The 69003-nt window shown below is 51.4% G+C and overlaps 4 protein-coding genes across 5 annotated transcripts in view; 3 read left to right on the top strand and 1 right to left on the bottom strand.

The window, feature by feature from the left end:
• Positions 1-8546, top strand: part of Rnf19b (ring finger protein 19B) — a 25630-nt gene extending 17084 nt beyond the window's left edge. The window contains exons 6-9 of the mRNA XM_041652820.1: positions 1610-1750; positions 4180-4387; positions 6918-7049; positions 7743-8546. Coding sequence (XP_041508754.1) covers positions 1610-1750; positions 4180-4387; positions 6918-7049; positions 7743-8208 — 947 coding nt within the window. The 3' untranslated portion in view covers positions 8209-8546. The remainder of the gene's footprint in view (positions 1-1609; positions 1751-4179; positions 4388-6917; positions 7050-7742) is intronic.
• A 20618-nt stretch (positions 8547-29164) lies between these two features.
• Tmem54 (transmembrane protein 54) lies at positions 29165-35361 on the top strand. Its single transcript, XM_041652604.1, has 6 exons — positions 29165-29338; positions 31854-32047; positions 34151-34210; positions 34297-34485; positions 34580-34714; positions 35093-35361. The coding sequence occupies exons 1-6, from the start codon at positions 29323-29325 to the stop codon at positions 35165-35167; spliced, it is 669 nt and encodes a 222-aa protein (XP_041508538.1). The 5' UTR covers positions 29165-29322; the 3' UTR covers positions 35168-35361.
• A 4-nt stretch (positions 35362-35365) lies between these two features.
• Hpca (hippocalcin) lies at positions 35366-44977 on the bottom strand. 2 transcript variants are annotated; one of them, XM_041652606.1, is made up of 4 exons: positions 44834-44977; positions 41779-42177; positions 36417-36522; positions 35366-36302 (listed from the first exon to the last, which is right to left on the bottom strand). In XM_041652606.1, the coding sequence occupies exons 2-4, from the start codon at positions 42154-42156 to the stop codon at positions 36205-36207; spliced, it is 582 nt and encodes a 193-aa protein (XP_041508540.1). In that variant the 5' UTR covers positions 42157-42177; positions 44834-44977; the 3' UTR covers positions 35366-36204. The 2 variants fall into 2 exon arrangements, with proteins under 2 accessions (XP_041508540.1, XP_041508539.1); XM_041652605.1 differs by lacking the exon at positions 44834-44977 and adding an exon at positions 44463-44574.
• Positions 44978-58892: 13915 nt separating this feature from the next.
• On the top strand, positions 58893-66697 carry Fndc5 (fibronectin type III domain containing 5). Its single transcript, XM_041652902.1, has 6 exons — positions 58893-59333; positions 60807-60922; positions 61498-61696; positions 62003-62092; positions 64221-64354; positions 64680-66697. The coding sequence occupies exons 1-6, from the start codon at positions 59153-59155 to the stop codon at positions 64683-64685; spliced, it is 726 nt and encodes a 241-aa protein (XP_041508836.1). The 5' UTR covers positions 58893-59152; the 3' UTR covers positions 64686-66697.
• The last annotated feature ends 2306 nt before the right edge of the window (positions 66698-69003 follow it).

Genomic DNA, 69003 nt, shown 5'->3' with positions numbered 1-69003 from the left:
CCCGAAATAACCACACAGAAACTGTAGTAATCAAATCACTGCTTGACCCATTAGCTCTAGCTTCTTATTGGCTAGCTCTTACATCTTAATTTAGCCCATTTCTATTAATCTGTGTATTGCCATGTGGCTGTGGCTTACTGGCAAGGTTCTGTCTGGTGTCTGTCTCTGGTGGGACTACGTGGCTTCTCCTGACTCTACCTTCTTTCTCCTAGCATTAAGTTTAGTGTCCATCCGTCCCACTTCCATTGCCCCCTCCCCCGCACCTACCTCTAGTCTGCCCTGCACAGGCACAAGACAACTTCTTTATTAACCAATGGTATTCACAGCATACAGAGGGGAATCTCACATTTCCTTCCCTTTTCTGTCTAAATAAAAAGGGAGGTTTTAACTTTAACATAGTAAAATTACATATAGCAAAACAGGTATCAAGCAAGAATTACAGTTAGAATATTTATATCCACTTCATCTTTTATCATAACTAAGGAAAACTATAACTATCTATTCTAAAACTCCATCAAAGACTCCTGAAGGATATATTACCTAAGAAAACAGGAAGTACATTGTAAGCAACTTTAAAAACTCTAGAAATGACAGAGACAGTTTCGTGTCTGGACAGTCACCCGAAGTTTTTCTGTACCATTGGGGGGGCATCCATCTTCAGCCTATAGACCCATAGTGTCCAGCAGATTTTTCCACGAAGCAGGAAATTTTAAAGACAGTTCCGCCTATATTGGCAGTTTGTCAGTCACTTTCTTCTGTATCCTGCAGAATGTCTTGCAGATTCTTTCATGAAGCAGGAACCCCGAAGAACTGTCTCCCTTTCTTTATGCAACTTCAGCAGCCATTTTTCTGTGGGTCCTGCATGTTCAGTTCATACAGCATAATATCAAGCAGTCCAGGCAAGAACAGTTTCTTGCCCAAATGGCCAGCTTCTTCTTGAAGTTATTGGTGCTGCCAGGAGCAGATGTGTCTCATTGTCATGCAAAGTCTAAATTATTAAAACATTTTAAATGCCTTATTCTGTAGTCTTTGAGAGGTTTGAAGAATAATTATGCATCTAAAATAACCTCTGTACATCTAGAAAATCTAACTAACATGACTACAAGCTTGACTATTATAGATGATTATCTATTAACCTATATTTCTTAATTATACATTATACATTTTTAAATGAGCTGTGCAAGCACAATACCTTAATCAAGAGCAGAAATATACATGTAACAAAATTGATGTTAAATTTGTATCAGCAAACCAAGATCCATACCAATGTAAAGCACTCATCTCTGTATCAGACTTGATTCTTGATTGGTTCTCAGTTTAGCACTTCAGCAATGAAGGGGGTAGTATAAAAGCAACATGACACTTCACATGCTGGATTTTACATGTATATTCTCTTTATTCCTGGGTGGGTTCTATGGACAGACAGCCAAAGAATTGAAGCCAAGACATCCAGACTTTGTGACTCTACATCTGCTCGTGTGTTATACCAAGATGCCCATTCTGTTTGTCTTTTCTCTTTATAGATGTTTGCTTGTGCCCAGTTGGGGAGGGAGAATCAGGGCAATTGCAGCCTACTGACCTGCTGACATGTTTCCATCTCTTTTCCCAGGTATTGGTGTCCCCATTATGCTGGCATATGTTTATGGGGTTGTACCCATTTCTCTCTGTCGTGGAGGTGGCTGTGGAGTTAGCACAGCCAATGGAAAGGGGGTGAAAATTGAGTTTGATGAAGATGATGGTCCAATCACAGGTAAAGGAAGGAATTTTGTTTCCATTTGAATTTATGGAACGAAAGATAAAAGTCTGTAGAATTTAGTACATTTTTACAGGAAGATTATCTTGGATTTCTTTAGATAATGAGCCTTGTAGGGAGTAAACTATTTTTAGCCTTTCATTTCTTGGTTCCAGAATTATTAATTCCTCTGGTAGCTGCCTGTTGACTGAGGTTTCTGTCCTACCCGGTTCCCACAGTCGTTAAATCCCAAAGAATCACACAGAGGTCTATATTAGTTATAAACTGATTGGCCTAGTATCTCAGGCTTCTTATTAACTCTTATAACTTATATTAGCCCATGATTCTTGTCTGTGTTAACGACATGGCTTGGTACCTTTTTTGACAAGGCAGTCACATCTTGCTTGCTCTGTGTCTGGTTTCCTCTGCCTCTGGGTGACGACTGCAGACTGAAACTTTCCTCCTCCCATAATTCTTGTTGCCATGCCTCTACTTCCTTCCTGGTCACCATTGCCCCACCTTACTTCCTGCCTGGCTACTGGCCAATCAGCATTTTATTAAAAATAATACAAGTGGGCTGGAGAGATGGCTCAGAGGTTAAGAGCATTGCCTGCTTTTCCAAAGGTCCTGAGTTCAATTCCCAGCAACCACATGGTGGCTCACAACCATCTGTAATGGGGTCTGGTGCCCTCTTCTGGCCTGCAGGCATACAGACAGAATATTGTATACATAATAAATAAATATTTAAAAAAAAATAATACAAGTGACAGGATAAAAGATGATTGTCCCACAGTAGTTGCCTATGTGTGGCAAGGATGAAGCAATAGGACACCCAATAACTGAGTGTGCTGGTGGCGATAAGAAAGCCTTGCATCTGAAGTGCACTGTCATCTTCCAAAGACTTTGCACAGTTATTATCTTGCTGCTTTTTACAACAGCACTGTGAAGAGGGAGCCAGGGCTGTCAGCCATTTCACTAGGAACTTCTTTAAGCTTGTGTTTGTAAACAAGAACTTCTGCAGGCCTGAGGTAAGGACTGGTCTTCTGAGTCCTACTTGAAGTTTCTTCACTTACAGAGATGGCCAGAGGTCTCTGAAGCTTCATAGTAAGAGCACACATGAACTAATCGTATTTTAAAAGGGCCTGGAAACACTTCTTAAAATCTTAGCACTGAAGAAGCTGAGGCAGAGGAGGTCATGAGTTCAAGGCCAGTCTGGGCCACAGGAGACCCTGTCTCAAATGAGAAAGAAAAACAAGTATGGTATAGCAGTTTGCACCTGCAATCCTAGCACTTGGGAGACTAAGATTCAAGACTAGCCTAGACTAAATAGTAAGTTCCAGGATAGCCTGAGCAATGGAATGAGACCATATCTCAAAAATACAAAAACAGTGAAGCAGAACTAAGTTAGATAAAAGTAGCTACAGTGTCATGGAAATAGTAATGGGGTTGCAGTTAAAGTTTGGTATGACTTTAGTGATTTTGAACAGTCATTTAATTTTAAAAAAAAAAAACTTTTTTTTATTTATTATGCATACAATATTCTGTGTGTATGCCTGCAGGCCAGAAGAGGGCATCAGACCCCATTACAGATGGTTATGAGCCACCATGTGGTTGCCGGGAATTGAACGCAGGACCTTTGGAAGAGCAGGCCATGCTCTTAACCTCTGAGCCATGTCTCCAGTCCCTAAAAAAAACTTTTTAAATTGGTTTTTCAAGATAGGATTTCTCTGGCTGTCCTGGAACTCACTCTGTAGCCCAGACTGGCCTCAAACTCACAGACATCCACCTCCCTCTGCTTCCCAAATTCTGGGATTAAGGGTGTGTGCCACTACTGCCTCGCTAATTTCTTACTATTTCCCTATCTTAAAATTCTTATTTCAGCCGGGCGATGGTGGCGCACGCCTTTAATCCCAGCACTCGGGAGGCAGAGGCACGCGGATCTCTGTGAGTTCGAGACCAGCCTGGTCTACAGAGCTAGTTCCAGGACAGGCTCCAAAGCCACAGAGAAACCCTGTCTCGAAAAACCAAAAAAAAAAAAAAAATTCTTATTTCAGCATCTAAAATAAGGGCTGCTAATCCTTAGTTATTGAAAGGGTTGAATACAAATGTAAACAGTCTGATGTGTAGTATCTCCTTGTTGTTTAAGTGAATAATGTAGTACTTTTCCACGTGAAAATCCTCCACTCTGAAGAGTCATTGCAGGAAAATGCCTACCAGACTGTTCTGATGCTGTGTTTCTCTTTTTCTTTTTTTCTTAGATTTTTCGAGACAGGGTTTCTCTGTAGCTTTGGAGCCTGTCTTGGAACTCCCTTTGTAGACCAGGCTGGACTTGAGCTCACAGAGATCCGCCTGCCTCTGCCTCCCGAGTGCTGGCATTAAAGGCGTGTGCCACCACCGCCCGACTGATGCTGTGTTTCTCAAATGGACATGTTTGGTTCTCCCCACAGTGGCAGATGCCTGGCGGGCCCTCAAGAACCCCAGCATTGGAGAGAGCAGTATTGAAGGCCTGACTAGTGTGCTGAGCACCAGTGGGAGCCCTACAGATGGACTCAGTGTTATGCAAGGCCCTTATAGTGAAACAGCCAGCTTTGCTGCCCTTTCCGGAGGCACCCTGAGTGGTGGTATTCTCTCCAGTGGCAAGGGAAAATACAGCAGGTAAGTAAATAGTGGTCTGTAACAAGCAGTTGGAATTTCTTAAAAGAAGAGCACACTGAGCCATTTCTAAGTCCCACTTTGCTTTAATCACCAGTGATATTTTTCTTCTACAAAGGTCACAGTTCTTTGTATCACAGTGGCGTCCATTTCAAGAATGATCGTTGACTGCTTCATTAGGCTGCCTGCTCTAGGATGCAGGAAGAGCGAAGGCACTCTCAGGCTTGTTGCTGGTTTTATGTTATATCACATTGATTCCTTGTACTGTACTCTATTTGACCCTCCTATTTCCATTGGATAGAGTAGAAAAATCAATTCTATAAATTTGTATTAGGAATATATAACACGAGCTGAAAAATGGCTCAGCAGTTAAGAGTACTGATTGTTCTTCCAGAGGATCCAAGTTCAATTCCCAACACCCAAATAGCAGCTCATACCTGTCTGTAACTCCAGGGGATTGCCCATAAAGTTAAATAAATTTTTTTAAAAAAAGAATACACCTTTAATACCAGCACTCAGGAAGCAGAGGCAGGTGGGTCTCTGTGAGTTCGAGGTCAGCCTGGTCCACAAGAGCTAGTTCAGGACAGGCTCCAAAGCAACACAGAGAATCCCTGTCTCAAAAAAAAAAAAAAAAAAAAAAAAAGACTAACAACAACAAAAAGAATATGTAAAGCCTTGTCAATAAAAATAACTGATTCACTTGGATTTTGCCATAATGCCATACTATATATTCAGAGACATGTAACTGGTATTAGACAGAAGCAGTTAGTTCAGTGGAGGAAGAGTGGCCTTGTGGAGCACAGCAGGGCAGGAGGTAAGGGAAGGACTTGTCTTCAGGTACCTGGAGGGCCTCCAGCTTGGAAAAGGATTAGGACGCTGACTCATTTTGGCAGAAAGAACCAAAGTGACTGGCAACAACCTCTACTGGTTTCAGTACAGTGTAGAGTCCACAGGGGAGGCTGTGGGAAGCCCCCAGAGAAGGCAAACTGCCTTCCCAGATCCTGAGCCGCTTGTCCTGGAAGTTTAGAGCGAGACCAGATGGCCATTTGGCTGCGTAAAAGACTCAAGTGACAGATGGCAAGTGGACTACATCCTTCACCTTGGTGTCCTTTATCCACCTGGGAACCTCTTAAAAATAGATTTTCAGAGCATATTTCCAGAATTAATAACTTAGAATCTCCTGGGGTGGAACTTAAGGGTGGTCTATGTTTAGAAAATAAATCTCTCCAGATGATTCTAGTGTAGCCACTGGCATGAACCAGCCTCTGGCGGCCACCAAGTAGGTGGCCTGGTGGGCTTTGAGAAAGTCTGTGCCCAGTGAGTGATCTGCACTCGAGCTGAAGCTGGAACACAGGCCTGAACGCACTCCCCCTCACGTTGCCCTCATTCTTGAAGGGCATCTAAGGTGGAGTGGTAGGGCAGAGAGACAGGCAGCAGGATCTGGAGATTGCTGACCTAGCTGTTGTATCTTGTGACTGGTGTCCCTTGTTAGGGGCTCCTGCCCCCACATTCTAGAGTATTCACTACTGTGCTCTCTTGAAGGCGACTCCCCTTGAATGAGCCACAGACATAGCTGGAGCATGACTTGCTGAGACTGCAGTGCAGCCGGCAGCTGCCGCATCCTGTGAAAGCCTTTTCTTTATGGGAAGTGAATGAGTCAGATGGGCCTGACTGGGAAACCCATTATGAGGAAATACTGAAGTGCAGAACAAAATGGTGTTGAGCCAGAAAGGAAGCAGTTAGGGGTTCCCAGCTTTGAAACATCATTGGGAAAGTGCTCCTGACAAGGATGAATGAGGTTGGCTCCTGTGTGCCTTTCATTCTCATAGCCTGTCCGTAACTTGGTTAGTAAGTGTTGAGGTCTTCCTGTTATGTCCAGGGTAGGAAGGGCAAAGTGTGAATGAGGTGCGAGCTCTCCCTTTGTGGCACTCCCTGGAGTGGAGAGAGGTGTGTAAGCTGATATAGAAGAAGGTTGGGCACTCAACTGGACGCGTCGGTTATGGAAAAGACAGGAAATGGTAGTCCTTTGTTGCTAAAGTTTTTTAGGCAGAGAAAGGGAAACTTTTGAGAGAAAGAGAGCATAGCGTCCACAGAGCCACAGAGGTATAAATGCAGATTTAGAGAGGTTGTGATGTCGGACTTAACAATGAGAAAATGAACCTGAGCAGCTCGCAGACCTGGAAGGCCACAGGCACCTGCTGGAAGGAGGGGAGCTACACGTTAGGTTTTAGGACGGTTGCGTCTTTGCCTGCATTGACACTGCTCTGGAAGGTTGCTTGACTGGAACTTAGGGGCTGCTGAAGAGGAGCCCAGTGTTAATTATCTAGTTAAGGATCTGAAGTTAAATAGTAGAACTGGGGACAGAAGGAGGGGACGATTCAGCTGATATGTAAGGAAGGAACTGTGTAGGCATGGAGATGATTTTGCAGGTCATCACAGTTCTCAGGAGAATAATGGAAGAGATGTGTGCCAGGAAGCAGACTGCCAGAACACCCAGGTCTCATATTAACTTGAACGTCCCCTCTTTACACAGGTTAGAAGTCCAAGCCGATGTCCAAAAGGAAATTTTCCCCAAAGACACAGCCAGTCTTGGTGCAATTAGTGACAACGCAAGCACTCGTGCTATGGCCGGTTCCATAATCAGTTCCTACAACCCACAGGACAGGTATGTGAACAGTCAGAGCCCAGGGCAGGCTTTATTCATTGGGTGCTAGGTCTTCAGAAGATCACTCCTCATCTGAGGGCCCTGTGTGTCGTCTAGTTGGAGATGTGTGTTGGTGAATCCATTGAGCACTTTTGTGGTACTGGAGCATTTAGCATCTCTTGACTCTTAGAGACTACCTGCTTTCTTCCCTCCCTGTTTCTTTTCCCATCTCCCCTCTTCTTTTTTCTAGCTGTTGGCACAGTCTAATTATTCAGTTTGGAACCCAAAGAGCTGGATTGATATTGGCTGGTGTCTTAAGTCTAAGGCTTCTGTTGCCCTTTGCTGGATCTGATTCCATACTCTCTTTGCTTTTATTTGGAACTTTGTGTCTGGTCTGGTATGGTTGAGGTCCTCCATACTGCAAAGGTTATGGCTTTTGACTGTGGCACAGTCATAGAAAGCTGCCAAGTTGCATTCACATTCATATTTGAAGTAAGATAGGATGAGGTTCTTAGTTGAACTCTGGAGGACCTTTTTAGATATTCTAAGGAGAGGTTTTGAAGAGTGTGCACATGCATGTAGAAAGGGGAAAAGTGCGCTCTGGTCCACTTTGACCCATCTCTTTTAACTACTTAAGCCAGAAACCAGAAACTATTTTGTGAGCAGCTATGGCAGAACCTAGTATGACTCAGGGTGATGGATTTGTCTCCACAGAGAGTGCAACAATATGGAAATCCAAGTGGACATTGAAGCCAAACCAAGTCACTATCAGCTGGTGAGTGGGAGCAGCACAGAGGACTCGCTCCATGTCCATGCTCAGATGGCAGAGAATGAAGAGGGTAATGGTGGTGGTGCTGGCGGTGGCAGTGGTGGCAGTGAAGAGGATCCCCCTTGCAAACACCAAAGCTGTGAACAGAAAGACTGCCTGGCCAGTAAGGCTTGGGACATCAGCCTGGCCCAGCCTGAAAGCATCCGCAGTGACCTAGAGAGCTCTGACACACAGTCGGATGATGTGCCAGACATCACTTCAGATGAGTGTGGCTCCCCCCGTTCCCATGCTGCAGCCTGCCCCTCGACCCCCAGAGCCCACGGTGCACCAAGCCCAAGTGCCCACAGGAACCTCACTGCTCCAGCGGAGGGCCAGACTGTTCTGAAGCCAGAAGACTATGAAGTGGAATGAAGGCTCCTGCTCTGAGAAGCACACTTGTTGTAACTGCATCTTTTGGAATCTTTTTTGGGGGAGGGTGGGGATTTATGTATTTTGTTTAAAGATTCTCTGGTCAGGGTTCCCCCAGGGAAGTTCTGAGAAATTTGCAATTTCTTACCAGATAAAAATGAAATTTTTGCCTCTAATATCCCTCCCCTTATCCCCTTGTTTTTAGTTTTAATTTATTGGTTAAGCTGATGTTGGCAATCTGTGAGGTGTGTCAGAGAATGTACATATGTATGTGTGTATATTGTATGTATGCTAACATATTATTGATGACACATTTTAATAAAGATTTCTGTGGTAGTTCACCTCATCTCACTGTCCTTGGCTTGGGTAGTCCTGCAGAGCCAAGTGTTTATTGGAAGAGTAGTCTGTCTTTGATACTTGTTAGACCTGAGGAGCTTCTGAACCCCAGGGAAAAAGGGTTTTCTATTCCATCCTGCTGTCCTGACAGGAAGCAAAGCCAGGCTAGCTTGCTGCTGTGTAGTCTGAGGCTGCAGAAAGCCTGGCTGAGGCTGCTGGAGAGGGAGGAGAGAGGGAGGAGACTGAGCTGACTTGTTGGCCCTCTAGAGGCAGCTCGCACTTCTCCTGTTGGGACCTTACTCACCATCCTTGATAGTCACTGTTAGTCCTTGGGGTGGCAGTGTGTGGAGAGGGCTTGGTGACCCTTCCAGGGCGACAAGTTAGAGAACAAGGCATTCTTTTCTCTTCCAACTGGGGCGCAAACTCAGGACCTTGTGCATGCTGTGCAGGTGCTCTACCCTTGAGCTACAACCCAGCCCCAGCAGCAGATGCTCGCTGGAGGAAGAGATGCAACTGCACGATCGCCAGGCAGTAGCATGGGTATTGGCTGTGCTCTCAGGTATACACTTCGTGCCGCAAAAGCCATGCTCGGTTTTGCCAATCCAGTTTAAGGAAGACTAAGAAATCAGGACTGATGAAAGGAGGCATGCCACCAAAATCTCTGAATCTAATTGTGCTTGCTCTTAGACATTTTATCAGAATTGAGCTGTCAGTAGTAGGAATTTGGGCACTGTCAAGAATAAGGTCCTTGGTCTTGGGGTGCAGTTCAGCGGAAGAATGCCTGCCTAGCATGCAAGGCCCTGGGTGCAATGCCTAGCACCACAAAACAGTAATAGTAATGATAATAAATAATGTCTTTAGAATTGAAAGCTCATACAAAGAATTTCAGGGAAAGTGACCAAGAGACTCGACGCAAGGTTCAGGATCTGACAGCAATAACCCTGGTGACCATGTCAGCCACTTTCTCGGGCCCCCATTTTTGACCAATCCTTAAACTATGACGAGGCAGCTTGTCTATCACCTTAGCACCAGGTCCAGGGGAAGAGCCGAAAGCATCTTTGTCTGAGGACCAGCTGCCTTCTGTTTCCATTCGCAGGTGCACCTGCTGGCCTGTACAGTAAAGGATGAGGCATCCAGCCAGCCAGCCAGCCAGCCGCTGGGGAAGATGGGAACAGGAAATGCTAATGGACTATGCATCTCTGTAAGAAAGTGACCTACAGAGTCCCTGTGGGGAAAGACAGGCAGTTTGGAGACCCCTGAGATGCAAATGATCCACTTAAGATTTGCAGTTCTTCTGAAACTTCACCAAGAAAATGCTTAACTTGGATAAAGTCAAAGGCAGTCTGTCCGTGTACGGTCTAGACCTGTAGTCTCTACCTGGGCTGACCTACAGCTGTGGAACTGGGCAGCCTCTCTCGTGTCTTTTCTCTGAGCCTGGTTCTGAGGTCACAGGGTTAAGATGCTGTACCGAAAATGTTGATAAAGGCCCGTGTTGATGATAAGGCGCAAGGTCAAGGAGAGTCTGGGTATCTTCTAAGAAAGGAAACCTGGAACTCAGACCAAAGTCTCAGAAAAAAAAAAAAAAATGGGCTTAGTTGAAGCTCCCAGGCTTTAGCAGCCGAGAAGGCCCGTTAGCACCACCTGGAGGAAGAAATGAGCAATGCATTGGGAACGTTAGCAGAAACTACCTCCTTCACTGGAATGCCAAAGACACCGCAGTGTGGAAATGTAGCCATGAGGAAGGCACAGTTTGTCCCCATGGAGCTTAAACTCCCGGTGAGGGAAAACATGGCTCCTCAATGAGGATAGGTATGCTCTGGGAGAGAGAGGCAGACGGGGCTGCTTTTGATGGGCAGCATATCAGCTTTTCATCGCTGTAACAAACCTATAAAGAGGAAATACCCATGGTCTTGTGGCTCCATCACTACTGGGCTTGCAGCGAGGTGGAACATAATGGTGGATGGGTGGGGTTACATGGAGGAGGAAGCTGTTTACCTCAGGCATCCAGGAATCACAAATACCAACACTACAGTTAGGGACCAACCATTTGACAGGCATTCCAAGCCCAACAAACTACAGTAGGGAGCTTAATCCTATGGTAGGGTACATTTGATCAGAGACCCGAATGGAGAAATGGGGGCAGGGGAACCAGGACTGAAAACAGAACCCAACACTGTGGCGGGAACACCGTAGGTCGGTTAAAAGGCAAGATTGTGCATCAGAACAACTTTGAAGAAAAGGTCAGGAGTAGCACTCCAGTGCAGTGGGTGTGTGCAGCCAGCTTTCACAGGGGCGGGGTGGGCGTGTCTGGTCCCTGAGGATGGATAGAGGCTTTGGACTTGGTAGATGAGTACAAGTCCCAAACATACCATCTTGTACTGCAGAGGCCAGCAAGCTGGGAACGTCGTGCCTTGACTTCCTGGAAGCTGGACTCTGCACGGAACTTGCTTTGCCAGTGAGATGCACAGACACAGAATATATAGACAGAAGTGGCGGGAGGTTTCTTTAATGCTTTGGCTAATGCTACTGCAGGATCGTTCCACCTCAGACTGCTCCTCAGTGGAGCTCCAGGGGCAGCAGTAGCTTTTCGGGTGTGGGAGATCATTCCCAGCCCTAGGTAGCTCCTCGTCTCCAGGATGGTGGTGGATATAGTAGTTCCCTGCGGGTGAGGATAATTGTGGGAACTCCCAGAAGCACATTCTCCAGCCCGCCAAGGCTTCCCAACTCTCTACTTTAAAATTGCTACTTTTGGGGTTCTTTCCCCCATAACTGTTATTTTTGTTGTTGTTCCAGAAGTGGTAACAGGCACAAAGCTTAGCTCCGTCGTGACTAAGTTGTGTTTGAAGGAGATGAAGATGTCGTAGCTTTGGGATATGGTAAACTCCAGTCACCTGACATACAGTCTTCCAGAAGAAAGATCTAGCAGCTGCAGTGACAGGCTAGTGCGTCAGGATTGAAGTCGGATGGCAGAGTGAGAAAACGAAGGACTCCGGGCATATACAGTGGAGCCCTAAAGTTTTTCCCTTGTAGCCACAAGGCTGAAGTACCAGAAATAAAATGGGGTCACTTGGGGTCTCCTGTGTGACAGGCCAGTGTTTTGTTAAAGCAATGAGACCCTGAAATGGGACCTGGGGAAGTTCACTCTGATTTGGATCAATCCTGTCAAACTCTTGCCGGGCAGTGATCATACACACCTTTAATCCCAGCACTTGGGAGGCCAAGACAGGCGGATCTCTGTGAGTTCAAGGCCAGCCTGGTCTACAGAGTGAGTTCCAGGACTGGTTCAATAGCTACTGAGAAACCCTGTCTCTAAGAAATAAAGTTCTGCCAGCCCACTATCTCCCTATAGCTTCTCTCACTGCAGAAGCCACGTTCCTGATTGTCTCGTGTGGAGACCCTGGAGTCGTTGCCTTGAAAGCGAACCTCCATCCTTGTGCCCACCAAGGAGAGTTGCAGTGCTGGGTCTCTGGAGCTGAGCAAGCGCCTAGAACACCATCAGAACCACATTAGACATCCAGGGTGCGCAAAGATCTGAAGCCGCTGCTCCGTGCTCCTGCACTTGGGAGGTGGAATTACTAGGTCTAGAGGGATTACTTGGAGACTGTCCCCAGGCTAGCGCAAATCCCAAGGGATTTAAAAGCATTTTGCGGTCCACTCATTAAAACAGAGGTTTGAGGGGTGTTATGGAGTGAACTGTCTCTTAACCACTACCTCAAAATGTGGCCGAATTTGGAAGCAGGGTTCTCAAGAGTATAATTAGAATGTCATTCTGAATTAGGATGCCCCCCCTAACCTAACTTGGCTGAGGTCTGCCTAAAAAGAAAAGTGGGGGCTGGAGATGAGACTCGGAGTCAGAACGTGTGTCTGATGTATGAGGCCTGGCCTTGACCTTCAGCATCACACTTATAAAAACTGAGGAAGGGATGTGTACATAGACTGAACATGGAAGAGAGGTTGTGGTGATTTGGGAGCCAGGGTAAACCAAAGACTGCAGGACCCTCAATTTCTAAACGCAAGGAACAGATCCCCACTCCCAGTCACAGATGCCAACAGCACCCAGACCCCAAACAGCAAACTCCTGTATAAAGCCACGCAGCTTCAGCACTTCGTCAGTGAAGCAAAGGAACTTGGGCCTAGGTCTGTCTTACACTTCCATTCCATGGTCCTCTCCCAACTCTTGTAGACTCAAAAGCTACTGACTCACAGAGCAAAAGCTATTGCAATTAAAACAGCAAAGGAAACCCCTGAATCACCTTTCCCCATTATAATTATAAGCCAAAAGCATTTGGGGGGAAGGGAGTCTTGATGTGGAAGGGTCATCTAACCAAGGAGACTAACACATAGACAGATGACCCTTCCACATCAGGGTCTCATATAACCCAGACTGGCTTCAAGCTTCCTATGTGCCTGAGGTTGGGCTTGAACTTCTGATCCTCCTGTCTCCTCCTCGGTGCTGGGATTACAGATGTGTGCCACCATGTCTGCTATGTGTGTACTGGGGACTGAACCCAGGGCTTCATGCCTGCTAGACAGTGGTTCTCAACTTTCCTAATGCTGCGACCCTTTAAAATACACTTCCTCATGTTATGCCGACCCCCAACCATAAAATTATTTTTGCTGCTACTTCATAATGAATTTTACTACTGTTATGAATCGCCATGTGAATATCTGAGATGCAGGATATCAGATATCCAACCTTGTGAAAGGGGTTGCTCCCCACAGGCTGAGAACTGTTATACTCCACAAACACTCTACCAACTGAACTATGTCCCCAGAAGTTCAGGACATGTAGCATGCACATGTAACTTGTTTCTTTGGCCCATGTAGGCCTTGGCTACACATGGCTATTATTGTGCATATAATCTCTTTATGAAGCAAATGCCTGGCTGTCCTGGAGCCCATAGCCACACAATGGGATGTGAACAGTGACCTGCAATTTGAGGTGTTCTCCAGTCCGAGGAGCAAAAAACAAGCTATGTCCACCTGTCAGGTCAACAGCGCGTCCCTCCGTCCTGCGTCTAGGTTGCCTGGCCTCTTCAGCTCTGCTGAATTCTAGTCTGCACCCACATCTCCAGAAACGTCACTCTTCAGGTCTCTGGCCACACAGGAAGTGGCAGGCATCTAGGGACAGGGGACAGTCTCTGGAAACTAAGGGAATTTCTAAAACTGGGGGTTTTGCGCCTAGCACTTGGCAGTGCCTGCTCTAAAATGAAAGGTGAGTTCCATGTTATCCCCACACTGAGTGTTCAGTGAGTTCCGTATACATGTGGTTATGTTGCAGTGTTGGCGTACCAGAGAGTTCCACAATAGCCCGTATTGGAGTATAACAAAAGTTTATTTATTAGGGGATAAAATCACAGAAAGGGTAGCAATCCGCAGTCCTCTGCATAAGCTGGGAACTGAAACCAAATCCAGTGGCCACGAGGATTGTTCACGCTTTTTGTCTGCATTTATAGTACATGAAACCACACCTAAAGTGGACTTTTTTTTTTTTTTTCAAAACCCAAAGTCAGATTTCAGGGGGTGAAAGCTGAATGAGCAGAGAAGCGGAGCAGCAGACACTAGTTCTTACCTCTACCAAATCCTCAGACTGAATGGGGTATCCTGTCTCTACAAGACCTCAGACTGAATTACCTGAGCTCCTGTCTCCTCCCACCTTACATTCCTCTCTCTGCCCAGCCGTATCCCTTCCTGTCTCCACCTCCCTGCTGTTGGGATTAAAGGCATGTGATCCCAAATCCTGGGATTAACGGTGTGAGCCACCACCACCAGGCTCTGTTTCTCTTTCAGACTGGATCAATTTTGTGTAGCCCAGGCTGGCCTTGAACTCACAGAGATCTTTGTCTGCCTCTGCCTCCTGTGTGCTGGGATTAAAGGTGTGTGCCATCACTGCCTGGCCCCTACAGCTGACTAATGGCTTAGTTCTGCACTCTGATCTTCAGGCAAGCTTTATTTGTTAGATCACAAACAAAATATCAGAATTTAAATAAGATGGAGCGTGACTAGAGAAGACACCTGACATTGGCCTCTGAGCCCCACACACACATGCACAACTGCATGCACATGTGCACAAGCATGTACGTACTCATACTTGCACACACACGTGGATATGTGCACAACATACACACTCCTGTAAATACATATTTACATGTGTATATGCACACACCTGTGTGCATGCACACCTACATACACACAAGCATACACATTCACATGTGCACGCGCACAGTATAGTGGTTAAGAGGTTAGTCTTGAGCTACGCAGTGTATGTTGGAATTCTAGTTTCAACCATTTAAGTAGTTTATGACCTTGGGTCCATGTTGACTGGCCCCTCTGTCCCAAGTTCTTTACATGGGACATAAGGCTTGAACAAATGCCTACAATGAATGGTGGAGACAGGGAGGGATATGGCTGGACAGAGAGAGGAATAATAAGGTGGGAAGAGACAGGACCTGTAAAGACAGGATACCCCATTTGGGCTGAGGATTTTGCACAGGTAACTAGTGGCCAGCTGGCATCCTAGCCTTTCATTCATTCTTTCTCCTAATAGGTGTTGTCATGGTTATGCGCAAACTATAAATGACATTTATTCATCATGTGATCTTCCACACAACACTGCCTCCGACCAATCAGGGACCGTGCCTGAGTGGTGGGCCTTCCCACTCCTTTACAGCACACCTGGGAGACATCTTGGAAACGCCAAGCTCTTTTCTACAGGACCAGGAATGTAAACTGGCCCAGTGACCGATACAGGCTGCTCACTCATTCACTTGTCCTGTCTGTAGATTTTTAAAAAGTACTGCTTTGTTTTTACAACTGTTTTGCTTGCATGTATGTCAGTGCTTTTGTGAGCAAGCCTGGTACCCTCGGAGGTCAGTGGGGGTCAGATCCCCAGGATCTGGAGTGACAGATGTTGTGAGCTGCCAGGTGGGTGCTGGGAAGTAAACCCAGGTCCTCTGGAAGAACAGCCAGTTTGTTTCATTTTGTTGAGACAGGGCTTTCCTGGATCTCACTATGTAGACCAAGCTGGCTTCAAACTCAACGGTCCACCTGCCTCTGCCTCCCCAGTGCTGGGATTAAAGGTGTGTGCCATCTGCCTGGCTCTCAGCCAGTGCTTTTAACCAGTGAAAATCACCCCCTGCTCTGGTGCTGTTTCCTTGATCATCAGAATATAGAGTCCAGGAGTCACTGGACACGAGCGTGGTAATGGAGTGTGCTGGGCCCCAGTAATCCACCCACAAAATGTTTGCTCCTTTTCCCTGTGAACATGGCTGGTGTTTGTTTCAAACACTTGTGTTGAACTGGAAATTTGGGGGCTTCCACTGAACCAGTAGCTGAGATGGAGCAATTGGTCCTAATCACCCAGGGAAATAGTGCCGCAGAAGCTGGTCAGTGTGGCAGGAAGGGGTACGTCTGGGAAGCACTTTTGGAGTAAGTGCTCTAAGGGGTGTGGAGATGGCTCAGCGGGGAAGGTGCTTGCATTCAAGCAAGAAGACCAAAGTTCAAAACCTCAACATGCATGTAAAAGCCAAATGTGGCTGGGCAGTGGTGGCACACACCTTTAATCCCAGCACTCAGGAGACAGAGGCAGGCAGATCTCTGAGTTTGAAGCCAGCCTGGTCTATAGAGTGAGTGCCAGGACAGCCAGGACTGTTACACAGGAGAAACCCTAGCTTGAAAAACCAATAATAAATAATAACTGCCAAACATAGCAACACACCTCTGTAACCCCAACACGGGGAAGGAGACTGGAAGATATTTGGAACGCACTGGTCTAGACAAGCCGATGAGCTTAAGGTTCAGCGAAGAAACCCTCTTTCAAGACATAAGGTTAGAGCCGGGCAGTGGTGGCGCACACCTTTAATCCCAGCACTTGGGAGGCAGAGGCAGGCAGATCTCTGTGAGTTCGAGCCCAGCCTGGTCTACAGACCTAGTTCCAGGACAGGCTCCAAAGCCACAGAGAAACCCTGACTCGAAAAACCAAAAAAAAAAAAACCAAAAAAAAAAAAAAGACATAAGGTGAGGGCAGCAACAGAGAAAGACATGACATTGACCTCTGGCCTCTGCATACACATGTGCACCTGTATACATGCACACAGGTACATGTATGCGCACGCACACACGAAAACACCTTCTGAAAGCTAGAGCGTGGAAAACCCATCTGCTCTAGGAAGGGAGAGTGGAATGCAAGTCACCTGTCTGATAGCTGCTGCATCCAGCTGAGCTGCTGGCTGGGAAAAAGGTCGATGCAGTGCGCAGAAGGGAGGGTGTGGATGTGAGCAACTGACTCATGCCAAGCCGAGAAACGAGGACTCTGGGGGCTCTCTGCTTCCTTCCTTGTTCTGCTGTGTATTTATTTATAGCTGCCAACCTGTTTCTAGCCACCCCCTCACATTTCCCCTGATGTTGTAAAGTGTGTCACTGTAAGTTGACAATTCAGTCTTTAGGTTACAGGTTGTCAAGGTGGAGTCCTGCCCAGGCTACAATGACTGTCATCGGAGAGAGATTCGTGACTGGAGGGATCTGCTGTTGCTGTCGTCAGTTGGCTTTTAGCATCCGTACAAACACTTCCTCAGCGTAGCGAGGGTCTGCATACAGATCAGGTCGACCAACTGCATCCATACACACATACGTGTGCGTGGGGGGTGGGGGCTGAGACAAGGCCATTTCTCACGTGTGACAGCCGTGAGCCACTCCAGCTCCTTTCCCGTGTCAGCTCATGAGCACTGAGGGGGGCTGTGATGGCTGAGCTCGGGGTTCTAGTGTGCAATCGCCAGCTTCCTGGAGGTAAAGGCAGTGGTTGCAGTCAGAATGGTGTGCGCATGTGTGCACACGTGTGTGCCTGTTTGCGCACGCATGTGCACATGTGCGCGCCCATTTTCTTGCTGTTGTTGTCGATGGGGACTGAATCCAGAGCTTTCCGAATGCTAAGCACATGGTTTACCGATGCACCGCCCCCAGCTCTAACCATGAGCTTGCGGCTGAGCTCTCTGACTTCACAAACCAGTTGGATTTAGATCTTTCTGGAAAGATTTCAGTGGAAGAACTGGGATGAAGTTTATGATCTCTAGCCAACCACCAGCTTCAGTTTTCTTGGCTGCTGGGCTAGGCTCGGTAGCTAAGTTTATGTCCAACCCCAGCCGCGCCTGCCCACCCCAAGCTCATCACAAGTCCCAAGCTTCGGGACTTCACGGACAAACCACAGGCCCTCTGGCCACATTCTGCAGAATCACGTTCAGGCTATGCCTCCAAGACGTGTATGAAACAGATTGCAGGGCCCTGAGAAGTCCCACGGCCAGACGTGAAAAGAGCAGGTTCCATGCTCAGCTCCCAAATCCCACACGGCACCCTCTTCCCACTCTTGAGTGTCTTGAGGCTTCGTGGGTGGAAAGCGAACATCCGTGAAGGTGCTGACACTGTGTGGTTGGGTTCTGAAGCCTGAGTTGTAGATGCACAGAAACAGGCAGTCACAGAAGAGCCAGCAGCTCGGGAAACCCAGCCCTCCCGCAAACCTGCGCTGCAAACGCCACCAGCCTCACTTTGAGGTCTGCGCATGTGCAGCAGATGCAGCCACCTCTAGTCCTAGGCTCCACCCTGGGCTTTGCCTGGCCTGAGGTACTAGAAGCAAGTTCGTTGCTAATGGGGTGCAGGCAGCTTCACTCTGAGCTTAACCTATTTGCTGCTGCTATAACAGAGTGGGCATGATTCTGAAAAATCTACAAAAAAAAAAGAGATTCGTTTCTTACACTTCTGAAGGTCGGTTCGTCCACGGCTAAGAAGCCTGTGCGTGGCAAGACAGTGTCACTCCCCTCCCCTCCCCTTCCCTCCCCTCCATCCCCTCTCCCCTCCCTCCTTCCCTCCCTCTCTCTTTTTCTGTCAATAGGTAGATCAGGCTAGCCTTGACCTCACTATACATCCAAGGATGACCCTGAACTCCTAACCCTCCTGCCCCCCCCCCGCCCGTCTCCCAAATGCTGGGGTTACAGGTGTGCACCTCCACACCCAGTCTATGTAGCCGTGGAGACCCATCCAACCCAGACTTTAATTCACGCTAGGCAAGTATTGTACCAACGGAGCCATATCCCAGACCAAAGCAAAGGCTGCTGTAGTGTGTTGTCTCATGGTGGAAGGCAGACGGGGCAGGAAGCACGATTGTGACCTCATATGAGTGCGTGTGTACTTGTACATATACAGGGTGTGAGGGAGGGAGAGAAAGCAAGAGAATCAGAGATAAAGTTTACAGCATGTAGGGGTTCTGTGTGTTTCCCTGCATGTCCCTGGCTGTCCCCGAGCTCACTCTGTAGACCAGGCTGGCCTCAAATACAGTGTGTGTTTTGGGGGACACATTCAAACCACAGCATAGGACCCGTGCCAGGCCACAGAAATTGCTACCCATAGACTAGCCCAGACGACGTCACCACAGAGATCATTCACAGCAACATGGCGCCTGAAACCCTCGGTGCCCATGGGAGAGGACCAGATTTCTTTTCTCTCTTAACCGAGAGGCAGGGTGGGGAGCAGCCAGTGACAGAGGTGGGGGGGAACAGCCAGTAACAGAGGTGGGGGGGGGAGCAGTCAGTAACAGAGGTGGCGGGGGAGCAGCCATTAACAGAGGTGGCGGGGGAGGGGGGGGCAGTCAGTAACAGAGGTGGCGGGGGAGCAGCCATTAACAGAGGTGGGGGGGGAAGCAGTCAGTAACAGAGGTGGCAGGGGTGGGGAGGGGGAGCAGCCAGTAACAGAGGTGGGGGAGGGGAAGCAACCAGTAACAGAGGTGGGGGGAGGGGGGCTGCCAGTAACAGAGGTGGGGGGAGCAGCCAGTTACAGAGGTGGCGGGGGGAGGGGGGGGCGGAGGGGTGCGAGCAGCCAGTAACAGAGGTGGGGGGAGCAGCCAGTAACAGAGGTGGGGGGAGCAGCTAGGGACTAAGCTGTGGGGGAAGGGGGAGCAGCCAGTGACCCAAGGCAGGAGAGGGAGCAGCCAGCGAGGGCGCAAGGGTGAAGAGCCAGAACAGCATCGTGGAAGCCAAGTGGGCAAGGGCTCCAGCAGGGCAGCTCATCAGCTGGCATGGAGACAGGTCAGGTTGGCTGGGCTGGATTTGCTGTGAGAGTAAGCGGTAAGTTCAGAGAAGGCAATTTCAGGAGAGGAGGCACAGAAATTGACTTCCTCTTGCTGAGGAGGGAGTGGGAGGTGAGGAAGGGAGACAGCCGCTCTCTGCTCCCTGCTCCGTCTTTTGATGAAAAAGCCTTAAACGGTACAGAGATCACAGTGTAAGCGAAGGGAGAGACGTGGGTCTTTGGTCCTGAGAAGATGGAGAGATGACCTTCCAGAAGGGTCAGCTGTGATCTCCTCCCTGCTCAGCAGCTAGAAATCTCGTTGATTGACTGAGAAAAAGCGAAATTCCTAATATAGAACGGGGAGGGGGACATAGCCTTACCTCCTTCTCTCATTGTGTAGGTTCCCATCTCCGAGGCCACATGTAATGTTACTCTGGGAGTTGCAAGACTAAAGAACACAACTTGGGGTAGTGAGATGGATCAGCAAGCAAAGGTGCTCATCACCAAACCCGAGGACCTGAGTTCAAGGCCCAGGACCCACATGATAGGAGAGCACCAACTCCTGCAAGTTGTCCTCTGAGCTGAGGCACATGTACACACACACACACAAACTGTAAAGAAAAAAATCTACAAAGAACAAAACTGGAGCAATTAACAGAAACCGTGAACGTTCTGAGAATTCCAAGAATACACAGACTTCTCTCTCCTGAGGTTTCTAAGTAGAAAAGACAGCATGGATTTTCCGGAGGCCATTAGGTAGCCGGTGGCTATCGGGGGCTAAAGGTGCCAGGGGCTGACGGTGAGACTCAGTGGTAGGGTGTTTCCCTTGCAGCCATGGGCTCTAGCCATTCCCAGCACTGCAAATAGGTTAAAACATGCAGGGGACGCAGGGCTGAGAAACAGAGAGACAGCAAAAGGCAGAGTCATCATTTAAACAAAATTACATTTACTTATTTATTTATCCATGTTTGTGTATGTATGTGGGCACGCGTGTGTCATGCATGGGTGTGGAGGTCAGAGGACAGTTGAAGGAGTCGCTTGGCTCTCCCGCCATGTGGTCCCAGGATCATACCCAGGTCATTTATTAGGCTTGGTGGTCGTACACTTACCTGCTGAGCTACCTCACTATGGGCCATTTGTTCCTTTATAGTGTGTGTGAGCAACAGCATGCTTGCGCTGGTGCGCAGGTGGAAGTCAGCTGTGGGTTCTGACAAGTGGAGTTAGATCATAGAGCTTGGTGGCAGGTACCTTTGCCCACCTGGTGACCAGTACCTTTTTGCCCCCTGAACCATCTCACTGACCCAGACATCACTGAACTACATCCCTGTATCAAATAAGGTGAGGTAGCCAAAAAAAAAAAAAAAAACAAAAAAACAAATAAGGTGAGGTTTGGAAAGGGGATTTTTCTATGGCATTTTTGTTTGTTTGTTTGTTTGTTTGTTTTTCTTGCAGTGCTGGGTTGGATCCCATGGTTTTACCTGTTTCAATAAAAACCAGCTTGAAATGTGTTTACACGGGCATCTCATACATTTCTGGTTCATTACTCGTCTCCCTCATCTGTCCCTCTATCTTCATGCCAATCCGTCATGGTCATGAGGACTTTTTTTTATCAGAAATTGGAAAGTCTGGGTTCTCCAGCATCATTCTGGCTCCTCTGGACCCTTTGTGTTTCTGTATAAATCGCAGGAGCTGCTTGTCAGTGTCTGCAGCTGTGAGTTCGACAAGGATTGTACTGAATGCACGGGCCAGTCTGGGACCACCCAGCAATGATAAGTATTTTAGACTTCAGTCCTCAACCCTTGCTTATCTTTCCATTCATTAAGTCTTCCTTATTTGTTTTTTTAAGATAGAGGTTCTCTGTATAGCCCTGGCTGTGCTGGAATTCATTCTGTAGACCAGGCTGACCTTGAACTCATAGAGGTCAGCCTGACTATCTCCTAAGTGCCTGGAAGGTCTTCCTTAATTATTAAGATATTTATATTTATTGTTTTAATTGGCTGTATTTATGTGTGTGTGCGTATGTGTATGTAAGTGCAGGTTCCTGGGAAGGCCAGAAGAGAGTATCACAAGTCTGGAACTGAAGTCATAAGGAGTTGTGAGTTATCAGACATTGGGTGCTAGGAGCTGAACTCAGCCTGTGAAAGGCTCTTAACCTCTCAACTACCCAGTCCCCTGACTTTCGATTGATTGATTGATTGATTGATTGATTGATGTGGATAGGGGTTTTGCTTGCACATATGTTCTGTGTGCCACATGTGTTCCTGGTGCCCAAGGAGGCCAGAAGAGGGCATCAGAGTCCATGGAACTACAATGTATATGCTGGGAATCAAACCTGGAACCTCTGGAGGAGCAGCTAGTGCTCTTACCAGCTGAGCTATCCCTCCGCCAGCCCCTCCCTAACTTCTTTTATATTAACTGGTATTAAGCTGAAGAATGGCTGGCTTGCTTTATTATTTGTTTGTTTCTTTATTCATGGCTTGAGACAGAATCTTGCTGTGTAGCCTAGACTGACCTGGAACTTTCAGTCTTCCTGCCTTGGTCTCCTACAAGCTGGGAGTATAGGTAGGGAGCACCATGCCTGACTTTGATTTGTACTTTAAGGGGGATTGCTCAAAAGTGTGGGAAGTGATCGGGGCCGAGGGGTGCTGTGCAAACAAGGGCGGCAGCAGCAGAGACGCAGGAAGGTCCTTGTTGCAGAAACATAAACCGACAGGAACTGGTGAGTGACTTAAGAGGAGAGATCTCCCAGGCTTTGGCCAGGGGACACTTGATTGGCATGTGTCCTATGACACATGAGACAGAACACACAGGAGAACAATGTTGGGGAGATAAAGTGATCAGATGACCTTGAGGTGACTTCGGGACACCTGTGTGGCAGGGTAAGGTCAGTGGACACGCAGCTCAGGGGTCAGGGGTTCGACAGCCTTCAAATAAAGAGGAAATAAATGCGCCAAAGAAGGGGAACAGTGGAGGAAGCGGGGGACCGTGGAGGAAGTGGGGGACAGTGGAGGAAGGGGGGACAGTGAAGGAAGTGGGGGACAGTGGAGGAAGTGGGGGGACAGTGGAGGAAGTGGGGGGACAGTCGAGGAAGTGGGGGGACAATGAAGGAAGTGAGAGACAGTGGAGGAAGTGGGAAGACAGTGGAAGAAGTGGGGGACAGTGGAGGAAGTGGGAGACAGTGGAGGAAGTGGGGGGACAGTGGAGGAAGTGGGGGGACAGTGGAGAAAGTGGGGAGACAGTGGAAGAAGTGGGGGACAGTGGAGGAAGTGGGAGACAGTGGAGGAAGTGGGGGGATAGTGGAGGAAGTGGGGGGACAGTGGAGGAAGTGGGGGACAGTGCAGGAAATGGGGGGACAGTGCAGAAAAAGGGACAGTGCAGGAAAAAGGGGCAGTGCAGGAAAAAGGGACAGTGAAGGAAGTGGGGGGACAGTGGAGAAAGTGGGGGACAGTGGAGAAACAAGATGAGCATTCAAGCCCCGGCTGAGGACAGAAAGCCCACAGGGGGAGCCTGAGAAGGAACAAAGCATGTGCCCCAGAAAGAGCTGTGGGACAAAAGTGCAGGGTCTGTGATCAGCGGTCATGAGCAGGAACCCAAATGGGTTGGCTTGGAGTTGGCAGTAGGGGGTTCACTGGGGAGCTGGGCAGGGGCTTGGCTCGTGGACACAGCGCCGTGAACTGAGGAGGATGCAGAGTATGGACTGTGGAGGTGGAGGAGCACACAGGAGTCAGGAATGGAGAGCATTAGGAAAGCCGTAAACTGGGCGGTCATGGCACACGCCTTTATCCCAGGCAGGCAGATCTCTGAGTTTGAGGCCAGCCTGGACTACAGAGCGAGTTCCAGGACAGCCAGGACTGTCTTAAATAATCCCACCAACGAAGAATAAGACCACTACCACAGTTTAAAGTCAAATTTGAAGCAAGTTTTAATTAAATACTGGCCAGGGGCCATACCCAGGTTCCTAGGAAACGGCCCAGAATCAAGTGTAGTGCTTAAGAAGGAAAAAACCAGAATTCAGTGTTTTCCCATCAGGTCCAATCAGGGGCAAGCCTGCATCCTGAAGTACCTCCAGTCTGTGAACCTCTCACTCTCCTGTGATCAAACCCATCTGGTGCAGGAGGATCAAGCAAGTGTGTTTAGGGAGTGAAAACACGTGGCTTGTTATCTCCCATAAACAGCAGCCTCCAGCATTCAGGAATGGTCTGCTCTTGGGCAAGGGGCTCGCACTTTCGTCTCCTGAATCTCTAGTGCATAATAATTAAAACTTAAAATATAACTTTGGGCCGGGTGGTGGTGGCGCACACCTTTAATCCCAGCACTCAGGAGGCAGAGGCAGGCGGATCTCTGTGAGTTCGAGACCAGCCTGGTCTACAGAACTAGTTCCAGGACAGGCTCCAAAAACCACAGAGAAACCCTGTCTCGAAAAACCAAAAAAAAAAAAAAAATATATATATATATATATATATATATATATATATATATATATAACTTTGGTTCTCACAACTGCTTCCTGAATTTCAATATGCTTGCAAATATCATGTCCAATGTAGCGAGTCTGTATCACCAGCCAGCGCCCAAACCATGACAGAGACTTACATTAATTATGAAATTTCGACCTTTCTTTAGGCTTGTTTCTAATTAGCTCTCTTTTTTAAAAAAAAATCTTATTTACTTTATTTCATGTGTATTAGTGTTTTGCCTGTATGTATGTCTGTATGAAGGTGTCAGATCCTCTGAAACTGGAGTTACAGACAGTTATGAGCTGCCATATGGGTGTTGGGAACTGAACCCAGGTCCTCTGGAAGAGCTGTCAGTGCTCTTAACCACTGAGCCATCTCTCCAGACCCCTAATTAGCTCTTTGTTTGTTTGTTTGTTTTTCGAGACAGGGTTTCTCTGTAGCTTTGGAGCCTGTCCTGGAACTAGTTCTTATAGACCAGGCTGGCCTCGAACTCACAGAGATCCTCCTGCCTCTGCCTCCTGAGTGCTGGGATTAAAGATGTGCGCCACCACCTCCCAGCACGTTTATTTATTTGTGTTTAAAGGACAATTTTCTCATTGCCTTGTGCATCTCACAGGGTCACACTCAACTTCAGCAGCAGAGACTTTCCTCAGTTGGGCATGGTGCTGCACGCTTTTTAATTCCAGCACTCAGAAGGCAGAGGCAGGCGGATCTCTGTGAGTTTCAGGCCAGCCAGGGCTACATAGTGAAATCCTGTCTCAAAACAAAAACAAAACAAAACAAAAAACAAACAAAAAAAAGTTAGCCATCTTACCAGCCTCATTAAAAAAAAATGTATTACATCTACTTATTGATTTGTGTATGTTTGTGTGTACACATGTCGCTTGGCACACACGTGGAGGTCAGAGGACAGCCTGTGGGAGCTGATTCTCTCCTTTCACTATGTGGGCCTCAGGATGAGCCTCGGGGTTGATCATCAGGGTTGGCCCAGGTGCCTTTGCCCACTGGGCCATTTCAACAGTGCTTCTCTTCGGTTTTATGTCCATGTGTAAACATAGAGAAACTAGGATGTGGTACGGTTGTGCTTGGCGATGGGTAATAATGATTGTCGACTTGGCACAAGCTAGAGACACCAGAGACAAGCCTCTGAGTGTGCCGGCGTGTGAGTATCTAAATGGGGTTAAGCCCAAATGTGGGTGATGCCATTTCATGAGCCGAGGTCCTGGGGTGAATCAAAAGGAGCAAGGAAGCCAAATTCTTTCTGCCTCTTGACCGGATGCAATGTGACCAGCTCCTGTTGCTATAGCTTAGGTATGTACCGTGCTGGGCTGGGTCTGCTGTGAGCCAGCATAAGCTCTTCCTCCTTTAAGTTGTGAAGTATTTTGTCCCTGAAATGAGACAAGTCACCGATGCAGCTGTTACAGTGAGACCATGTGAACTGCACATGGACCCACCTCCCCAGCGGGACAGATGCCAGAAGGCCACAATCTGGAAACCCTTTGCGCAAATCCACAGGGCCGCACCTGGTACGATGTTCCAGGAAGAGAGAGAGCCTCAGTCCTTCACTGTGGGACGTTTTGATTACACTCCGACCCTCCCGGGACCGCCCAATAAAGTTATACCTTCAAACAGGACAGAGCCAGCGACTAACTGACGGAATTGGCCATAGAGAAGCCAGCAATTTGGATAGAAAAGACATACCGGAAGGAAAGAGCAGGGAAGAGAGTTTGGCTGCTGCTTCTTGGTTCTGGGATGAGGGGAAGAGATGTGTCTTTTGTGCTGTCTCTAGCTAAATAGCAAGATCAACCAGTTGCTCTTCAGCCTCTCTGAGCTAGCAGGTTTTCACCCAAGCCTTTGACTTCTGAGTCTTGTTGATAAGCGGAAGGACAGAGATTTAATTTAAACCTATGTATCTTGGCGGCTGCAGAGCCGGGGATTGAGGGACTGGGAGCCCCACCAGGCTGCGGCCTGAGTGGCCATTGGGGTACTGACTGAGGGGCTGTGGGGTGGCAGACGATAATTAAAATATTGGCAGATTCATGTGCAACCAGCAAGCTGACAGAAAAACATCAGTCCTTGTGTTTACCCGGCCTGGTTTCATTCTGCGCCTCTCAAGTCATTAATGCCTCAGAAATGACCAAGCCCAGAGGAAGACACATCACCGTCTCCTTTGACCAGGACTCTGAAGCCCCAGGAATGACAGGCAGCTGACAGAAGACCACAGTTAAGTTGGTGAGAGGCAAGACAGTAAAGCTCTGGCCTGCAGGCTTCTTGTCTTTAGTGTTTTTCCTGAATGTAAGGCAGTGTGTGGAGAGATAGGCGGAGGCAAGGTTCACATGTTGCTGGGACAACGAACTTTAGTCGCCAGGAAAGGAACTGGTGATAACCTCGGGCCACTAAACTTGGATGAGAGCTGGAAATTACAGTGAAGTGAAACACGTGGAGCCACGGGTTTCCCCCTCAGAGGCCCTAGGACTCGGCACAGCCTTGCAGGCTACGGCTCCCTTGATCCTCTAGTACACACTGAGAAGCGAGGAACTGCCTGGCCGGCAGGCTTGATCAGCTCTGACTATGCTGTATGCAGGGAGATCGCGAGAAAGCCCTTACTCTTCTGGCCCCGTCTTTTCTTATCTGTAAAACTGGGTGATTATCTTTAAGTCTGTTGTGCTAGGGACACAAAGAAACCATGCATGCATCTGATAACAAAGGCTTTTAAATTTATCTGTTTATTTATTTTCATGTGTATTATAGATGTACACACAAGAGTTCATGTACCCACGTGCATACCGTGTCCTCCAAGGCCAGAAAAGGGCATCGGATCCCCTAGAGCTGGGGTTACAGATGGTTGTGAGCTGCCTTGTAGGTCCTGGGAGATTAAAACCAGGTCTTCTGCAAGAGCAACGAGTGATCATAACCACTGAGCCCTCTCTCCAGCCCTAGCAAAAGTTCCAGCCACCCTCAGTGCCCTGTACTGATAGAGAAACACCACGTATTCCCACACCTGAGGTTTGACATCAGTATCAAAGTGACCATAGGCACTCCTCAGGGCAGCCCTGGGAGGTGGGCTCTGCTCTCTGAGAGCTGTTGGTGGAGCTGGGGTAGAGGGAAGTGTTAGGGAGCCCCCCTTTCATTCCAGCAAAAACAAGACATGAAAAAATGTTTCTTGCAAGATTCCAACAACATATCCGTGTATAAGGCAAAGAGCAGAAGGCCTCCCTGCCCTGCTCCAGGCCTGCTCTGCGGTTATCGCTCTGGGGTCCTGCTTCTATTAGCAGCAGCTCCCACATCCACAGACATCATCACAATCGCATCTCCTGCAGGATAAAGACCTAAACATAGAGTTACCGAGCCGCAATTATGAGCATTTAACCATTTGCAATGGGGCTAAGTGCTGCCCAAGTGACCGCTAAAAGGTCCCCATGTACAAAGTGTTTAATGTCCACAAGGGAGGGTGCCAGCTGACGGCTTAATGACCTGTCTCCATCTTCCCTTTCCTCCAGCAAGTCTGTCTCCTATCCTTCACCCACTGCAGTGCCCGCTGCAGACATCAGCTGATAAGAAAGCCATCCACTGAGAGTGGCCAGAGCAGCCTGCCTGACCTGTGCTTGTCCAGCGGTGCCTCAGGCTTCCAAGCAGAAGTGCCCACCCCTCCGCTGCTAATGCATTTTTCCAAACTCCAGAAGCTGGATGCCCTGGTTCAGTGACACAAGGCACACAGTAGGTGTCATTACAGACACAGTCACCAGACACCTGGGTTCCAGGCTCTGAGACCCTGTAGACGTCAGGCCAGCCTCTACCATGGAGACCACTGATGGATGCGGTACAGAATATGGATGAGGGTGTGGAACCATGAGTTTACCTCACAGAGGTCTGCTGCGAAGACCTCAGTGGTCCAGGGAGGTGGCTATCCCATAGCTAAGGCAGAATGCTTGGCAGAGTCCTGCTTCTGCTTGCTCGCCATTCTGACGAAGTGGTCCTAGGTGAATGCCCAGCTATCTGAACCCACAGAGGAGCCCAAGACTTGTGTGTGCAGCAGGGACGTTGTGTGTGTGTGCCGCAGGGATACTGGGATGCAGCAAGGGCCAGCTATATCTATCCTGGCACTTGATGGAACCCAAAGCTCAATGACAGCTTTGAGCACAATGACAGCTAAAATCAGCAAAGTGCCTACTATGTGTCCCCTTGTTTCTACACTTAATCAGCAATAGACATTCATTTTTTTAGATTTATTTGTATTAGTTTATGAGTGTTTCGCCTGCATGTGCATCTGTGCACCTCACGCGTGTCTGCTGCCTGAGGGTGGTTAACTTTCATGTGGGTGCTCGGAATCAAACCTGGGCCCTTTGCAACAAATGCTCTTAACCTCTGAGCCATCTCTCCAGCTGCCACAGTAGGTTTCTCTGAGTTCAAGGCCAGCCTGGTCTACAGGGTGAGTTCCAGAACAGTCAGGGCTACATAATGAGACCATGTCTTAAGCGTGGGGGGGGGGGTGCACGCGTGTGCTACAGTTTGTTAGTGCGTTACGGTGCTCCAGTGGAAGTCAGAGGACAACTTTCAGGGATCGGGTCTCTCCTCCCATCACGTGGCTCCTAGGAATGGAACTCAGGTCTTTAGGCGAGTGGCAAAGGACTTTACTGGCTGGATCATCTCATTGGTCAGCAAATTATTATTATTGGTTTTCCAAGGAGAAAGAAGGACACCCCCCCAACACACACACACACCAAGACAGAAAAAGTCCCTTGCTCAACATGGAAGACCAGATTTAGACCCGGGGCTCTCTTTGTCAGCGATTGATCTGAAGTAGATTAAAAGACCCTGGTCTTCCGAACCGCGCGTTCATCACCCATGGCTGCCCCTGCTCACTCTCAGCTTTCATCCTGAAGATTTTTTTCGCCCAGGTGACCCCCGGGTCGTGGTGATCTCTACAGGCACACTTACATCACCACCCCCAAGCACGGGCAATGGCGACCCCTTGGAGCCTCGATTTCCACCGGTGGAATGGGCGTGCTAAGGAAAACGAGGGCGACTTGGCGCCCGGCACCTGGCTCCGCGGCAGGGGCGGGGCTGTGACTCAGCCGCACAGCCCCGGGGTCGCCCAGCCGGTCAGACCGGCCTCGGCAGCGCGCACGGGGCGCCGGACTGGGCGGCCCAAGGGGTGCAGGGAAAGGAGGCCGCCGGGCGCCTGCTCGGGCGGGAAGAGGAGCGGAGGCCACGGGTGAGCAGGATGAGAGCGAGACCCCGCTGACGCCGGCTGGGGTCACTGGCTGGGAGCGACATGTGTCTGCGCATCGGTGAGCGAGGGCTCACGGGAGGCCCATTTCTGGGGGGACCCAAATCGAAGCCAAGTCGCCTGCTGCATCACGTCCTGACCTGCAGCAGGTCACTTTACTCTTAGCCTCAGTTTCCCCCAGAAGTAAGATGGCGGTGGGGTGACAAGCAGCTAGGTTTTATTTTTCTTTTTTCGGTGTGGGCTAGGCAAGTGCTCTACCTTGGACACCAGCCCCAAAGTTTCGAGACAGCGAAGTCACCAGCGAGCCTGGAAGTCAGTACTTGGCTGGCTCTCACTTTGAACTCTGGATCCTCCTGCCTCAACCTAAGTAGTTGAGACTCCAGATTTGTGCCACTGAGGCCCAGCTCTTGAGTAGGTCCCGTTTTGATGTGGCCGGTGGCATCTCCACCTCTTGGCTCTATATCCCTTCCTAAGAGGCAAAACTAGGCTCCAGGACCGGCAGATGGGAGAAGGATGCTGGAGGTGCAGAGATAGGGATCCGGGGTCCACGGCTTTGGGTCCTTAGCCTTACCGAGGTCCTGTTTCTGTATCCTCCTCTCACCCAGCCAGGTTGGAGGGAAAGACCAGTCAACCCGGGTCACCAGCGGCGAAGACTCCCCACTCCCCCATTCCCTGGGCAAACCCTCTGTTTGGGGTCTAAGTTCGCACTCTTCAGCATACACAGCCTGTTTCTTCTCTGTAAAACAGCGACAGATGTACCCGCTCTTGACCAGGATGAAGTTGGCTCCTGATAATGAAGGCTTAGCAAACTGTGCCAACCATATTGCCCAATGCTCCCAGCATGGGAACTGAGAAAAAAGTCTACAACTGCCCTAGGGTTTTCTGACCAGCGCCGGGGCACAACCCTGGCCTCCTGTTTGACCAGAGCCTTGGTCCAGAGATGTTGCTGTTTTTGAGTCCAGCCAAAGCCCAGGAGTATCTGGGTTGCTCCTGACTGATGGGTGGGTGGATGGGATGGGAGGATGGGGTGGGACCCATCAGGTCCCTGAAACAGGACTGCAATTCCTCGTCCTGTTTGGCCAGCTGTTGGGTGTTCATCTTCAGAAGGCTGTTCCAGTTCCTCATGCTTTTCCCGCCCATGGTCTGTCCTGTGCTACTATTGCCATTCCCAGAGCCTGCAAGCTCAGGGGAGAGCTCAGGGACCAGACAGGCCAGCCCCCTCAACTCTAGATTTATGCATGAAGAATCCAGGGCCCAGAGTGGAGGAGGGCCTGGTACCAGGTCCACAGTGAATCTGTGACAGTCTAGACAGGCTCCTCATTGCCCCATGTGTGTGAGTTATGTGCGCACTACTGAGTTTAATTAGGGCTGCTAACAGGAGTATGAGGGGGCTTTTTACTGGAACATAGCCAACTTACCAGTGGCTACACCACTGAAGAAAAAAAAAAAAAAATATATATATATATATATATATATATATATATATATATATATATAGAGAGAGAGAGAGAGAGAGAGAGAGAGAGTCTCATTCTGTAACCTATGCTAGCCCTGAACTGGCAGCAATCCTCCTGCCTCGGTCTCCTGACTATGGGGATTATGAGCCGCCACTCCCAGCCCCTTGCAATCAATTGCCCTGAGAACATCCAGCTTAAAGATTCTTCCCTCCCTACCTCCCATTTCTTGCTTTCATTCAGCAGCTGAGCTCACATATAGACAGGGAACCGGGCCAGACCTCTCTTCCACATGTGGGGAAACTGAGGTTTAGCAGGGATCTCAAAGTCAGAGCCATCGGGAGCAGCTAAAGGAGGAAGGACCCTGCTTAGTTGGGAGGGTCGCCCACACTCCAGGTTCATGGAGCTGGCTAACCTGAGAGGACCTGAGGGTCCAAGTGGCCATGTCCCTGCGGCAGGGTTAACAGCCAGCAACGGCGGATGTTACTGTAGAGAGCCATTCAGAGCGGGAGGAGGGGGCTTCCTGCTCTTTGGATGTGACAGGACTTGCCCACTCAGAACCTGTATTCGCTGCTGGTTCTCCCTTCTGGTCCCAGACTCAATTTAGCACCCCCTGCACTAAGAGTCCCCAGGGACCCTGTCCACACCGAGAGACAAGTACTCTCTTCCTCTCTAGGAGAGAAGTGGAGACTGGCCGCTCTCACCAGTTTTGTCTAGCAGCTGTGTGTTGAGCACCGTGTGTGCCAGGCCCCATCTCCTGGACTGACGACTGTGCAGGACCTGACTCCTGCCCGGTACACTGTGGGCTCCTGGAGGCCTGGACAGTACCTGTGGAGCTTATAGGTGCCCTAGTGCCTGGCATGAAGCAGGCAGGCACTCAGGAAAGACACTCTATGTATGGGACAGATGAATGAATGAGTGAGGAAATGAATGAATGACTCAGTGGGAGGATCAAGCTGGATCCCTGCAAGTCATAATTCAGTAGCTAACAAGGACAGCTTTGTGTGACACCTGTATGCTTTCCCAACCTTAGAGCCCAGGGACGTCCAAGAGACGAAGGGAAGCTGAGATGACCCAAAGCCTGGGTCTTCTCCTCTGTGAGCCTGACGTGTGTCCCCACAGGTGGCCTGAATGTGGGTGAGTTCCGGAAGGTGCTGATGAAGACAGGCCTGGTGCTGGTCGTGCTGGGTCACGTGAGCTTCATAGCAGCCGCCGTGCTCCATGGCACCATGCTGCGCTTCGTGGCTGCTGCCAGTGACGCCGTGGTTCTACAGTACTGCGTGGTGGACATCCTCTCTGTCACCTCTGCCATCCTGGTATGGCCTGACTGGGAGGTCAGCAGGAGGGAGGGACCAGGTCTCAGCCAGAGTCCCCAGCACTAACCCTAGTAGCCACCTACCAACTGTTCAAGCCCTCAAACACTCTCTGCCTCAATTTTGTTGCCTGTAAAATGGGGGTGGTGGGAGTGTACCCAGACTGCAGAGGTCCCTAATGGGTGTCTGAGGTCATCCACAGAAGGTGTTTAAATGAAGGCCTGGCACACGGCTAGTGTGAACTGCTGTGACAAATTCACGGTGTGGCAGCAGGGAGAGAAGGAAGATCAGCTTAGCTGGGGACCGTCCAGAAGGGTTTCAGGGAAGTGGAAACCTCTGAGCTGGGAATTAGTGGATGAGTAGGTGTTCCCAATGGACTGTAATTATCAACCCAGGTATGTGGCATGCTGGGGCTAGCAGGCAGAGAAGCGTGCCAGGGTGGCATTCTGTGTTCAGCCTGTGGCAGGTGCCAATGTGTGGAGCTGGGAACGGCTGAGATCTGCTCTAGAGACACGGAGCCAATCAGACGGACGTGAGTTTAGCGCTAGAATGGATTCACGTGAACAACTTGATATCCAGCAGCAGTGTGAGACCCGTGATGAACGACTAAAGGAAGGAGCCTAGTAGACTTAGGTTTATAAAGCTCTCCTCTGGGTGATAGCTAAGGCAACTGCAGACTTGGAGGATAATCTGCTCAACTTCCAGAGATTGCTGACTCCTGGCTAAGGGACTTCTCTCTGTGTGTGCTGGTCACTGCCTACAAAATGAAGCTCAGACAGCCTGCGGGCCTCTGGGTGTGGTGAACCAGGCTCTGACCTGTAGACACCCCAACAGCAGTGTTGGACTATGTCCCAGTCGATACCTGTCTTGCTCAGCAACCATCTGAAGACGACACAGACGGTGGCCAGCCCAGGGCCAGGGGGCTCGGAGCTGGATCACTTCCCTTTGCTTTCCTTCCCCAGTGACTCCTCACCACTCTCAGCTGCCCACGCCTGGGGGAGGCTCACCCCACTTCCTGCTGATGGGATGCCTTCCTGTGAGGTCATCCTGCAGAGAGGGACTGAGCCCAGAGGAGTCACTTTGTTGTGATTGCTATACACATCCACTACAGAGGGTGAACCTAAGAAGCTGGAGAGGCTAAATGGCGCTAGTGATCTGGGGGACAGCCTCTGGGCTAAACAGGACATGGGAGGCCCTGCCTCTGGGGGTCGAGGGGCATGAGAATGTAGGAAGTGTGTTCTTGGAGGGGATGCTCCGTGGGTAGCAGCCAACAGCAGTGATTGGGTGCCCCTATCCAGTGGGATGAGAGAAGACAGTGGCCCAGGGCAGATAGAGAGGGACAGAAATTAGGTCATTAAGAGCCTGGGGTAGCCTCGGATCCTCCGAAGGGTTTCTCTGTCTTTTGTAGTACCAGGGACTGAACCCAGAAGTCACACATGCTGGGCAAGCATTCTGTTCCCCCGCTCCATCCTCGGCCCCCTCTTGGAGATTCTTTAATTCTGTTCACAACATGTATTGTCTGTCTAGGATGGCCTTCACACTAAGATGGTGACCCAGGGGCTGGCCACCTCCCATGCTTCCTCATAAGGAGCTGACCACTCAGTCCACACTAGATAGCCCTGGCCAAACTGGAACTCTTTATGTGCATTAGGCTGGCTTTAAACGTGCCACAGTGTCCATCTGCCTCAGCGCTGGGAATACAGGCGTATGTCACTATGCCTAATTCCTGTTTTCATCTCATTTTGACTTTAGTTCCTCGACAGTGGGATGTGTTTCTTCTAAAGTCTTTCCCATCCCAAGGAGAAATGTCCTGTGTATCCCATGGCCTACCCCCTGGCATGTGCCTGCAAACAGAATACATAGGACCCTGTTGGAGAGTCATGGCTTTAGGCAGTGGGGAGCCCTGGAAGGTTTGTAGGCAGTGAGGGATAAGCAGAAGGCACACCCCCTTTGAAGCGAGACTGAAGCGAGCCCAGGGTGGGAGTGGGGAAGGCAGGAATAGGAAGATGGTGGTGGGACCTTTATCCAAGCGGGCATCTGACCCCACAAGCTCTCCTCCAGCCCCGGCGTCGTCGGCGTTGCAGCTGATCCGTACTTCCCCCGCAGGTCATCATTGCCGGAATCGCAGCTGTCATCCTGTCTCGCTACCTCCCCAGCACCCCCTTGGTATGTGGCACCTCCTCAGATGGGACCATGGGTTGGGTCAGCAGCCCCCTTGTGGCCAAGCACTGACCAGTACTCTCCATACCTAGCGCTGGACTGTGTTTAGCTTGAATGTGGCCTGTGCTGTCCTTTCTCTGACCTGCGCCCTTGGGCTCCTGGCCTCCATCGCAGTGACTTTTGCCACCCAGGGCCGAGCGCTACTGGCAGCCTGTACTTTTGAGAGCCCTGAACTCCCAACGCTGGCGCCTGACTGTCCTTTTGACCCTACTCGAATTTACGTGAGTGCCTCAGCCTTGGGAGGGGCTGGGAAGGGTTCTTGGGATCCCTGCACCCCTGTCCCTAAGAAGATGCTTGTGCCCCTGTCCCCTGCAGAGTTCTAGTCTGTGCCTCTGGGCCATCTCTCTCATGCTCTGTGTGGCGGAGAGTGTGTCTGCCCTGCGCTGCGCCCAGCTAGTGCATCGGCTGCTGGAACTGAGACCCTGGTGGGGGAAAAACTGCCACCACACGGTGAGTCCCCTCCATAGTCTTGGGAAGTCCCTGCTGGAATCCCTGGCTGGTCAGCCCCACCCACCTCTGAAGAGGGCCTCAGATAACTGGGGCACAAGTTTGCTCACAGCCATCAAAGGGCTCCAAAGTCCAGGGAAGCCAGATCTGCCAGCTAAGTCAGATAGCTATATCTGACCCTCCCAGTCTTGAGGGGAAGCACGAGTTTGGGTGTTCAAACAGGAGACACTTGGGAGTCTGGCCTGTCTTGAGTATGTGATAGTGATGTCCTCTCCCATGCCCCAGAAGCCTCTAGTCCTCCCTGCCTACAGTTTGGGGATGTCCTGGAGATGGAGACCCCAGTCCAGACCCAGCAAAACAAACAGGTTTTTGTGTCTGCAGATGCAAACGAACCCAGAGCCCCTGGATGGCCATGACCTACTGAGCTGCGCTAGCTCTGTGCAGCTGACCATCTGACACCTCAGTGGGGCCATGACGACTGAGGCACATGACCAAGTCTGGACATATGACCAAGCCTGCACTGACCAGTGCCCAGAGAGCCATGGAAGAAGCCTAGATGAATCCAGGATTCCCAGAGCAGGCCCAAGAGGGCTCAATGGACCCCTGGGGACCTGGGAGAGGGCTTTGAGTGCCCTCCCTGGCCGCCCGGCACTCTGCACTGAAACAAGACTTTATTTGGAAGTTATTAAAAAGAACAGAGATGCTTCATGTGCTGCATGCAGAGGGAGATGGGGGCTTTGCCAGGGGCCTGCACGTCTTTCCTACACAGTATGCTGTGGAGGGACTCTGCCCGCGTGCGTGTGCGTAGGTGTGTGTGTGTGTGTGTGTGTGTGTGTGTGTGTGTGTGTGTGTATGTGTGAGGGGGTGCATGTGGGAGCGAAAGAGGGTGAGATATAGAATACAAAGTGCTTGAATCTGTGATCATCCGAATGCTAAGAGGCAGGCTGGGTTTGGGGACCCCCCAGTTGGAACCCTGGGAGATCTTTTTTTACCATGGTCTCTAGCCAGCAAGAGCTGGGACAGGAAGTGTTCTGCAGGGAATTACGTCAGGGAGTTTCCTCAAAGCCCCACAGCCCAAGAATCTGCTGTCTCCCCCACCAAACCAAAAGACTTCATCTGGGCACCTCTCCACCTCCCTCCAGGCTGAGGGTCACCCAAGGGGAATGTCCCCCAACCCCCGCATTGTAGAAGGGCCTCAGATCTGTGGGTTGGTGGAAGGTAATCCAACCGTCTGAATAAAGAATACGGAACAGGGACAGAAAAAAAAACAAGTCATCTCGGTCCCACTAAGGGAGATTCTGCCTCATGGGCCGTGGGTCCTAATGGCTGTCTTGCTTAGCCCCTTCCTTGCAGGGTTCGCTTCTCCAGAGGCCTCCCACAGTGCAGACCCCAGAAGGGGGTCCCCAGTCTGGCCCCCAGCCTGGACAGACACGAGGGAGAGGAAGCAGAGGGCCGGTGAAGGCAGGGAGGCGGCGAGCTGGTTCCTCCTCAGCTCAGAACTGGGAGGCGCTGCTGGGGTCGCACTGCAGCAGGCGCACGATCGACGGGTCGCTCTTGGCCCCACGGATGAATTCCTCCAGAGACAGCTTGCCTGCGGGGCCAAGGGAGAGCTGTCAGTGAGGAGAAGACGGCCACAAAGCCAGGCAGGTGGTGGCAGGCGGTGCGGGAGAGGGAAGAAGGGAGGCCGCCCACCCCCGACACTCACCGTCATTGTTTGTGTCCATTTGGCGGAAGATTTTCTCAGTCCTCTTTTCCGGGGTCGATTCGTCCTCAGGCATCTTCATCACAGACGAAACCATCTTGTAAATGGCCTGTGGGGTTGGGTTCAGGAGTGAGAAGAGACCACTGAAGGCCCCATCCGATCTCGTTCTCTATAGACATCGCAAGGTCGTGCTCCTCTGGCCATGGAGGATGGAAGGAAAATCAGGAAAAGGCTTTCTAGAAGCGGGTGATAACTTAAGAGTGCCCTGGACCAGGTAGGTCCTTTGGAGGGCCAGGTGGGAATTGCTGACAGAGATAACAAACAAAGGCACTTCAAACTGCAAGCAAGCCCCAGGTGGATACCAAGAATCTGGGGTGCACAGAGTCAAGAGAGATGTTGGAGGACATTGAAGTCCAGATAGCAAAGGGCGTAGAACAACAGGGTGCTTGTTGCGGCTAAGGGCTGAGTTAGCACTCTCATTCAGTGACCAACAGGGGGCGCTGAGGGAGATGACATTAAACTGTGCTGCGGTCTGTGGCCGGCAGGGGGCGCAGAACGCCAAGGCAAGCTGGGACCCAGAAGGGGCGGGAACATTATGCAAACGAATGCAAATAAGCACCTGCCACGGGGTCAGGGACAGCCTGAGCTCTGCTGGGCTGAGGGCGGCAGCTGCCACGTGTAGGTGCTCCAGAGGCACCAAAAAGGAGAGTTTTTTCAGCTAAATGTACAGATCATGTAGTGCTCGACCTGTGTCATGGGCTGTTTCTGCTCCCTGGAGCTCAGAGACCGGACTAGCCACGTCAAATCTTCAATTCCTCCAAGAAAGCTTCCCTTCTTCCACACCGCCGTAACCCTTCCCAACCCCTTCGTGTCCAGCTTTGTCTCTGAACTACTCTTTTCTAGTCTCTCCTTCAAGTTTGTCCCACACACTGCCTCTCAACGCTCTTTCCAAATACTAATCTCCACTACCATGTCCCCAAACCAGCAGGCCGCCCCCTCGCTTCCAGCACACACAGACCTCCCTCTAGGCCCACGGTGCACTGGTTTCTTAAGGATGCTGCCTCCCACTCTTCCCTGGGGTTCAGTTTACAATGCTTTCCAAGCAAGATCATCCGAGATCCCGCAGAGGTCAGGGCACGTCGGCTGCACAGACCCCCTGGGCTTTTCCTTTGAGGACGTGTCTCAGGAAGTAACTAATTCTTTAGCAGACTGTGCCACCGTCCAGATAAGAACAGCGACTCTAGCTACTTCTAAGATTCCCAAATTCCGGTACAGTGCCTTGGCACATGGCAGGGAACTCCCTGTTTAAAGGCCATTGTCACCTCCCACCATGCTCTGTACCAAGTCCAAACCATTTGTTTTTGGCATTCAAGACACTTCACAAGCTGTCCAATGCTGGCCTCGCCACCACCAAGCCCCGCTGGAGGGGTAATTCTGCCACAACGGGGCCTTTCAGATTCCCCAGCATTTACACAGCGCCGGCTGAAATGAGCTACCCTTTATCATGCGAGCATTATGCTCCAGGTCCTATGTGTAGGAATTTTGTTTTGCTTTTCTTTCTTGTTCTGATTTTAGTTGGTTGGTTGGGTTGGTTTGGTTTTTGAGGCAGGATTTCTCTGTATAGTCAGAACTCACTCTGTAGACCAGGCTGGCCTCTAACTCAGGGACTCCCTACCTCTGCATCCTGAGTGCTGGGACCAAATATGTATGCCTCAGTATGTGGCATACATGATTTCCAAACTGTACATCAACTCAGAAAATCTGGTATCAAATCTCCCTTTTCCTGGATAAGAAACCAAGGTTTGGGAAGGGAACTAATGGAAGGCACCAACCAGATCAGGGCTTACTCCCCTTAGCTGCTGGATGGATGCTTGGGCAGTTTGGAGTGCCGGACCACAGGAGCTCTGGAGTGACATCCTGGTGCATTCTGCACCTTTGTGTACCCTTGGATAAGAATTTAGCACCCGTGAGCCTCAGTTTCCATCTGTAAAATGGAGCACTGTGTCCATCGCATCGGGATTGTTTAACACAGTGGGTTCCCAACCTTCCTAATGCTGTGACCCTTTAACACAGTTCCGCATGTCGTGGTGACCCCCAACCTTAACAGCATTTTGTTGCTACTCCATAACTGTAATTTTACTGCTGTTATGAATTGAAATGTAAATCGTTGTGTTTCCTGATGGTCTTGGGTGACGCCTATGAAAGGCTCACTCAACCCGCCCCCAAGGGGTCCCGACCCACAGGCTGAGAACCACTGCTCTAGAGGAGTAGATGGAATAAAAGAACAGAGCAGTGCTTGGCTGGAGCGAGCGATCACTGAACAGCAGCATATATGGTCATTATTCATCCACTGAGTCTTCTGCTGTTTCCGTCCCCTGGTCTTCCAAATGTTATATCCATGCCTCTCACTGACCTCATCAGTGTGGCCTGTGCCTTCATCTTTCCTATCAGAGTGAGCTCCGAGAAGCACACTGCCTCTGTCCTCCCTCTGTGCCACCAGCCAGTGTAGGGCTGGGATGGGAGGTGGACTGAGCAGCGACTTAGAGAGTGGCCCTTCTCCTTGTGACAATCCTTCTAATTAATTAATTAGATTAGATTAATTAGATTAAGTCTGGATTGCTTGCTCCGGGTTTCACTGGAGCCTACTTGTCATTAATCAGGCCCTGGGGTGCACAATACTCTGTCTGCTCCAGCTGTCTGGAGCCTCTGAACTGGCATGGTGGACGTCGGGGTCTAGAGGGCAAAAGCTGGAAGAAGAAGAAGAAGAAGAAGAAGAAGAAGAAGAAGAAGAAGAAGAGGAAGGTGCAAGGGTCCTTGAGCAATGGGCTAATTCATCCAAACCGAGATTTACCAGTGTTCAAGTGGGAAAACATGAGCTTCTCTCTGAATTCGTGGGCATCCAGCAGATCCCTAAGTAATCCTCCACCACGACCTTGACCCTTCCAGCAGGGATCTCCAGAGTTCCCCATCATCCTGCCTCCAAATAGAAGTTTGTGGTTTGCAGGTTTGCAGGTTGCTGGGACAAATGCTGAGGCAACAAGCTACCGGTATAGGGAACACATCGCTTCCCAAGGCAGCCAGTGCCGCTCGAGCTAGCGGAGAGCCATGGGCTGGATGAGCTGGAGCAGATATCAGAAAGGGGCCTCGTGCAAAGCTGCGTGGCAGCACCTCTCAAGACACGGCTTGGGGATGCTGCCAGGGACATCTTAGCCAGTGCAGAAGATGTGTGGAGAGAGAATGACTGACAGCCACTAACATTTGCTGAGTACCAAGGATCTACAAAGCCCTAGATGGAGCTACCATTCCCCTTGATCTCTTTTGAAAGTAGGGGCTTGATACCCTCACATACATCATCACACATTGCTGGCAAAAAAAAAAAATGCTGTAAAGGTTCAGAGGAACAGTGGGCATGAGCCACAGGTAGATGACTTTCTGCTATGGCTCGACAGGTAAAAGTGCTGTTGTCAAACCCGACAGCCTGAGGTCGACGCCTGTGATCTACGTGGTGGAAGGAGAGGATTGATTCCCAAAAGTTTTCCTCTGACCTCCTCATGTGTGCTACGGCATGAGCATCCTACACACACACACACACACACACACACACACACATACACACACACACACAAATAAATAAATAAATAAAATAAAAAATGTTTAGAGGACAGCCAGGGCTACACAGAGAGAGACCCTGTCTAAAAACAAATGTTTAAATTAAGTAAGGACAGCGTGGATAAAATAGAACCGTAGCGCTCTCCACCTTCAATGCTGAGCGGCAGTGATTGGTTTTTTGAAATAAGTCTAATGTGTTCCATACTTAAATTTGTACCAAGAAAAGGCATGCATGACAAGTCTCTAAATCGCATCCTGCAATCAGCATCACTGTCCCTGCTCCAGTTTTATAGATGAGCAACCTGAGAGCTAAAGTCTGTCCAGAATTGAAAGCCATGTCTCCTTACAAAAGGTATCCTGGAGTGACGGGCCAGCCTGGGCTCAGGCGACCAGCCTGGGCTCAGGCCCACTCTGGACATCAGGCAAGTCACTCTGCCTGCCTGAGACTCTTGGGGCTGCTCTAAGGATGTACTCAGCTCAGGGTCTGTCAATTAGCTAGGAGATGCCTGGGTATCCAGATGGCACGTGAACATTACAGCCAGGTGGCCTACTCACAGACTGTGAGGTCTCCTACAAGTGCCTTCTTCCAAAGCATGTTTCCTCCTCAGTAATGAGAATCATAAAACAGTACTTGTGGGCTGAGGATGAGGCTCAGTGCTAGATCACTCCCTACCAGGCACAAGAACTGCATTTGATCTGAGCACTGCAAACGGATGGATGGATGGAAGGATGGATGGGTGGGCAATACTGGGAATGGAGACACACACCTGTAACCAACAGTTCAGGGGCTAAGGTGGGAGGATCATGAGTTCAAATTCAATCTGAGCTACATAGAGAGACCTGTCTCCAACCAAACCAAACCAAATATAACTGGTCTAAATCAGAAATAGCAATATGGGAAAGACAAAGCAAGATGGGGAGATATTCCAAATTAAATCAGAATAACCAAGATAGTCATGGTGGCATACCTTTAATCCCAGCAGTTGGGATGCAGAGGCAGGCAAATCTCTATGAGCCGGAGACCATCCTGGGCTATACAGTGAATCCCAGGCCAGCCAGAGCTACAGAGAGAGACCCTGACTCTAAATAAATATGACTAGCAAAAAGGACAACAAATTCAATGTAGGAACTCAGACCAGGACCAAAAGGGGGAAAAAAGCTACAGAGAACATTCTGAAGAGAGAGGACAATAGCGTACAATCTCTATATTAGAACAGCGTTGTTTCCGTGTCAAATGCCTTGACTTGGATAATCATGCTATGGGTTATGTAAGAGAATGTCTTATTCCTAGGAAAGACATCCTGGACTTGAGGGGTAAAGGGTCAGGGCCAAGAGCAACCTGGAAGCAAGGCCCACAGGCAGAGATAAAGCAATGCCAGGAAACTCTAGCAGGTGAGTGGGGGGGGGGCGGGGGGGTTGGGGGGTTGGGGTTGGAATACATGGGAACATCCTCAGCTTTTCTTTCCTTATTGTTGTGAGGTTGGTAGGTGAGGAGAGAGTTTCATATTGTTCAGGCTGGCCTCAAACTCATTTGGTAGCCAAGGCTGGCTTTGAACTCCTGACCCTCCTGCCTCTAACTCCATAATAGTTTCAGTTCTCAGCTTTTCTTTAAATGGAAAATCATTTCCTTCTAAAGGATTTTGTGAAGGGGATGTGAAGATGAGCCCCAGTCACTGCTGGAGGACTAGGTGGGTTGAGAGGTTAAGAAGGGTGTTCCGAGCCCGCGGCTGAGCAGCCGGTGTGGATGGCGGCCCACCTGCACAATCTCCAGCATTTCCTCCCGGCTGATGTAACCGTTGCCGTCCAGGTCGTACATACTGAAGGCCCACATGAGCTTCTGCTCCAGGCGGCCACGCGAGGTCACGCTCAGCGCGATGATGAACTCCCGGAAGTCGATGGTGCCGTCGCTGTTGGTGTCAAAAGTGCGGAAGACGTGCTCGGCAAACTTGGAGGCGTCGCCATAAGGGAAGAAGTTGGCGTAGATCTTCTTGAACTCATCCACGTTGAGGATGCCAGTGGGGCAGTCCTTAAGGAAGCCCTTGTACCACTCCTGCAGCTCCAGCTCCGAGAACTCCGTGTTCTCACGCAGATCCTGCAGCATCTCCGGCCGCAGCTTGCTGTTCTGCTTGCCCATGGCAGATGAGCCAAGTCCCACCTGGGTACCCCCAAAGGAGGTGAAGGGGCAGAGAACAATGGTTTTGTCTTTTTGGTCACTTGATATCACTCCAGAAGGACCCTCAGAAACAAGACACCCCAAACTCTCATTGACCCAGGAAGAGAGAAGTGGGCCCTAGATGGCACAGCCTGTACCCTGCTCTGTGGCATGCTTCTCTGGAGAGGAGACCCGGAAGAAGATTAAGGGGTTAGCTCACACTCACTGACACCCTTTCTGGCTGCCCCTGCTAATCCTGTTCACATTTTTGCCCTCCCAAGGGGAAATCTGGGGATTAAATCCACTTTCCACATGAGCAAGGACGCTCAGAAAATGAGGTGATCTGCTTCAGGTTACAAGGCCACTAGAGGGTAGAGCTGACCCCCAGAGTTTCCTAAAAGGGTTCAGCTTCTGAGTCCTCTTTGGTACCTGCTGCCCTCTCATGGCTTCCCAGATACCTGCTGAGCCCTGCACAGGCCCTGCAGCACAGACACTGCCAGCTTCTCCTCCTGAAGAAGTGCTCAACCAGAGCCCTGAATCTGGACCCCAGAGCCAGATCACCTGAGTTCGAATCCCACCTCTCCCTCTTACCAGCTGCGTGCCTTTGGCGATTTCTTTCAACTCTCTGTCTCAACTGCAAAGTGGGCTTAATGATAGTACTTACTTCATGGGGTTATTGAAGGGATTAAATTAGTTAATACTTGGGAGCACTTAGAACCAGGGCTGAGTAGTGCTACATACATGTTAAGAAAGCCAAAATGATTTACATATACCCAGATGCCACCAAACTTGGCGTGATATGCCAGTGCACGTCCCCAGCACACATAGTACCACACGGATCACTAAATGCCCTCGTGAGGTTCTATGCCACTCACCTACCATCCTACGCCACACATGGATCACCATGCCACCACACACAACAGTCCTGCTGCCCCACAACTCACACGCACTGACACATGGCACCACACACGACTTCCATCCACTGCGCATCAAGACACGCCAGCCCACGACCCCACATGTCTCACACATGCCATCACACGCCAACTCGCATGCTGACACCTCTCACATGGCCAGCTGCACGTGGGACCTTCAGGTACCCTTCTCATTATCTTTCTATACCTGGGGTGCTGCCAGGTCCCAGGAGAGGGAGCTACAACCCTTCCCAGACCTGCTGAGGACTCTTTTTCTCGGGGAGCCCTACCCAGCCCACCCATACCTCTCTCAACACTCACCTTTTACCTGGTTTCAAAAGGTCCCCTCAGGGCAGGGATTACAGTATGAGGCTGAGGACAATCAATGGAGGGGGAGTAGCCAGGCAGTCCTAGGCACAGATGTAGGGGCGTGTGCAATTTGCTCCTGAGGTTGGAGATACCAGTAACACAGGGTGAAGAGGGTTCCTTGTGCATGGAGGTACATGAAGCTCCGTGCACATGAGTATGGGTGCATGTTGAATGCGTTTGTTCACACATGATGTGGGTCCTGGGTTCTGCACCGCAGCTGTCTCCCTGTGCGTTTCTATGCATGTCTGTATGTGAATTCTATATGCGTGTTGAGCGATCATGCACCTGTCACAAAGAGAAGAATGTATCCGGGATCGTGAGGGGACCTGTGTCTGTCCTCAGCAGTGTGTCATGCATGTTCCTGTAAGTTGGTGCCCCCCCTTCCCAGATCAGCCTCTTCTGCCCCAGGCTGAGGAGCCGTAGAACAAGTGTGTGGGAAGGGACTGAGGAAATGCGCAGGGCTGAGCAGGGGAGCATATCCCTTACTCCCCTCCTCAAGGTCCAAGGAATTGGGTCAGCGGGGCGGGAGCAGAGCGATGCTCCGGGCAAGAGCGCTCCTCCAGGTGCCCCTTCCTCCTGGCCACCCTCGGCATTGCCTCTCCAAGCTTGAAGAAGGCTCTGTTTTCTCTGAAAAGACCCCTGGTGCCCAAAATAGGAGGAACCTCACAGCTCGATCCTAGAAACCCGCCCTAGCATCCCCTCTAAGCCTCCCCCGGCTCCGGCCCTGAGCCCCCGCCTCCATCCTTCCCGCACTCGGCGCGAGGTCCCTCCTGGAGGGGGCGCCCGGGACGGACTGCGCGCGACTCCCGGGAGCCGGCCACTCGGCGGTCAGGACCCTGGAGAGCGCCTCGCGATCCCCAGGGGCAGCCCAGGGCTGGCAGCGCCACGGGTGGGACGAATCCCACGAGGGACGGGGAGGAGCGGGCTGGGGAGCCTTGGACGTGGGATCCTGACTCCGGGGCTGCCCTCCCCGCATCCCCGGCCCCGGCCGGAGCGGCCCCCACTCACCCAGCGACGCCGAGACACTGACTGCGCAGGGAAGGCGGCGCTGCTGCGGCGCGCGGCGGCAGAGGCGGCCGGAGGGGCGGGAGGGACTGCGAGGGAGACGCCCCGCAGCGTTGGCCCGGAGCCCCTCCCCTGGGGGGGTCCCCACAGGCAGTTAGGCTCCGCCCCCGCCCCCGCCCGGGAGAGGGAACGGGACGCCCCCACTTCCCGGGCCCCCTCTCTCGGAAGCACCCGGCTGTGGGAAGATTGGGACCCCCTAGTTCTGCAAGTCGACTCGGGGAGACCAAAGAAAGAAGCAGAACAGAGCCCAGGGACCGCTCTCCTAAACCGGGAACAATCCAGGGCAGTGCCACCCGCTTCCTCCCCACCCCTACCTGGGCACGGGGCCGCCTGTCGCTCCGAGGGCGGGATCCGATAGGCACCCTGGCTGCCCCCGCGCCTCAACTCCAGAGCCAGCTGATCTGGGGGCTCTTTGGAGAGGAGGGAGCGCCCATTCCCCAGTCTCGAGGTCTTCCAGGGGCCAGACACGCCCCCTGCCTACCTCCGCCTCTGAGAGCACGCCCCCTCTCCAGCCTACTACTCAGGATGTCATCCCTCACCCCTTCTAAGAATTAATCCCACCTCCATGGATGTACCTCGTTCTTCCCAGTACCCCTCCCTGCAAGGCACCGTCTCCTCCCCCAGCCTCTGCGGGTTCAGGCCTGTGACCTGAGAGCGCAGAAACACATCTCCACCTGCGAGGGGGGGACGCTGTTTCTGAGGTGGGTAGGCCTCTTGTCTACATTTGGGACAGCTGCTCTCTAGAGACCCCGACCCCGGCACAGCTCCTCCTGCCTGTATAGAGGGCTGCACCCTCCCTCCTCCAGCCCTGGTAACAATCCCTACAGCTTAAATTCTGTCCTTTCTCCATCTCTAGGATATGGACCGTCTTGTGTTCTACATTGCCGAAGAGGAAACTGAGACTTGCAACGTTTAATTGCTTTTTCCAATGTCTAGCTGCCAGTGAGTGGCTTAAATTCAAGAGCTCTCGTTCTTCCATTTCAAAAATACTTGTCAAACATTGCTTCTGCACTCTGCACTGTTCCAGACGTTGGGCTGCAATCATGTAGAAGAAACGGTAATAGGACATACATAGTCAGTTCTGTGGTGTGTTGGATAAGCAATTTGAAGAAAGCTTGGGACAGCGGCAGATCGAGAGCAATGGCTCTTCAGATTGCATTCCAGATGAGACCAGGAGTCTTAGCTGTGTGGGACAGAGCAGGTCTGACGTCCACACAGCGGCTCACTGGAGTGTTATGTCAGGAACAATGGAAGGATGAGCCTGGTTTCCGGACCTCCTTAAGGAGGTGGTATTGATGGCATTTGTCCCTTCTTGGACAGTTCTTTCCAGTGCTCTTTCTACCTGTAGTTCAGATCATCCTGGCTGCCCAAGGCACCAAACAAAGCTCCCCTCTAGGTGCCTAGACCAGGCCCTTCAGTCTAGCCTTCACCTCTTGTGCTTGGAGGAAAAGAGGGGGTGTACATTGACAGAGCTGGAGAGCCAGACCCGGATGGAATAGGGACAGCTGGGCCCTTGGGAACACCGGCTCCACTGTGTGCCTTGGCTCCTGTGTTGGGACCCCCAGTGGAGGCGTGAGAGACGCCAGACGAACGTGGGTGGTTCCCAGCTGCCTCCTTCAGGAAGACCTGCAGGCTGACAGAGAGTAGAGATCTGCTTAGGCCCCACCCAAGACCCCTCCCCGGTGGGCCCAGAAGGACAGCCATGCTTGGGACATGAAAAGGAGCCAAACCCAGAATCATCCCCTCTGTCCCCGCCGCTCCTTTCCCCTCCCTCCTGCCAGAAGCTGGAATCTCCCAGCTTGCCTTGATTTCTCTTCTCCATTCTTGGGTGAAAGGTCTTGGAGTACCCCTACTTCCTCTAGACTGACTCTTGGCTCAGGCACAGGTTCAGTTGGCTCCCATGCCTTCCTTCTTTGGGAGGGTGATTCTGGAACCTTCCCTCAGCATCCTGCCTCCACAGTGGTGTGCTTCCGAGGGTGGGACAGAGTCACCTTGTTCAGGACATCGACTTTCTTTGCCTGTTTCTGCATGTCACTGAGAGCCTCTGAAAGCAGAGCCTGAGCCCTCCTGGGTGCTGCTGGCTGCTCCCACTAGCCACCTCGACCTTCCCAAGAGCCATCGAAGCACTGGACAGGTTCCTGAGTCAAAGAGGAGGCCTAGGGACTCCCCACACTCCTTAAGACCCTGAGTCCAGCAGAGCGGTGGTGGCGCACGCCTTTAATTCCAGCATTCGGGAGGCAGAGGCAGGCAGTTCGAGGCCAGCCTGGTCTGCAAGAGCTAGTTCCAGGACAGTCTCCAAAGTTACAAAGAGAAACTCTGCCTCGAAAATCCCCTCCCCACCCAAAAAAGACCCTAGGTTTAAGACAAGTGCCTGGCAGTACAGTCAGAAAAGGCTGCAAAGGGATTGCAGCTTGGGAAGCCTGGGTCTCTCGCTTCTCTACCTCCTGAGGTAAAACTCTTTGCCTTGGGCAGGCAACATGACAAAAACAGCTCAGGTACCCATGGCATTAGGGTTACCTCATTTGAAGGCCTGCTGTGTGCATGCTCAGGTTCCTCCTGCTAATGCCCCCTCCCCTCTTGCTCAGAAGAAAGTGTCCAAGAGGGAAAGAGAGCCACAGCCTGGGTAGAAGTGGGGTCAGGAGGGATGGGACAGGGCAACAGACAGTCCCTGAAAGAATGCGCATGTCTCCAGAGCAGAGAAGTGAGCCGGGGGCTTCTGAAACCATGATGGCTGTCCTCTTCTACCATGCTGCCCGGACGTCGCTTATCCCCTGTGTGCAGAGTGCCCTACTTAGACCACGGCATCTCAAGGTCCATGGTCCTGAGCATCTCTCCTATTGCCTCCATTTTTACAGAGGTGGAAACTGAGGCTCAGGAAGTTGAAGTCTCTACCCTGAAGCAAATCAGCAAGAGGACAGACATGTTGAACCCAGCTCTATGTGACTCAGGAGCTGCACCCCCACTCTGGAGGCCTATCCGTGAAGTGGGCAGCTCTTGTCCCTCTCTCGCCCACTCACAGAGTGACCCAACCCCCAGCCCATGTCTCTTGGGTCCCCAACGGGTTGGAAAATCCTGATGGAAGCAGATGGTGGGGACAGATGGAGGGGAAAGCATCTCGGGGGCTGAGTTCACACAAACAAACATTGATAAAGTGATTAAAACCTTAAGCCACCCCTTCCCAGAAAGCCCTGCCCACCCAGCCTGGAGCACAGTGGGCTGTGAAGTGAGATCTGGGGTTCTCCTGAATGCCCTGGGTCTCAACCTCATTAATCCCAGTCTCTGCCAGCTTCCCTTGATGCCAGGGACCACCCCCGGACCAGAGCCCAGGGTGGCAGAGCTGCCAGGAGCACAGCCCGGGAGGGGGCGGGGCAGGCCTGGCAGTTCCCCAAAGAGCTGGCCATGAGGAGGGAATAGTTGGGGAAGGATGGAAAGTCCAGGGCTCTGGGGCTGCAGGCCTGAAATCAGGGCCAGCAGGATAGGGGTGGGGATGCCAGAGCTAGGGTCTCTCTGGGGAAGCCCCACTTGCCATGTCTGCCCAGGTTACACAGCAGCCCAGCTGCCCACAGAGCAAACTGAATTCTGAGTCTTCAGCTTGATTTGGTTCTCTCCTCCGTAGAGAGAGACAGTGTCAGAGACAGCCCTGGAAGGGTGGCTGTGGGCGTGAGGAGCAGCCACACATGGTACCTAGGTACGCAGGTACTCTGCACATGGTACAAGCACCTCGCTACCAAGGTAACAAGAGTCTGGGACTGGCTGGTACAGCAGGCCCCTACAGAACAGAGGTTTGGGCCTGAACATTCTCCTGTAGCTGCTGGGCTCAGCGGTAGAGAGATGGTTGCACTGACACCCAGGAAGAGCAGAGTTCCTGGGCCAAGGCAGCTGGAGCCAGTGTCAGGGCCTCCAATGACGGTGTTACCTCTTTAGACCTGCATTCAAATCCTGTACTGAGATGGCCCTTTTCCTAGTGGTAGAAAGCTGGCAAAAAATAGCCCTCTGACCTTCTGGTTCCTCCTTTGTGAAACCAACATTTCCAGCTGCTTGCTGGACTCCCTCCCAGAAGCCCACAGACACCCCCGGCTCAAACCAGCCAGCAACCAGCTTATCCATCGCCTTCCACCTCCAGCTTGCCAGGTCTCCGGGTCTCCCTCCAACCCAAGCAAGCAAGCCCGAGACCCCACCATGTCCAGGCCCCCCCCTCTGGCTGGTCTGTGTCGGCTACATCCCCGACCAAGTCCAGCTCATTCAACAGCAGCAGGGTCTCCACTTCCCTCTCCAATTTATTCCCCCTTGTTTCTGGCCAGGTCCAAGCTCTGAGTTCCCCCAGCTGGGATCAGTGTCTCTAAATCTGATTAGAGCCTTCACTGCTAAACAACCTCCCATGGCTCCCACTGTCTTCCAGCCGAAAGGGACATCTGAGGCTCACACCCACGCCCTCCCACCCGCCTTTGTAACTCCTTGCCAGTTCAGCACCTCTGTACCACGTGACCAGCCCCACACCCCCCAAAAGAGAGAAGGAGCTCCTGGCCCTCTCCCAGCCCTAATCTCTGTGCGTGCTTGGGATTGGATCTAGATGGGGTAACTGAAGTGACTCTGGCAGCTGGGGACTCATCCCAGCCAACTCTTGTCCTATACAATAACTGCTCTTCCCTCCGGGGGGCGGGGGGAGTTACTCTTAGCTGGAAGCCAGAGAGCGAGAGCGACAGTCCTTTGCCTGAGGTCACTCAGCTGGGCCCGCTGTCCCCCAGTCACAGTTTCAGAAAGCTAAAACACTGGGATCGTTCTTAGGCAGCTCGCAGCCTGAGCACCCCATCTTTCCACCCTTTCATCTCTCGGCTCTGTCTCAGGCCAGCTCCCCACTATCTTCCTGAGGCCAAGCAAAGGCAGTTGTCACTTATGGAAAGTGGGGTAGAGACAAGAAGCTGTCTCCTCTGATACTTTTCCCCCCTTGAGACAGGTAGCCCAGACTGAACTCATTGTAATCCTCCTGCCTCAATCTCTTAAATCCTGGGATTATAAGCATGTGCCAACCATGCCCAGTTTTTCCATCCCTTGTAACCTGATCCACATTTCTGTAGGAACGACCTACAACCTGAGTGCAGAACACGGGAGATCTCAGTCCTAAGGAACCGAGTGTTATTGTTATTATTCTGAGACAGGGTCTCATTATGTAGCCCTGGCTGTCCTGGAACTCACTATGGAGACCAGACTGGCCTCAAACTCACAGGGATCTGCCTCCCGAGTGCTGGGATTAAAGGTGTGCGCCACTATGCCCAGCTAACTTTGTTGTTGGTTGCTTGCTTTTTAAGCTTTAAAATTTATATGGTGTGTGTGTGTGTGTGTGTGTGTGATATGTGGTGTGTGTGTGATGTGTGGTGTGTGTGTGTACAGATGAACACAGGCCCGTGCACACATGGAGGTCAGGGAACAACTTTATGGGCCAGGCTCTTCTCCTCTACCTTTACGTGGGATCAGGCTGGTACAATGATCAATTTACCTGCTGAGGCATCTCGCTAGCCAGGGTCAAGATTCAAGGGTATGGCAGTGGTGCGCGCCTATAATCCCAGCACTCAGAGGTGGAGGCAGGAGGATCAATATTATCCATAGCTACACAGGGAGTTCTAGCGCCAGCTGAGATACATGAGACCTTGACTACTAACGCAGTTAAGATTGTGGCTGGGAGATATAGTTCAGCGGTGGCATGTTTGACTAATGTGCCTGAGATCCTAGGTTCAATCCCCAGCACTAGGGGTGGGGGTTCAGGGCATCAAGCTTTTTTCTTTCTTTCTTTCTTTCTTTCTTCCTTCCTTCCTTTTTTTTTTTTTTGTTTTTTTGTTTTGGTTTTTTGAGACAGGGTTTCTCTGTGGTTTTGGAGCCTGTCCTGGAACTAGCTCTTGTAGACCAGGCTGGCCTCGAACTCAGAGATCCACCTGCCTCTGCCTCCCTAGTACTGGGATTAAAGGCGTGTGCCACCACCGCTGCCCGCTGCTCGGCTCTTTTTCCTTCCCTTCCCTTCCCTTCCCTTCCCTTCTCCTTCCTTCCTTCCTTCCTTCCTTCCACTCCCTTTTTAAAGTCAAGAATTTGAAGAGAAAGCCCCTCCTGGACTAGAGACTGCCTCCCAACCAACAGTTCAATCTTCAGGCCTGGCCAAGTGGAATGCTATTTCCAGTATCTTTGCTCTGGGTGGCCATCGTCTCCCAACCCGGGTAACCTCAGTGGCAGGCTGAGGAGAGGGCAGATGCTGGGCCTCACCACAGAGCAGCAGTGTCACCCAGGTCTTCTGCTCTCTGTGGAACGCTCCCTTCCTAGAGGGTGAGGCACCTACCAGACACTGTGGGGAGGGGAAGCAGCGAAGTGTATGCTCGGTGACACCTCAGGTCTAGGGATGGCCACAGAGGCTGGAGGATGGCGTCCCAGAGAGGGGATGGCATAGGCACATCCTCTTCTGTGGCCACCTGCTAGCTTCTCAAGTTTAGGGAGGTGGAAACCGAGGCATAAACAGGTCAAGTTCCCTGGCTGAGACTTGCTGAATGGCAGGGTCCGCTCCGGGAGTCAGGGAACCACGTTGCCTGCCTTAAAGGAGTGAGGGTCTCTCCCAGGGACTCCAGAGCCACAGACCTCCGACTCAGGCGTTCCCCAATCTGTCTCCCTATCTGGGAAAACCCAGTCAGCTCTCAATCCCAGCACCTCAAACTCTCTGGAGGCAGGCCTGGGATTGCCTCCTGTTTCCATGGTAACGGTGAACAGAGGGCTTCCTGCAGCAGTGTGGGGATACCGCAGACACCAGTACCTGCAAGTCCACATGGGCCCTGGGAATCCTTGGGATGGGGCAGCCTCTAGCGCATGTCCATGCATGTGCATGCCTGTGCACAGAATGCACCCCAGGGCTGGGAATGCATGCTCCTCCGCAAACACATGGATACCCTTGCATGTGTAGACACATGCACAGGGACCCAGGCCTTGGCGTGCTTACCCATCAATGGGAGATCATCCTGCTGGATGTGACCTGCTCCCACAGCCCCTCCCCCCGAGTCCGGCCTGGTGCAGAGAAGTCTTGGGAAGGCGGGATCCCACTTTACAACACCCACTACAGCACATTTACTGACCACGTGTTGGGGACCGCATGTGGCATCTCCTGTAGCCCCCACAGCACCACGGGGGAGGAACCAGATAAGGAAACAGACACAGAGAGGCAGAGTAATTTGCCTGTGGTCATACAGTGATGGACTGCATCACAGTTTAAGCATAGGACTATTGGGCTGCAAGCGTTTGGGTTCTTTCCCTCATCAGCAGACCCCTCAATGTCAGAGTCAGGAGCACTCCCCTTGATCACACACACACACACACACACACACACTCACACGTTGTAGTCAGAGGCAAGACAAGAGAGGAGACTCCCAATTAAAACACTAACAATAATGACCTTTTGGCTCCCAGCCAACAGACACAGACGCTTCTGTGGCTTTTGGCGGTTCTTGGAATGAAGAAGTGACAGAGGCAAGGGGAGCTCTGCCTAGTCCGAAACTAAACAGCAAGCACAAGACCTTCTGTGGAGCCACCTGGGGCCACTAGTCGGCTCCTGGTTCCCTCAAGAATTCCGAGGCAGTGTCTAGATCCTGCACTGCTGTGTCCATTTTCACAGCTACCCAAGACTGAACACCCGGACAGTTGCATAGACCGGGCGCTGTTGGATGGCGTGACTGGGGCTGGGCCGTAGCTCAGTGGCAGAGCACCTGATCAGTGTTAAGCAGTTCCAATAAATTGGGCTCAATTCCCAGTAGCACAAACAACAACAATAGGCATGCCAGGATGGGGCCCATGACTGTAATCTCAGCATGAGAGAGGTAGAGAGAGGCAGGATGATCTGGAATTCAGGGCCAGCGTGGGCTAAATATAACCCTGTCTCAAAGGAATGAAATAAATAAACAATGACAGCAAAACAATGATCCACCTGCCGCAACAGCCACGGCCACTCATGCTTCCATAGCTGCCACAAGTCAGCCTTTAATTCACGCTGAATCCTCACACACCGCCTGAGGCCATGCATGGGCCATGGATGTGGTCACCGCGGCTCGGTGACTTATTCACGAGGCCATCCTTGATGCCGGTGGCTGAGCCCTTGAGTTCCCTGAGAACTGCCATCCTGGGTGGTGGCCATCAACTTCATTTCTTCTCTTGGGTTTTCCTGTTCAGGAAAATGTGGATTCGCGATGGCCAGAGTTGGCGCCCTCTGCTGGCCATGTCCTGGATCTGCAGAGCCATCTTCCCTTCTGGGGGAGGCCCTTAGAATAGGCCGTGTGAGAGGCGGGGGTTCCTGGAACCTCCGGTCTTCACTCTGTGTGGCCCTACTTGGCCCGTGAAAACAGGTGTCGAGATGACCTAGCCAGACAGAGGCTGAGCTGAGGAGTGAGCCTGAAGACATCTGCTCATCCATGTTGGGAATGAAGTCTTACCCATGAACCTCCACTTCAGCCCTCCAAGCCCCCCTACGATAGGACCTCTGGCCCCACACTCTTGAAAGATGTGGGTGACCTGGTGTGTTGCCGAGAAATTGTCTCCAGGGGCAAAGTTAGAGCTGAGGCTTGAGGCACAGGGCAGGCCCCAGCTAGCTTTGGATAAGATGACCCACCTCCCGGAGCACTGTGAAATAGACCAGAATGAAGAACTGAAGAGTTTGGGAGTGGGGTGGGGGGAGGGAGAGAGCGGTGGTAGGGGTGGGGATGGGGAACAACGGGACGTGGACGCCTTCACCTAAGTACAAGGTTCCTCCTCCTCTCTCCCCCTTCAGCCCCATCGTCAGCTCCCCATTCTGTGGTGCGTTTGTGAACATCCTCCTTTTCAAGGGAACGAATTGGAGGCTCAGAGAGGTGGAGTTACCGGCCCAGCATCACCCAGCCAAGGACTTCCGGTTTCTGAATCTCAGATCAAGACCATTGTTTCTGGCTCTACCGCCGCACCTGCCTCCTAGTCTCTTCACGGGTCGCCTGGTCCCAACCCTGTTTTCTACGGTCCGCCAACAGCAGGCAACATGATCACTTTAAAACGTAAATGCATTTCACCACAGCCCTGCTTTGCGAAGGTTCCATTTCTAGTGAGCCAGTGGGGCCTTTCTCCTACCCCCTGCTGCCCCAGCTGCCCTCACTTCCTCCCACTTTGCCGGTAAGACTCCACTCTTTCCGGCTTCTGGGTCTTTCCGGCTTCTCTTAGTCCTGACCATCCCAGGCATACTCCTGCCCCAGGGTCTTTGTGCTTGCTGTCTCCATAGCTGGAACCCTGTTGTGATATGATATACCGACTTCCTGTCCTTCAGTTCTTAGCTCAGATGCCAGCACTCGGGCCATGCTCCATAGCTGTACCTACTCAGCCGCCTCCTGCACATTTGCTCACCTTTCTCGTGGCCCCTGTCAGTCTCATGCACCCAGGCTAGCCTCGAACTCACTGTGTAGCCAAGGGTGGTCTTGAGCTCCTGAATCATGCACCCAGGCTAGCCTCGAACTCACTGTGTAGCCAAGGGTGGTCTTGAGCTCCTGAACCTGGTGCCTCTACCCCCCCCCCAGTGCTGAGATTATGGGTGTTGACGATTACACCCAGTGATGGTCCTCAGTTTATGCCGGCCTGAGCCCAGACCTCCCTCTTGCGTGCGAGGCAGATGCTCTACCCACAGAGCTTCATGCCCAGCCTCAGAAGAGGTGTGTGTGCCTGTGTGTGTGTGTGCCTGTGTGTGCCTGTGTGTGTGTCTGTATGTGTGTCTGTGTATGTGCCCGTGTGGGTGTCTCTGTGTGTATATGCCTGTATGTGTGTCTGTGTGTGTGCCCGTGTGGGTGTCCGTGTGTGTATGCCTGTGTGTGTGTACCTGTGTGTGCCTGTGTGGGTGTCTGTGTGTGTCTGTGCCTGTGTCTTTGTGTGTGTGCCTGTGTGTGTGTGCCTGTGTGTGTGTCTGTGTTCATCTGTCTTTGTGTGTCTGTGGTGTGTACAGGTGTTTTGTCTACCTGTATATCTGCACCGCATGCATGATTGAGGAAGCCAGAGAGGGCATCGGATGCCCTGGAACTGGAGCTACAAAAGGTTGTAAGTTGCCATGTCAGTGCTGAGAACAGAACCCAGGTCCTCTAAGAGAGCAACAAGTGCTCTTAACTGCTGAGTCATCCCTCCTAACCCCAGGAACACCTGCTCATGTTTGTCTCACTGGAATGTGGACCCACGGAGGGCTCACCTTGTGCCCAGTATGTCCCCAGGACTGCTAGGTTCTTAGTGCTGATCAGACGAAGCTCCTGGAGCCCCATCTTCTGCAAGTTGCTAAGAAGAGTCTTTCATGACTAATCCTGTTTCTCCTATTCTTGGGGTTTTCGTCCAGGGCCAGTAGCTCCCTGGCCCTCATGAGGTGCGTACTGTTTCCCCTTCCTCCCCTACACAAGCGTACATACTATGCTCTCAAGCTTCCTCCCCCTCCCCCTTCCCTTCCTTACTCCTCTGGTTCCAAGCTAGGGCTCATTAAGTGCAGGCATTGCCTCCTTCTGGAAGCCCTCCTTGCTTTCTTTCCAGTGAATCCTGTCTTCTGCCCCTAAAAGATCTGGTGCCCTCTGTCTGAAAGCACAGTCCTCTTCCTTATGAAGAACATCATCTTCCTCATTCCTGATCAAGAGAGTTGCTCAAGGGACCAGAACCAGTCTGGCTCCTCACCGTGCCCTCGGTACCCAGCCCCAACAGGCGTGGGTTGGAGTGGGACCTTAGAAAACATGAGCCTGGCCTAGCCACATGAGATTAAACAAGGCAGATCGTATCTCCTGGCTGTGCAACCCACAGCAAACCATTTTCTCTCGCTGAGCGTCAGTTTCTTCATCTATAACATGGGTGTGATGGTCTTAACTGTCAGCATTGTGAGGACTTTCGAAGGTGGAAAATGCTGGTGAGCTGTGGGTCCCTGAGCTTTGCAACTTCTGTGAGCATCAAGCCCTTGTGTCCTCTGTGGAAGAATGCCCTGGAGTCCTATCCTGAAAGGTCTTTAGAGATGAGGGGGGGGAGATCAGGCCCTGAACTTGAATTTTAGACACATCCCCATAGTTCATTGTCTGTGTGGTCCCCAGCAAGTCTCTCACTTCTCTGAGTTCTTGATCTAGAACGGAGGCTAAAGATGCACATTAGCATAAAACTGAAAATAATGCAGCAGATCGAGAACTGAGGTCTCCTTTATTGTACCCCAAAGCAATCTCTTGCCTTCTCCTGAATCTCCCTGCGACTTGGGGTTGCGTCTAAAGAGCACACTAGATATGAGCCATGTCTGTCCCGAGACTGGACAAAAGCCTTCCTACTATTGATAAGAACCTATGACAGAGACAGACTCTGAGACACCTCAGAGAGTCTAAACGTGGGTGAGTCCTTTGGGGTCTGTGTCTTTGGAGAGCCAGGCAAGTAAAAAAAAAAACAGGAACGCAGCCAGGAGGACTCATTCCTGCTCTCCAGGCCCTTCCCTATCCCAAATGCAGTTCGAGTGTTTGTGTATCCTTCCTGAATGCTGCCTGGAGCCGGGTACACAGCAGGTGCTTGATAAGTGAGTGATAGAAGGCTGGGTTTCTTCTGGACAGCCAGCAAACATTAACGCCTACTATATTAGTAGCCTCAGTGCTGTCCTAAGGCAGGGAGCACTGGATGACGGGTAGAAAGAAGTGCAGACGTAACCACTTCCCAGGCTCCCTCGGGGCACCTCCAGGTCCTTTCAGTTCTTACCACCCTTAACCAGCTCCTTCTGGGTGCCGGATTCCAAACCAGGGCTTCCTCCAGAACTGAGAATGCCCCAGCACCTCGTGTATCCTGGAAAGGCTTTGTGGGAATCCTGGGAACCCCAAGGTCACAACTCTTTACATTCCTCAAGTCTGCCACGTCCCCTCCAGTAGCAACCAGCAGCCTCTGCTCGTTGCACCCAGACAGTGAACACGGCCCTTTCCCCCTCCTAACGCCCTACAACAGCCTGGGGTTTTTCCCAGAATGGCCAGCAGGTGGCGTGGAGGCTCCCCTCTCCCCATTACTGGACAATAGGCTACATCCCACCCAGACCCTCTCTCTCCTTTTTCCTCAGCCTGGAGAAAACCGTGACCTCTGTCTGACCCCTCTCTTTCCTGCTGTCCCAGTATTGGCTGAGGAGACTCTGAGACTCCGGTTGCTCCTACAGGCCCCTGGTAGTCTAAGAAAGGCAAGGAGGTCCTTGGGGGTTAAGCTGCAGTTGGTGGGGTGGGGCTGGCAGGGCGGGGCAGGCAGCAGCTGCCAACCAAAGGAGAGTGAGAAAAAGAAGGGGGAAGGTCCCTGGCTGGGCTACTATCCCAGGCAGGCCCAGGTCCCAACAAGGTCCCAGCTAAGGCTCATCCCCAGGACAGGGTATGTGGCCAAGGAAATAGATGGTGGTAAGGAATAGGGGCGTCAGTCTGCCCATCGTGGCAGTCCTGGGGGTGCAGAGGGTTGGGTGGTATGATCAGAAAGTTCGACAGAACCCCCTGAGCCACCTTCCACCCATTCACCCCATTCTCCCCAGGGGTCCAGGTAGAAACTTGGGAGGGGGCAGAGGGAAGAGTCCTTGGGGGCAGGCATTAGTAAAGAAGTGTCCTGTGGCTCCTTTTTTATTAGAGCTCCAAGTTTTTTTTTAAATATTTATTTATTTGATTATTATGTATACAGTATTCTTCCTGCAGGCCTCATTACAGACGGTTGTGAGCCACCATGTGGTTGCTGGGAATTGAACTCAGGACCTTTGGAAGAGCAGGCAATGCTCTTAACCGCTGAGCCATCTCTCCAGCCCGAGCTCCAAATTTTAATATAAAAATTCACATAGTGGCAAATGATAAAGTTGATTCAGTCAGCCTGCCCATCCCACTGTGACCTCTAGACTCTACCCTGTGTGTGTTTACACGGGAAGATGCCTCCTTACCAGGGTAGATAGCTATTTTAAAATGTAATATATGCTAACTCAACCAACATTCAGGTAGTGAATTATTTCCTCCTTACCAAGAAAGAAAGAAAGAAAGAAAGAAAGAAAGAAAGAAAAAATCCAGCCATCCGTCCTTCTGGACAGAGATGTGATGGTTCAGTGTCCAGTTTTACTTAGTTTCCCGATGCACTTTGGTGGACAGAAAACATTCCAAACTGCTAAATTATATTGTTCAACAGTTCTTTCCAAAAGGGTATCCTGTGGCTTCTTTTGCCTCCTGATGGAGTTTACACCAAGCGCGGGGACCTCTCTCTGTACGCCTCCATTTCCTAATCTAAAGCCTGGGAGTAGGATGGATGACCTTGAAGGGACTTGTTCCTCCTCTTTGGGAAGAGATCTCTGTGACAAAGGAGTGTCCCACCCACCTACCCACCACCACCGAAGGGTGAGCTTTCAGACGGGAGCGTGATAAAGCCGTTTGTGTAGGGAGGCCAAAGGACTCTCTCTGCTCTAGCCTTGCTCCCTCATCTTGCTTCTCTGACTGGGCTGGGTTAAAGATGTTCCAGGCTGGGGGCTTCCTGTTGTCCTGTAGGGAAGGACAGCCGGTGTGGGATGAAGGGTTCTCTCTACCTCTCAGACCCTCTCGGGAGTGCTGGGAGGGTGTGTGAGGACAGGATGGCAGTGGTTGTTCCAAGGCAGGGAAGAAAGGTTTTATCAGTGTGTGTTAATTACTGAAGCTATCTGCCACATCTCCCAGCCCCTAGCACTTAGAGCCATTAGCTAAATCAATGCTCAGAATGGGCATAGTGGTCCCCAAAGTCTCTGGAAACCGCAGCCTCCGCCCCGTGTTTCTTGAAGAAACATGGTTCCAGATTGTTCTTTTAATAATCTAGAATGTGAGCAGCTTTATAGAGAAATTTTAAACGCTGGGGTGTTGAAGTCACTCTGGGTAGGGGGGTCTGTTGAGTCAAGCTCAATTTTGGAACTCAGACAGAGCACCCTGGGTTCAAATCACGACTGTGGAGGGTCGTTGCACAAAACAACTATCCAAACTGCAGGGTCCATCTACATGAAATGCCCACAGCGGAGTGGACCTTAAGGGGCTGCAGTGAGAACGAAGTCCCATACCCAAGAAGGTCCTCAGAGTGCCTGCGTGTAGCAGATGTTCACAGTGCCAGAGAGGGAATTAAAAATAGGCAAAGAAAAAGAAAAGACTGGCTTTGGGTCTCAGCTAGACCTCCAGAAAGTCAAAGGAGACCCTCCTCAGCCCCAAAGGACACACGGAGTCCCTCCCCAGAGTATCCTGTCCGTACCCTACTTAGACCCCTGCAACGTGTGTGTATGTGTTGTTGTGTGTGTGCCTGGGGTGTGGGCTGGAGTGAGAGAGGTGGGGCACAGATGGGCATCTCCCAAACACTTGTCCTCCCTCTCTCCCCTGGGGAAGGGCCGGGCCGGGTCAAGACTGTGGCTGGGACTGGCAGTGGAGCGGTGCTGCGGCTCCTGCACTGGCCAGAAAGCGGGAGCCGCGGGTCCCCGAAGCCCCTGGCTTTCCGGGAGCGTCCAGAATCGGGATCAGGGACAGGAGTGGGGGCGCCCTCGGTCCTCACCCCGCCCCCGCCCTCTCCCCGCAGCGGGGGCGCCCCGCCCCCCGGGCGCCCGACGTGGACGCGGCCGCTGCCGCCGCCGCCGCCGCGCGGGAGTCGCTGTCCGCGGAACCGATATGCAGGCGGCGCGGGCCGGCGCGGGCCGGCCGGGCCGGGAGGGCCGTGGGCTGGAGTGCGAGCGGGAGCGGCCGCCGGGCGCAGGAGTCGCCATGCCCCTCGGGCCACCGTGCGCCTGGCCGCCCCGCGCCGCGCTCCGCCTGTGGCTGGGCTGCGTCTGCTTCGCGCTGGTGCAGGCGGGTAAGGGGGCCCGGGGCGGGGGACGGGCGGAGGGGGTGCAGCCTCCCCCTCCTACGCTGCCACCGGGGAGTTCTCGGTTCCCTTTCTGCTCCCTGAGGACCTCCTGTGTCACCTGCTCCCTACTCTCCTAGCCCGACCTCAGCGCCTCCGAACCTTCTTGACCCCTAGACCCGTCCTTCAGCCGCTTAACCTCTTCCCTGGGATTTTAGGATCTTGATCCCTTCAGGCCGTCCCCTAACCCTGGGTCTTTGCCTCAGTCACCTTTTCTGGCCCTGGGAGCAGCCGAGGACACCAGTGCCCCACCTTGGGCCTCCCTCTGTATCCCTAAAGACCTTTCTCAGAGACCCACAGGCAGATCTGCACAGACGCACCTCTCTGTGCAGGAGCGACCATGAAGACAAGAACTGGAACCTGAGGTTGCAGGGTGTGTGTGGGGGGGCCTAAGCCTGCTACAGTCTGTCTGGCCCACCCCACGGGCTGCCTCCCCAGATCACTCGGATCTGTCCCTCCTGGCTGCTGCTGCTGCCCTCCCCCCCACCTCTTTCCTTGCCCTGCTTCTGTGTCCCTGTGTCTCTAATGCTCCACTTGTCGGCTCTCTAGATCTGTGACCGCAGCCACCTGTCTGTGTCCTTCTGTCCCTTTCCATCTGCATGTCTGGCATAATCCCTGGGCCTTGAGTCCACTCATCTGAGGGGTATGGGGTTACTGCTCAGGCCCAGGGCTTCTAATCACGACACCTGCGCTCTTGAGAGACACAGCCCGTGTGTCTCTCCTCTCCCGGAAGGTCCTTGCTGTCCTGCTCCCCCATTGCTTTCCCACTTACTCTCTGAAATTGCCCCCATTCACCTTCTTCCTTCACCTAGAAGGCTTTGCCCTATCTTGGTGTCTCTCCACCGAGGGGCCCTGTTCTGAATGCCTTTCTCTAACTTCCCCCATCCCCGCCACTTGAGGCCCCACGGAATATGGAGAGGTTCACACCGACCCTTTCCCTTATGAGAGCTCTGCCCAGCTCAGCACAATGCTGGGTTGCCCCTCACTCCAAAGCCAGGGCTCAGCCCTTCCGGGCTCTTTATCTCGGGGTATGTCTCCTTCCCTCAAGGTCACTTAGTTGACCGCGTGGGGCTATAGAAAGGGCCGTGAACTATGAGTTCTTGTGACTGCTTCCGTCTGATTAATCAGCTTCTACAACTCCGCTCAGCTATCCCCCACTTCCATACCTAACCACCCATCCACTAGACCTCACCCTGACTGAGGCCTAGGCTCATCAGTTTACCTAAGGACCCTTGGTCTGGCCAGTCTGTAGCAAGCGTCACAAGGACCCTGGGCCTCTCAACCATCCAGGGCCCAGCTGAAGCCTTGGATTCTCTTCTCCCTCTCCACATAGCCTCCCCCAGCTTTCCCCTTTCTCCTTTCTGGAGACACTAAGCCTCAGAGCCGGGCGTGCTCAGGCTCAGGTGCCTCCCTGCCCTACAGACAGCCCCTCGGCCCCAGTGAACGTCACCGTCAGGCACCTCAAGGCTAACTCCGCAGTGGTCAGCTGGGATGTCCTGGAGGATGAGGTTGTCATCGGGTTTGCCATCTCTCAGCAGGTAACCCTTGAGTGTGCTTGGGAGGAGAGGGCATAGCAAGACGGTGACAGAAAACTGGAAGCAGTGTTGCATGCCTGTGACCCCAGAACTCAGGAGGCACCGCAGAAGGACTGCAAGTTCAAGGCCAGCCAGGCAATACAACAAGACCCTGTCTTAAAACAAAACAAAACAAAAAAGAAAAAGAAAAAGAGAGGATAGTGTCTGTCTGTCTGGGATGTAGGGTGGTGGCAGAGAAACAGAAAAGGAAAAGAGACACAGGACAAGAGATGTGAGTGACAAGTTGTACATTTAGCTTAGAATCGTGGCCACAGAAGGTCCATCGTCAGTAGAGAAGGGTTTGGGAATGGAAGTTCAGAGCATGGGTCTGACCTCAGACACACTGGCATTCGCAGTCGCTGTGTGGCCTTGGGCAACATCCTGACCTCTCTGAGCCCGTCTTCTTAGCTGTACCGTGGAGATAATGGCACCCGAGGCCCGGTTGATGGTGATGTAAATGAAAAGGACTTGTCACTGCGGAAGTGGGCAGCGTAGGGTAGGTGCCGGCACACTGACAAACCGAGCCCTCCCCCTTTCAGAAGAAAGATGTGCGGATGCTCCGCTTCATCCAGGAGGTGAACACCACCACCCGATCGTGTGCTCTCTGGGATCTGGAGGAGGACACAGAATACATCGTGCACGTGCAGGCAATCTCCATCCAGGGCCAGAGCCCAGCTAGTGAGCCTCTGCTCTTCAAGACCCCACGTGAGGCCGAGAAGATGGCGTCTAAGAATAAAGGCAAGCCTGGGCATGCTAGAGTCCCAGTGTGGGGGCAGTTAGGCGAGGGCGGTTGGGCAGAGCAGGGAGGAAGCAAAGCACCTCAAAAGATGGAGGTTTGCTTTGGTCCCCCAGGAGGAGACTGGTGTGTAAACATCCTCCTTTGGATTGAGTCCAAACGCTGCCACCCCAAGCAGCCTTCACGATGTTCCTGGAACTCTTCATGTTGGGTGTCTTGGCATCGATAGAGGCACTTCTTGTGGGCTTGGCCCCGGAGGAATGGCTGGAGAGGAAAGGAGCCCAGGACTAGCTAATCTCTCCCCACAGATGAGGTGACCATGAAGGAGATGGGGAGGAACCAGCAGCTGCGAACAGGCGAGGTGCTGATCATCGTTGTGGTCCTCTTCATGTGGGCGGGTGAGTCAGGCGTCCAGGTCCTTCTTCACTGACCCCTGAGGAACTGAGGGCCCCAACCCACCATCACCAAGGGTAGGGAGCTTGCAGATGTCTAGGAGGGGGTGAAATTGCTAAGTCCTGCCTGTGGCGGCTCTGAGAGCTAAATCTGACTCTTTCTCTATCCCCTCCACCCAAAACACAGCCTGGTATTACTGTCTTGTATGCTGTGGACACGCCTGCCTTCTTCCCCGCAGAAGTGGTCCAGCCTCCTAGGCTGGCACAGTCAGTGTACCGTGGTCCCAGCTTCCTCCTCTTCTGGGATGCTGGGCATCAAGCTTAGGAAGCTCAGCGAGGAAGGCACTGCCTGACCTCAGATGTGGAGCACTCTCTTCACCTCCCTATTCTAGATGCGCGGCAACCACACGATCCCCCATCTGCCCATAGGAACGGCCTCCCAGCCTTTGTGGGCCCACAGCACGTTGCCCCTCTTTAGTCTTTGTGTAATTTTGGGTGGGCAACTCTATTTTCTTTCTAGTCTCTGAGCTCCCTGAGGATAAGGTCCACATCATTCATCCTGATATTCAACCAACCGCTCCATTCTAGACTCCACTCCACTCTAGAGGAGCCCTGTGCTTGCCAGGAACTTGGGCTGCGACAAGATTGGGCTTAACTATAATTGAATACAATGAGTGCTATAGTTGTTCTAGTGTGGAGAAGGGCTCGAGAGATGGCTCAAAGGTTAAGAGCACTTGATACTGATCTTCCAGAGGACCCCAGGTTAGTACCCAGCATCCATATCAGGTGACTCACAACCACCAGAAACTCTAGTCCCAGGGGATCCAACAATTCTGCCTCTGTGGGCACCTGTACCCACATGAACACACACAAAATTAAAAATAATAAAAAAAACCCAATAAACTTAAAAATAGCACTAATATGAGAAAAGGAGATGAGGTCAATTCTGGAGCTAGAAGTAGAAAATTCTTAAAAATTTAAGTTAAAACAAAACAAAAACCATAGGGGCTGGAGGTGTGGCTCAGTGGTAGAGTGCTTGCCCATCATCCCTGAGGTCTAAGATTCAGTCTCCAACACTGAAGACAGGACAAAAGACCGAGAGCAGAGACAACATGGGAACCGAGCTGTGAAGGCTAAACAGAAGCTAACCAGGCAGCCAACAGAGGAAGGTTGTTCGCGATACGAGCTTCGAGAAACATCAAATTAAGTTCACAGACTGACTGAGGGTAGCTGTGGCCGTGACAGAGTGTGGAGTGTCGGGAACAAAGGGTAGAGAGGGCTGGAGTCTTTTGAGAGATTTGAACACCACACTCAAGCCTGATTATCATGGTGGCTGAGGGCAGACTGTTGAAGAAGCATTTGGGGGAAAAATGTTTCTTACTCCCACAAAAAAGCAGGTACTCAAGAAAAGGCAGGAAGACGAGGGCTAGACAAAGAGGAGGTTTGATTATGGTACATTATTAGGCTTGGCACAGACAGTGTTTACATAATCACAACACTATAAACAGAAAATTAACCCAAACTTGTGGTGGAAGTCTATTAGGATGTTGGGCTTCATCTACTATGATGGGAAGTTGAGAGCGATCTCAGATGGACCAGGAACACTATAGAGGCAGAATGGGGAACATTTCTCGAACCGGAGTTAGCAGTGTGAGTACTATCCGCGTTACTAGGGTACTAGTCAGTGAAGGACTCCGTGCATCACCTCCCTGCCGCCCCACGGTGACCTTGAGAGTTACTGACACCCTCTCACCAGTGTGCTCCCTTGTGCCCTGGGACTAATAATAATAGGCTGGAGTTGTAAGGATCAAGTAAGATTGAATACGTCAGTTCACAGCACAGGGCCTGGAATAGGCTCAGCAAATGCTGTTAGCGTTCCTGCGGTGGCTGGCAGAGGCTTAAAGAAAGGGTAACGGGGAGACATATGATCAGATCTATGCTCTGGGAGGGCCAGCCCGGCAGCAGAGAAAGGGATGGCTCATGCCCGGGTAGATGGGGAAAGGTGCCAGAGGCTGGAGGGAGGCTGCAGCAGCGCAGAGACCATCTGGAGATGGCAGCAAGCCCTAGAGGGGAAAAGGCAGGCAAGGTAAGAAATCAGTGCCGGGCCTCTGACTGCTCCTGCTTGTCTTCCTAGGTGTTATAGCCCTCTTCTGCCGCCAGTATGACATCATCAAGGACAATGAGCCCAATAACAACAAGGAGAAAACCAAGAGTGCATCAGAAACCAGCACACCAGAGCACCAGGGCGGGGGTCTCCTCCGCAGCAAGGTTAGGGTAACATCTGGGCTTGCCTTAAACATCTGTAGTCCCTGGACTGCAGAAGGGGTCAGCTCAGGGCCTGGCATGGCAGCAGCTGGGCAAAGCCAAGCTTGGCTGCCGCCTGTGTGACACAGGGGACACTGCAAATTGATTTTGGATCCTCGCCTTTTGCAGGGTGCCAAGGGCCAGCGGTGCTCTGTTTTGTTTTTTTATAAAATAGCCAATGGGAATGGCAGAGTTCCTGGTTGATGTGGGAGGGACAGCAAGTGTAGGGGTGATGTGTCTGGGGCGGTGTTTTATGTCTGTCCCTTCATTTCTTCTTGTGTGAAAACAGATATGAAGCCTTTTAAGTGTGCGCTCTGAGCAGCTCAGGTGACAGTAGAGAATGGGAGAGGACCTCGCTGTTCTGACGATGACTGTCCAACAAACATCTGGCCCTCTCTGCGTCTCCTTCCCTCCATCTTCTCCTATCATCGGGCTTTACTATCTTCTCTCTTGGCTTCTATCTTTCTGATGTCTTGTCCTGAAGCCTCTCATTAACCCTTAACTCCAGGAGCACCTCAACAATGCAAGTGGCCGAGGCTGCACCCAGAGACAGAACTGTGGAATGCGAGAAAGTCAGCCCAAGGGAGGTCTTTGCTGTGGGCGGACTGGGTGCCAGGGTTCTCAGCCCGGGACTCATGTCTTGGCCACTCAGCTTGACCAAAGGCTGTGTGTGAAAGGCAGAGACGACTTCCAGGCAGGCAGGGCTATTCTATTCTTCCCGTGGGGACAAGAGTCTGGCTTTTGGGCTACAGCCCTGCTGGTCCTTCTCTCCTCTGCCCAGTTTCCCATCTTGCAAGAAGTCTATTCAACCAGCTCTGGCCACTTCTCTTGTTTGTTCCCTTCCCAGTTTCCAGACAAGCCCCCAGTGAATATCATCAAAGTGTGGCTGGCCCTGTCTGCAGAGAAAGGCTTTCATTCTCTGCTGGTCCCTGCATCCTTCCTGGGCACAGGGTAAATGTTGACTAAAGCGGTGGGGGCACAGCTAGCCACAGTTCCTTTTCCTCATCTTAGGCTGATGATGGAGGCCGAACTATAAACCCAAATTTTGCAAAAGCAAAAAAAAAAAAAAAGCCAAACAACAACAACAAAGAAAAAGCCACAAAGCTAGAAGGCCTGGCCTGCACTCTGGAGAAGACAAGACCATGCTGCATGAGACCCAGCTTCCCACCTCCCACTTCTTCTGGACTGGCTTCCTCTTTGAGATAATGTGCGAAGCTCTGGGAGAGAGCAAGCAAGTGCACCAGGAAAGCTGTGCAGCTGCCTGCTTCTCAGGGTCCTGACTCCATCAGGCCCTTTCTAGCCCAGTCAGAAAGGACATCTGTGGCGTGAGGCACACCTTTGCAATGCGTGTGATGTTACTGTTTTGCGGCTTGGAAACAATCAGAGGGCTGCACTCCAGAGGGCAGAGGCTTCTGCAGAGGCTGGGGCTGATTGCTGGTGTCTTCAGTCTTTGCAGTGAGATCAGGATGGATTCTGAGAAGACCTGGAAGGTAGTGTCTCGGCACTGCAGCGGCGTCAGCTGGGATAACCGGAAAGGGCACACCTATGGCCGACACCCTGGGGCTGCTGAGCAACCTGCTGGAAAACGGTTCACCAGACAGAGAGCAGCTTTGCTGTCACCACTGGCCTCTGGGTCTTTGGATCTTGCCATCTCCTTTAGGGTCCTCTGAAAGTTATCCAGGGTTCCCATGTCCTTCCCTAGAGCTTGAAGTGTGAAGAGACAGCTAGTTCTCCCTCTTCTCTATTTCTTTTTCCTCTCCTCTGCCCCTTTCTTTTCTTTCTTTCTTTTTTCTTTTTTTTTTTTTTGTAAAAAAAAAAAAAAGGTGCTTGATGAGGCAAGCGGACTTCTCTGGGATACGCACCATGGCTGCCAAATGCCTGCCTGGGAAAAGTGGACTCTCCAGCTTCCACTGGTGGCTAAGGTCGTGTAAGAGGCTGTTCCCAGCACAGAGCAGGTGCTTGGTCATTATTTGTTGTACTGAATGATGCACACTGGTGCCCAAGTCAGAGAGCTAAGCCATCACCCAGTGACTGCCCCTTCATTCGGGTCTATAACAGCTCTCGGGACTGGGTCAGCCACCACTCTGCTTGCTCCAAGTGTGGCAGCACAGGAGACAGATACGGGCAGATGTCAGCAAACAAAGGGCTTCCTCCTGGGAGGGCATGAGGTTCCACTCATTGTCTTGTGACTTCTATCCCTGCTGAATGGGGCTGCAAGGCCAAGGCTCCTTAAGAACGGTCCTTACCTCGATCCAGTTAGAGCAATAACCACTTTTTAAATGTAAAATAAAGACAAATGAAAAGGCACACCCTTGTCCTCTGGTAAATGCCCAAACGTTGCCCTCTTTTTCTGGCAATTGGCAGTAAGTCAGGGTGTGTGGAGGAGGGAGTCAGTTCTCTTCCATTTTGGCCTGCAGCTTCTTAGGGACATGCCTGCCAGCCAAGCTGGAGTTGGAAGGGAATTCTCGAACAGATGGGGGTGCACGTGCAGGAGAAGAAAATAGATGCTCCACCATCCTCTTTCTGAGGCTCCTCTCTAAGCTCACATAGGTATGCAGGCGCCTGCTCGGTTTCTTAAAACAAAGGGTTTTCCTCTCCTGAGAGCGCTGTGTGCTTATTCCTGCCAGAGGACTGTGTGTGGCTCTTAGCTGGGGTGGGTAAGGAAGGAGAGAATTGCAAAGACTGCTCTCTGCAGAAATCATTCAGTGCTCACTCCGTGCTCTTCTGGGCTGTTAAAGGAACATCATTAAGATCCCAACGGCAGGCTGAAAGGCAGGCAGAGGAACGATGCCATTAGCCAATGAGTGATCTAGGAAATGGGACACCTCGAACATTCCTGTCCAGAGCCAGGGGAGAGAACATCAGATGTGCAGTGCTTAGAGCAGGCTGCTCAGGTCCCAAGAGTGGAGGGAGAGGAAGGTCTCAGAAGCCTTTGAAGAGACAGAGCTCTAAGCCAAACATCAGAGAGGAACCGCCTAGGCTCTCTGCTCACATTCTTCCAACTGAGAAGCATAGGTACAGGGAGTTAGCAGGGTTTGGAGAGCCCTGTTAGGGGGGGGGGGGGGGGGGGAGGTTTCCTATTCATCCGTGCCTGTGGGTACACCATAGGAAATAGAGTAAAGTGCTCCTTTAGCTTAAAGGCCTGTCTTCCTCCTGAAATGAGGATGGCTCTCTTCTGGAATCAATTGCTATTTGCAGTAAACGCCACAGCTATTATTCGAGAAGTGCTTCCTCCCTTCCTCTCAGGTGACTCCAAAGATTCCTTGCAATTCAGGAAAGCTCTGAGACCAGGACCAGAGCAGCAGGAGACCCTGACCCTGGGCAGTCACTTCTCTGAGGGTGGAGGGCTTCCAGAGCCCGCCCACCCAGGATAATGACTAAAGGCTGTCCTAGAAACACAGTGAGGCCAAGAGGCTAAGGGGAGAAGGCTAGGCTGCTGGGTCTTTGGAGCAGGGACCTTTCTTCTGTCCTCTAAAGTCTAACCCAGCCCTTTACAGGCATACATAACATTTCACCAAGCCATCTACGACAGGCTTTCAGACTTTATTTTTACTTACTGAATTTTGCTTTTAAGAAGTAGTCTCCAAAAAACTAACAAACAAACAAACAAAAAAAAGAGGTAACCTCCAGGGGGCTGGAGAGATGGCTCAGCGTGTTAAGAACACTAGCTCCTCTTCTAGAGGATCTGGGTTCAATTCCTAGCACCCACATGGCAGCTTACAACTGTCTGTAACTCCAGTTCACCCAATGCACATAAAATAAAGTTAAATAAGTTAAAAAAAAAAAAGCCTCCAGGAGCAAACTGCTTCTATAAACAGGGCACTCTGGCTGCCCCGGACCAGTCCACAGATGAAAAAAATATCAAATCTCAAAATACAACCTGAAGCTAAGTTAAAGAGATCTCTGTGGGGCTGGAGAGGTGGCTCAGAGGTTAAGAGCACTGACTGCTCTTCCAGAGGTCCTGAGTTCAATTCCCAGCAGCCACATGGTGGCTCACAGCCATCTGTAATGAGATCTGGTGCCCTCTTCTGGCATGTAAACATACATGGAAGGAATGTTGTATATATAATAAATAAATAAATAAATATTTTAAAAAAAAAAGATATCTCTGTGTCCAGATAGCCTGGTGACACATGTCAGGATTGTCACTTAGGTTACCTTTAAAGGTTCCCTAAAGATCACATTCCTCCTGTTTCTGACTGGGTGCTGGGCAAGGCCAGATTTTCCATCTACACATTCCGTCTGTTACGGGGGAATTAATGGATTGGAATGACAAGGCAGGTGCTTGTTCATTAAAGAATTCCAACACTGACCAGCTGACTCTGACAAATGGACGCATTTACTCGACAGGTGCCCCAGCATTCTCTCTCTCTCTCTCTCTCTCTCTCTCTCTCTCTCTCTCTCTCTCTCACACACACACACACACACACACACACACACACCAAACCCTGCCCCGGCATACATACACACACGCACCCCAAGCCCTGTGATTGTTTGGGGAATAACCGTTTTCTCCTAGAAAACAGGACCTTGGTTTCTCATCCTATATAAGCGCAAGATGGCCTTCTTAGAGCATGAGCTCGTTCCCCATAGAGAAGGCTCGTTTTCTTCCT

This window comes from Microtus oregoni, unplaced genomic scaffold (genome assembly GCF_018167655.1).
Source record: "Microtus oregoni isolate MIOR12 unplaced genomic scaffold, Mior012 000005F_ref0000423, whole genome shotgun sequence".
Lineage (NCBI taxonomy): Eukaryota > Metazoa > Chordata > Mammalia > Rodentia > Cricetidae > Microtus > Microtus oregoni.
The sequence above is the reverse complement of the archived record's forward strand: the minus strand, read 5'-3'. Positions and strand labels throughout refer to the sequence as shown.

Excerpts from the sequence above, each read along its gene's own strand:
- Tmem54 (XM_041652604.1), top strand. Across the intron at positions 32,048-34,150 it reads CTGTCACCTCTGCCATCCTG|GTCATCATTGCCGGAATCGC; the intron begins GTATGGCCTGAC and ends CTTCCCCCGCAG. Across the intron at positions 34,486-34,579 it reads TTGACCCTACTCGAATTTAC|AGTTCTAGTCTGTGCCTCTG; the intron begins GTGAGTGCCTCA and ends TGTCCCCTGCAG.
- Fndc5 (XM_041652902.1), top strand. The coding sequence starts at position 59,153 with ATGCAGGCGGCGCGGGCCGGCGCGGGCCGGCCGGGCCGGGAGGGCCGT. Across the intron at positions 59,334-60,806 it reads CTTCGCGCTGGTGCAGGCGG|ACAGCCCCTCGGCCCCAGTG; the intron begins GTAAGGGGGCCC and ends CCTGCCCTACAG. Across the intron at positions 61,697-62,002 it reads GATGGCGTCTAAGAATAAAG|ATGAGGTGACCATGAAGGAG; the intron begins GCAAGCCTGGGC and ends CTCTCCCCACAG.
- Hpca (XM_041652606.1), bottom strand. The coding sequence starts at position 42,156 with ATGGGCAAGCAGAACAGCAAGCTGCGGCCGGAGATGCTGCAGGATCTG. Across the intron at positions 36,523-41,778 it reads AAATGCTGGAGATTGTGCAG|GCCATTTACAAGATGGTTTC; the intron begins GTGGGCCGCCAT and ends CCAACCCCACAG. Across the intron at positions 36,303-36,416 it reads AATGGACACAAACAATGACG|GCAAGCTGTCTCTGGAGGAA; the intron begins GTGAGTGTCGGG and ends TTGGCCCCGCAG.